The following is a 72,089-nucleotide window of genomic DNA, read 5'->3' on the forward strand; positions in this document are numbered from 1 at the left end:
TGCTTATGCTGCTACTAATTTGACCATTTTTCTCCCTGTTTGAGTCTTGGAAAGTACAATTCCTATTTTGGAGCTAGTTTATCTATGTGTCAGTGAAAGTTAAGAGTAGAATTGATGACATCTCACTACAGCTCTTTAAAAGAAGGGTGCTAGTCTAAGCTAGTCATCAAAGCTCATGTCATTACTCTTAAAAGTGGTATCATAAGAGGCTGGTAATTCTTAGGATGCTATGAATGACATTTTCAGAAGATGATTCATATTGCCCTAATGTAGTAGAGCTTAGTCACCTAATGGAGTTGTCTTTGTAAACTGTATGCTAAGACCATAGGAAAAACTTAAATTTTGTGCCTAACTTGTTTGAGTCATACTGGAAGTGTTCTGGGCGAGCCCCCATTTCTGATTCTGGGACGATGCTGCTCCAGCTGCTAGAAAATTTTTTTATCTTGCATTATCATGGTCCTACAAGCATAAATTTCAGCAGTAAATGTCCTGGGTTTTAGGACTTAGATCACAGCATATCATTAAAAAATTTACTGTATCAATTAAAATGTCCTTTTAGTTGTCTCTTAAAAATACCTGTAGAGATTTTTTTTTGTTCATTCTGTCTTTTACCTACTGCTGTGCCATCAACACAGATGCAATATTCCTCTCAGAAAGGGCTGGGTTAGTGTTTCAGTGTAGCAGTGTGGAGATCTAACAGTGAAAGTCGTAGGGCTTCAAGCGTCTGACACTCTGATAAAGCATGAAAGAGGTAAACAGGAAAGATAAGATAAAAATAGTGGGATGATTTGATATCAATTCTTATTTTCCTTCCTATTGAGAAGGCTTTGTTGGGTTGGCTCTGTTTCTTTACTGCCATTTGCCAGGGCAATGTTTTATAACTAGAAAATACAATAAGCAGTGGTGATGTAAGCACATGAAAGGTTAGTGAATGGAATTGGTTTGGTTTGGAATTTGTAATTGGTTTGGAATTGGAAACACCTCTTTGTAATAAAGGTCATGATTTCAAAATATTGCAAACTAGTGTGTCTAAGGTTTCTGTTGGTCTGCTCAGCTCTACATTGTGTCTCCTGAGCTAAAAATTCACTTAAAATTAAGTAGCAAATGAAAAGAACAAGATAAACCTATGAGGAACATCAGGGGAACTCTTGCTCTGAAATCAGTGGCACTATTCCCAAGGAAGTTAATTTCCAAACATGTCTGTCAGTTACCTCAGTTTCAGCTGACAATTTAGTGTATGAATAGCCTTCTGAAACAAAAATTGTGGGTTCTGGGCTTTTCTCTGCCTTTCTTCTGTCATGCATATCACTGTGGTTGCAGAATATATTTAGCTGGTTGCATTAGTCACTGGGGATTGTGTTCTTATGCTTCTATATGTTTGATTTAATATATGTTTGCATATTCAACTCTGCAGGCAATAAACATCATGTTCATTATAATAAAAAGCTATCTCTGCTTATGCTGGATCAGCTAACTGTGGTACATTGGTACATTTATAAACAGAAGTGTATAAATGGTTTGTGATAGCAAAATGCAAGACTATTTTATCAGCTGCTTTCTGGAGAAAGATTGATTTTCCTCCATGCAAAAATTTGAAAGATATATGCCACCAGCATTTCTATGGGACATGCACTCAAACAGAACTGAAGAGCTGAGTCTTGTGCTCACTGCAGTCTAACTGTTGACTTTTGTCTTTGGATCAGGCCATACATCCTAAAATGAGGGTGTCTGTATGCAATTTCTGGGATTACAATTTTTATGTGTATGGTGATGTGTATTAGACAGTGCTAAAGAAATGGGGAAAATAGAATTTGTGCTAGGCAGAATTCACCACAAGATGTCTCATGTCTCACTACAGATTTTTCACAAAGGTAGGGAGCTATCCAGCTAAGTCTGGTGAGTGCAGTGCGAATTACATGATTTAGATTCTTCTGGAGAGTGTGTTAAAAGCACATAAAAATAGACTGGATGTGGAATCCAGACGTGACGAGTGTGTTCTTCAAGGGCTGATTAAAAATAAATGCACGGAGACTAACATCACTGAATATTGAAAAAATTCTCAAGAAAGGGAGGAAAATGAACAGTTAAAGCCAAAGTACAGCACTAGAAGGATGATTAGTCATTATAAAACAGGGTGATCTCACTCATTTGTTAATTTTTACTGCCTTTACTATGTAAGATAAGTGGACTCTATGGCTGAAGTGTCCATTAAGAGTGTTTGTAACATTTGGGGTGGAGTGTGTACCTTTAAGGAACTGTTTTATCTGCCGGCTCTGGGGATCCAGACTAGAGCCCACACATGCGTGATTCTGTACAAGCCTTGGGCACAGCTGTCTATTCTTGTGTGTATTGCTGTATATGTATTTTTAAATAGAACTCTTTTGTGTTCGTATGTGTATGACTTCTCTCAGCACTGGTGCAGACTCTCCTCTTACTTTAGGATGTTACTTGAGTGAGGATAGATTCAAGGCCAGCTACCAATTTTCTTTATAGCTGTTAAAGAAAAGCTTTAAGTGTTAATTGTTTTCATAGCTACCCATATATAAAAGATTACTTCAATTCCCAGTTTTGGAAGGACTGGGGGGTCAGAGTGGGTAGTTGTGGGACTGTAGGGAACTGTAGGGAACTTCTACTGGGGCCAGAAATGAGCCAGAGCACAAGTTGATTGTATAAGTCAAATGTATTTCACATATCTGATCACCCAAACAAGTAGATATGCTCAGGATAAATGCTATATGTTGACAAGTTTTTTAATATAAATAAATACACTAAACTTATTATGTTGGGCGTATGTCAAGGAATCTAATTTTAAACTTTATTATGGACTCTTTTGTTAACATGTAACTACAATGTATCTCCAAAACTGCTGCCATGAAACTGCCTGGCAAGCCATAGAGCAAAAATAAAGAATGATTTTCTTGTAAAATCACAGAATCACACAAGAATACATGGAGGTGTTTAAGGAAAGACTGGATGTGGGAGTTAGTGCCATGGTTTAGTTGACGTGGTGGTGTTAGTTGGATTCAATGATCTCAGAGGTCCTTCCTAACCTGACTGAGGCTGTGCTTCTGTGATTCCATGTTGAGATCTTTCACACCCCGGCCAATGGTGGCGATCGGTGTGCCTGCCCGGGCCCGTCCGAGCTGCGGCTCTTGGCAGTGCCGGGGCCGCTTCCCGCCGGCTCCGTGAGGGGCCGAGCCGGGCCGGGCCGGGCCGGGAGTGCGCGCACCTGCGGGAGCTGCCCGTCCCTGTGCCCGCCCGTCCTACAGGTGTGCGTGTCGTCGCAGAGAGGAACCCGCGATGGCCCCCGTCCCGCAGGAGAGGAGGGGTTCCCTTACTAATCCCGGCTGTACCGCAGGAGCCGTACGGGGATCGAGCAATGCCCTTCACCGCCCGGTCCGGCGCGGCCGCTGCTCCCGGGGCGGGGCGGGGCGGGGCGGGGCCGCCCCTGCCGCCGCCACGCTCCGCCCGCCCGCCGCATGAGCCGGTGCCCGCGCTGGAGCCGCTGCCGGAGCGGCGGGCCGGGTCCCCGCTGCCCTGCCCTGCTGTCCTCCTGTGCCCGGGCCGCGCTCCCCGTCGGGCTGACCGCGCTCCCGGGCGCCGCTGAGCCGCCCCCGCCCGCGGTGGATGCCGCCGGGGAGCGGGCGGAGCGCGCCGCCGGGGAGAGGGGCTGCCGCGGCCGCCGGAGCCCACGTACATGCGAGTGCCCTCTCCGCTCACCAGCATGCTTTACTTCCAGATGGTGATCATGGCAGGGACCGTGATGCTGGCTTATTACTTCGAGTACACGGACACCTTCACCGTCAACGTGCAAGGCTTCTTCTGCTACGAGGGCGCGTACCGCAAGCCCTACCCGGGCCCGGAGGACCGCAGCGCCGTGCCGCCGGTGCTCCTCTACTCGCTGACCGCAGGCGTGCCCGTGCTGGTGGTAAGCAGGGGCCGCCCGTGCCGCACTCCGGTGACTTGTTGGGCTGGACCGGGCCGGGCCGGGCCGGGCGGGCCGCGGGTCCCGGCCGGAGCGGTGCCGCCGGCGGGCGGCTGCGGGCAGGGACCCTCCGCACTGCCGGGACTGCGGCCCGGCCCCGGGCCCCGGCGGGCAGCGCTGCCGCCCCCAGCCCCTGCCCCACCGTGCCCACCGCGCCTCTCAAGTTTATTTTTAGCACCGGTTTATGTAACTGCCAGTGCCTGTATTTCCAGCCCCGTGCGACTCCTTTTGGTAAAAAATTATCTTTTTCGAAACGACCGTCGCTTGCAGTTAGATGGGCAACCTGAGGAAAACCCGGTTTACAGCTACCACTTACTGGTGTGTCATCCGGTACTAATTAGAAAATCCCTCTGTCAGTTTTGTTTTCTAAAAGTCGACTGGTACGTGCAAGGAGCAGGGAGCAGTTTTACTTGATTTAGTTTTCTCCATATGTCACAGTTACTGATGTGTGTGCAAATGAAACCTGTGTCTCTAATTGAACATGATCTGCCGTCAATCAGTTTTAAACAGGTGTGGCTAAAAAGTGATCGATTTTCTGTGGGGATCTTTTTTCGGGAAACAGCTCAGAGAAAGCTTTTTGGAAAAGCAGTGAGATTCCTTTCAAGCTGTTGAAGGTACTCTGTGTTTCAGATAACGAGGGCATTAACATCATTCAGTGATCTCTCACCATACTAAGGAGGAAAGACCTGTAGGGGAACATTTGACTATTGGGGATGGATTATATATAGACTTACCAGGTGCATGCACAGTTACACATACAGAAAGCCCTTGTAAAGAGTTGATTTTAATCAACTGTAAGCATTAGAATAATAAAAGAATGCATTAAGAAGAGGCCTTTTGAGATAACAATTATTTTTTTTATCGCAATAATTGTTTTTCAGGAAAATGTAACAAATTAGGAGTAGAAAAAGCCTCATCAGGGTAAGGCTATGGTAATCCCAGGCACAATTTCTGCTTTTGTAGCATCATGAAATCTCAGATGGTATCAAATATAAAACCTTATGGTCAGTATCAGCCTTAGTATTGAGACTTGGTTCTCTTTTTAATTGTTTTTTTTCTCCCAAGGGATTAAATTTCTTCACCTGACAAAACATGTTGTGTAGCATTTTGGCTTTGTTGAGTTCTTTTGATTTGAGCATCAGTTATTTGACTACTTTTACCTGTTTGTTCTTTTAAACCCATAAATACTGTTGAGATTCAAAAAGGGAGTTTTGCTGGTTTTTTTCTGGTGATGTTTCTCTGATGTCAGTGTGTGATGTTTGTTTTGCTTTTAATTCTGTTTCTTTTGTTTGCCTCAGGAAGTTATAAAGATTATGTCAGATATTCATGTTGAGTATCTTTTTCCTGTTTTGTGTCAGCAAGATGGATTGGTAGTTTCCATTCATTTCCTGGGTGCTAGATGATTACGTCAGAGCAATCTCCATGACATTTTGGGTTGGCAGTCTTGTAATTAGCCTTGCTAAAAAGCTAATAATAGAATTTAATGATACTTAACTGTGGTTCACCTTCCAGTCACCAGTCTTTTAGGCAGATGACATGCTTTGGGATGTCAGGACATGGAAAACCACATTGTAGATGCCTGTGTTTCAGTTTTAAAAAAGTATTTTCATTTCATTTTATTAAACAAAAAATTCAACTCCTGGGAGTCTCATGAATTCAACAACATTAAGTCTAATCATTAACTTTATTAAATAGATGGATTTTTCACTTTTTGCATAGAGTTTTTTTCTGATTTGCCTTGAGCAATCCTCGTGGAATTAGTGTTTTCCCAGGATGGCATACTCAGTTGTGCAGAGCATGTACAACTGCATTGCCTTTGCTTGTTCCTTTCATTGAAAGGAGTGGTGAAAGTAAGATTTCTTCACCAAAACAACTTGTATGTTTTTAGTTGTCATAGGTTTCAGAGATCAGATTCTCTTCTATTTCATTTGTTTCTTGCTATGGCATTTTGGACGTGCACGTTCTGTGTAATTTTGTTTCTGTAGATGAAATATAAAAATGAATCATGTAACATAGCCCTATTTTGGTCTGTAAAGTCTACATGCAAATGTAGGCTAGTGAAGGAAATAGATTTCTGTGAATGCAATTTTTTCCCCACAATGAGTATTGTCCTTGAACATAGGATATTAAGTGATACAATTTATGATTTTTTTAAAAATCCTTTTCTTTCCTGCTTGTTTGGTGAATGGGGTTAATGCTCTTTCTGGAGTTTTGAGGTAGAGCAACAGAACCTTTACCTCGGTTCATAGCAACTGAGGTTTTCTTAAGTGATTGGACTTAAACGTTTAATTGGAGCCATAGAGTGCTTGCTTCAAGTTATCTTAATGTGACTCAAGCTCCATTGCACTGAGCTTGAATGAAGTTGCTCAAAAATCATAAAAAAAAAGGTTTTATAATGATTTTCCTTTCTCTATGCCTGCTAGTAGAAAACTAAAAAAGGAAGAGTACCAGTAGCAGGATCTGTCTTGATGAGCATCTCATCAGCAGTGGGTCTCTGGCTGCTGTGAGGCTGTAATGTGGCTGCTCATCCAAAACCCCTGTGCCACATCAGAGTGTCAGGCCATGGGGGTGAGCTGAGTGTCTGCTCACAGGGCAGCCACAGCCATGTGCAAATAACAACCTGTGTCATCTGTCAGGGATGTTCTGGGAGAGCTGTGTTCATCCTGGAAATTTTCTGGTTAGTCTTTAAAATGCTGCTTCCTGCTCGTATGTTCCTACAGCCCTGGTGCAGCATTGCTGCCAGGCTTTCATTCCTGAGTCAGTCTGCCTCCCCCGAGGCATCCAGGGACAGATGCAGCTGGCTGGCAAGGCACAGGTGCTCGAAGTGTGATCTGAGAACTGCAGTCCCAGGGCTGAAGCAGAGACTGCTTGCTCTACTGGAATGCTTGACTTTTTGATGGGGTTTTCGCTTTTTTGTTTGGGTTTTTTGTGTGTTGGTTTTTTTTTGTTTCCTTGTTTTGTTGGGTTTTGTTTCTTTGTTTTGATTTTTAGTTGTTTGTTGTTGTTGAGGATTTTCTTTCGTTTTTTGTTTGTTTTTGTGATGGCTTTTTAAAAAAAAAATCTCTTTGATTCAAGTGCTCTTGGGAAAGGGACACTGACTGAAGGAAAGAAGTTTTGTACTCTGTACTTGAGACTTTCTGGGTTTGTGTATCTACAGTCTTTGGTCAAGTAATTACCATGTGTTTACCAAATATTTAGTCAGCTGTGACTTGGTGGGCAGCTGGACTAGATGATTAATGTAGGTCTCTCCCAGCTGAACTATTCTGTTCTAAATATCTCATAGGTTGTGTGGGATCTAGTAAGGAGTCAAAGGAGTCACTTTGGCTGTAACAAATTTATTGTCTGCTAAGATGTCTCTGTTTAAAGCCCCTGCTGCTTCAGAGTTGCCTGGAGAAGCTGTGGCAGCTGGCAGGTTCAAGGCCAGGCTGGGTGGGCTTTGAGCAGCCTGTGGAAGGTGTCCCTGCCTGTGGTGGGTGGACTGGATCTAGATGCGCTTTAAGATCCCCTCTGACCCAAACCATACATGGGATTCACAGGCATTGCAGCAACTGTAGGAAACTTGCAGAGGAGTCCAGCAACCTTGCTGTAGGATGAGAAGAGCTGCGCTTTTACAACTGCAGCTTAGCATGTAATAAAATATATGGTCCCTTCAAGTGTTAAAGTTTTAGTTGTGGATGTCCTAGGTCATACCTTTCGGCACCAGTAGTGACTTGAATGAGCAGATGTCTTTGCGTAAGGAGCCTTAGGCACACAAGCAGTAAAATCTTTTAAAAATGGTGGAAATTGCAATCAGAAGAGTGGAAAAGCCCTAAGTATGATATTCTATGAGGGAAGACTCTGAGACTTGGGCAGAAGCAGTGCCCCTGTGGGCTCCCTTTTTCCCCTTTGTGAATCAGATTTGGAAGAGTACTGCAGGCTCTGTGCTCCTGTCTTTTTACTGTCCATAGCACTAATACCCTGAAATCTCTGGTATACTGAGGAATTCTCAATACATGGTTTATTTTTTTTTCTTCTTTTTTTAATCTTAAAGTCAAATGTGAAGGTGACAGGAAATAGGTTCTTGATTTGAGTCTATTCAAATATGTAATAAGCAAAAACTGCTAGTTGAGGGCTCAGTGCTATTTAAGCCATTTCCCAATGTGCCAGTTCTTGCTCAGTGGGCTGGTTGCTTTTTTAAACTTGTTATGACAGATGTAGCTTGGGAAATCCACGTCAGTCTAATCCTTTAGCTTCCAGTAGAGATGTTTTCTAGAACGGTGAGGCTGGTGTCTCATGTTTTCAGAATCTATAGAGTGATCAGTTCTGCATTGTTTCTTTCTGGTAGATGTTAATAATTTTAACCTCTTTAAAATACTGTGAAGTGTACTCAAGGATTCTTTTATTCCACGTGCTAATATGGATTATTTAAAATGTCAAAACTGTTAAAACAATAAATGGTATAAAATGTCATGTATTAGACCTGAGATGTATGCTGACTGCCGTATAAAAGCCAGGAGGAGATACTGACATATTTTTATTAACATATATAAACAGTTCAATTATGCAAATGGTGTTTGTTTTTATTTCCAAGTAACAAATGTATGATTACAGTACGTATCCATAAAATACACACTTCTATTTGCTTAGGTGAGTTCCTAGCATATTTGTTTCTCTGCAAACCAATAAAAGAATAATTTGTTTTAGGATAATACTTCTAATGTCATCACTGAAAAAAATATTTGCCATTTAGACATGAAGTATTGCATTGTCTCTTTTTTTTTTAAGTGGACTGGTGGAATCTCTAGATTTGGCACATACCAAACAAGGAGTGGATGTCAAAAATGAGTCATTCTGCCTTGAGTTTAGCTTTAGTCAGTAACTTTTTCCTTTGAGGAGGAAATTTTGAATCCTTGCAAAGGAGAGATTGTAAAGTGAAAGATGCAATACAATTGTTCTTGTATCAAATTTACTGTACCCCAGTACTTCAGAAAAAACAAGATCAGTCTGTGAAAATTGTAAAAGAGAAGCTACCTTTTGAAGCATCTGCATAGTTTTCCGAAGTCTGCTTTCTTCTTCACTGTCTTTGGTATCTTAATAGCTCCAGGTCTGAGTAGCTCAAGAGCAGTTGAAGAATATGCAGAGACCTGAAGGAGATGCACCACTTGATTCCAGCACATAGATCTAGGTGATGTGATTGGACACTTCCCATCTCAATCTTCCTTTCTGAACCTGCTTGGACCTATTTTGCTTCTGACATCTGTGATTCTATGTGCTGTGGCATCAGGGACTGATCAAATTTTATCAGGCTGAGTACTCAAAGTGCTCCTGGCAGAGAAGCTTTTAGTTAACCCGTAGTTCACTGAAACTATTCTACTAGTGTGTTACTTAGTGCCATACATGAAAAAGGGTTCTAGATTGTGATAGCTGGGACATCAAAATTCTCAGTTGTCTGTTATAATATGAGGAAAAGCATAATCTAGAATTAAAGTCCTGAAAATATTTTCTGTGAATTTGCTGTGCCTCATGCCTGAGCTGTTTCTTCATTCCTCATCTTAGTTAGAAAAAGCCACTACCTTCACAAATGTTCCTTCAATCTACTTTAGGCTGATGATTTTTCTACTTCATGGTTGGTACTTTGGCTTCTATGGGCACCTTGATAGTATTGGAAAAAAACTAAAGCGCAGAGCCATTTCACTTTTGTGAGACCCCACTGCAGCACTGCATCCAGCTCTGGGGTCCCTAGCATAAAATAATGTGGACCTGCTGGAGGGAGTCCAGGGAAGGATCACAGAGGAGATCAAGGGTCTGGAGCACATCTCCTATGAACACAGGGTGAGAGAGCTGAGGTGGTTCAGCTTGGCGAAGAGGAGGCTTTGGAAAGACCTTAGAACACCTTCCACTGCACAAAGGGGGTCTACAGAAAAGCTACAGAGGGACTTTTTACAAGGGCTCATAGTTGTAGGATGAGGGTTTAAAGTGAAGGGGTGTGGATTTAGAATAGATATTAGGAAGAAATTCTTCACTTTGAGGGTGGTTTGACACTGGAACAGGTTGCCTAGGAAAACTCCATCCCTAAAATTGTTCAAGGCCAGGTTGGATGGGACTTTGAGCAACCTGGTTGAAGGATTGGGAGCCAGATGATCTTTAAGGGTTCCTTCCAACTGAGGCCATCCTGTGATGCTCAGAATTGAACAGACTTTTCTCCTGGTCTGCTACTTGAAGAAGTAGTGACCTCTGTGCATCCTGAAGGACAATAAAGTGTTATGTCATTTCTTCCAGAAAAGAATCAAGGAAGCTTGATAAATAATGCAAGGATGAACAGTTGCCAGCAGCTGTGTTACAGGGCAAAAAAATCCCAAGGGTATTAGGAAGGTATTCAAGTTTTCAGTTTTATGTACAACTTACTGAAAAAGTTAAGGAATTGCCCAGCAAGGTATGCAGTCTATCCTAGTGCTCTTTTTCTGGGAACAGTGAACTTTTATTATGATATTTGAACATCTCATGGTGCTGTTTTTGATAAGACAGTGATAGAGCAACAGCAGATTAAAGTTTTACGTCCTGACTCATATGAATTGAGTAGACTAAGCAGCCTCTGAAATCAAATGGAAATGGTTTTGAGACACTAATTAGCTAATCAAAGAAAATAATTCTTGGATTATTGAAATAGGTTATATATTAAAAAGCTAAAGCTTTTTAGTTTTATGTGCCTTTCTCTTGCTGGCACATTTTTCAGCTGTTAAAATGTTACATGAATAAGGAATTGCCAGTAGACTTTGTTTGCTCTGTGATCACATTGTTCTTGCAGGGCTCATTTGGTCCCTGTCATCATAGTCCTGTTTTAACCTGTGTGCACAGCTGCAACTTCTTTCCATGATGGGTTTCTTCTTCCATTCCCACGTGTTTGAAGGAAAGATATAAAACCTGTTGCCTTTTGTTTTGTTTTGTTTTTTGAAATATGCAAGTGCTGGGGACTTCAGGTAGCCACTTTTTTGGGAGGAAGAGTGCTCTTGTCTGGAATGCAGGAAAGTTTAAAGCTAAGGGACAGTTTATGTCATGCTCTTCCTTTGTGAATGGATAATTGCTTTGCAACTCTACTTAAGAATAAAAAAATAAATCATGCTGTTAGGTCTGCAGTAACTTTGTGTACCAGATGTCAGTATTGGCCTGCTGGGACACATAGCAAGACAAATACATGATTTGATAGTCTGATGCTGGTTTTATCTCAGCATTAAACCACTAATCCAACAGAGCTATAACCTGGAGAAACAATTAAAAATTCAGAACCACTGTGTGTTTTCTTGGGAATTCTTCTTTATCTGCCTATCTTCCTGTTGTGCTGTGATGGCTTACATGAGTGGTGCCTGCAGAAGTTATGTTTGTACTTGCAGTGGAATGTATTTCTGCTGTGCTTAGTATGCATGTGATTTACAAACACTAACAATATCGAGGCCATATGCTTCATCCTTTGATGGGTTCTCTGGAAGTAAAGTGGCAAGCAGATGTGAACAAGGCAAGCAGGCTTCTGTTTGCAGCAGCTGAATGCCTGCTTGTCCTACAAATGATGCACTTATGTTTAAGTGAGAAGTTGTTAATCCAACTAATCCTGAGCGATTAAGGAGTTTGTATCATTGTTTATAATCTAAAATAGGAGGCTTGAAGTAATAATCAGTTTTTCAGCTAAACAATTCTTGCTCATTGTACATCATGCAGGATTGAGGAGATGGGTGTCCATATGATACATAATAAATGACAGCCAAAGTGGAATTGTAAGTAGCTTTAGCTGTGTTTTTCAGCCTTAAAAGCAGAGTGATGTTTAAAAAGCTTTATATGCTCTTGTAGCATCTCTCAGATACACTGAAGTGCATGATGGCCCAGCTTTCGTCATGCGTGGTTTTTTATTTAGCAGAGATGTGTGACCTCACAGATTGCAAGTACAAAGTCTAGCTGAAGTGGATATACCATATCTCTGGCACTCGAAAAGTTGTACATGAGACATACTGCTCTGAGGAGGAGTATCTATTGAAAACAAAGTCCTTTGTATTTGCACATAGTGCAGTGACCATGGTGTTGGACAGTGACTAGGAAAGCAGTTCTAGCACTTGCCATCTCTAGTGGGAAAACTGCCTTTACTAAGAGCGCTTCTATTTACCTGTGGATCAGAATATATTTATTTTCTATGTAAAATGCCTGCAGTAGAAAAATGACTGTATGTATTAAGGCTTTCTAAAATCTATTAGTGTAAAAAAATTCTCAGAAGTGATTCAAAACTGACTCTTAATTTTGGATTCCACTTCCTGGAGTATGAGGCACCATAAAAAACCTTCCTGGTTATACAAGATGAAAACTCGGGTTGTGGATTCCACTTCTGCTTGCCAGTCTGGACAACTTGTTGTCTATAGTTCTGTGTGAATTGTGTAAATGTATCATAAATATCCATTGCCTGATTATTATACATTGTATATTTATATGGCAATTTCATTAACCATATGCACTTGCTAATGTACAGCCAATTATAAATGTAGTATAGCTATGTTTTAGAAATATTATTTTTCTTTCACTGCTGTTATTTCTTGCCTCTCATCCATGTCAGGTTAAAGAGTATGTATGAAGGCATTCAGAGTTTTTAGTTTTCTAAATAATAATTAAGAAAAAAGCAGCTACCAAGAACAGAAATCAGCCTAACAGTATACTGCTATCCAGATTTTTGTTCTTTCTCTATACAGCATATTGAAACACCTGCTGTTTTAGGTTGGTAGGTTCCATGCTGTCTCTAAAAAGGATTTGTCATACATTTTATTTTTTATTGTCCAAATTTTGAGTAATATTTTGGGGATTTCTTCAATCAGTGTATAGTGAAGGCTCTTTATAAATCAGTGTATATTGGCTCTTATAAATCAAGTATTGAATATTAGAATCAGTAAGAGGAACTCAGCTTCCCTGTGTAGTTATTTTGGGTAGGAATAGGTATTTCTGTGACCTGTCTGTAGCAGTTTAGGGCTCAGACATGACTGAATTAATTCTGCTTAAAGAGTTCTTAATCACGGGCCAGCTGAGCAGTAACCAATGACATGAACTTGCAGCCTGTGGGGAGCATGAGGTGAAGTATTTGAGCTTGACCTGCTTTAATCAAGACTTAGCCCAGGATGTGTTCATTTTTTGGGTTTTACAGAGTGTGTGCACGGGCTGTCCCTGACAGGCTGTGCTGAGCAGGGGGAGCCTCACAGGTGTGATGGCTCGTGGCTGAGCCTGACCACAAGGGGAGGTTCAGCTCCATGCAGAACGATGTGTGGACATGCCCAAGCTTTGGCACATACTGATAATAATTTGGTCATACTTACATAGAGTGAGCTGGGTGTCCAGAGCCTCTCCACTGCTCAGGTTCTGCTTTTCCTGTTCCTGTCAGGAGTGTCCTTGGCCCTGTTGGGTGTATCAAGGCTCTGCCATGAGGCCAGGCCTGAGGCTGCTGCCATCATGCATTAAGAGTGCGCAGACATGACTCTGAGCATCCGTGGGCTCAGGGGAGCACTGGGGAGCTTGCATTAGGCTGTAGGCCATAAGCATGTTCCATGTCAATGGTGTGGGGACATTCCAGCTGTTGGGATGGGCCCCTTTGCCAAGTGCTCACGCTTGACTGAAGTCAGCGCTTCAGTCGGTCGTGGGCACTCTTTCCAGAGCACTTAGCAAAGGCAGATGAGATTTGTACGCAGATTGACCTTGGGCCATGTGAGTGGTTTGAGGACACCTGCAGCAGGCAGAATGAATGTACAGAGCTGGGCTGTGAGCTCTGTCAGGCTTTGCCTTGGTAAAGGGATCTGAACACTCAAGCAGGATGGACACGTACCCATTAAAGCCTCACTGTCAAATGGTAGTTGTGAAATTAGGCTTCTCTGTAACGCACTAGGAGATTTTGCATGAACAGTTAGACCAGAGTTAGATTGTTAATCTGTTATCTTGGTATTGTTAATGAATTATCTTGGTATTGATGGAGTTTATTCACATGCTTCAGTGCTATTTGAAATCACTGAAGGCTTTCCTGAGGTGGAGTGCTGTGTGTGAATGAGTTTGGTGCTGATAGAATCTTTTTCTGGAACCACATTCATTTTAGTAGTCAGTACTGCATCTTTACTCAGTATTTCTTTTGTTTCTGAATTGTTATTATTGTGTGATTAGGAGTAGATGGAAATCATAGAGCAGAGACTATTTCTTTAAAAAACTAAGTATGTTTACCTATGCAAGTGTGTATGCACAATATGTTGCCAGAAAATGTCACGTTTACATGGTTGACTTCTATCCGTAGTTTAGTTCACAGGTACTTTTAATCTTGAATACCAATGGCAAAAATGTAATGCCTCAAATAATTTATTAGTTTACACCAGAATACTTATATTGTTATCACTGAACGTGTGCAAACACCTTTCAGCATACTTTGAACTTCTCTTTGTAGTAATTTAAATTGCTCCAATAATGATTGCATCCAAGACTGGCTAAAAAAGCATGTGTTTGTACATTTACATAACAGTATGTATTTTATATAATGTCGTTTATTCTCTTCACAGAAAAGACCAAAAACCAGCTATTATAAAGTCAGCCTTGAAGACTGTCAGTGTCAGAGCTTCACAAGATCTAAAAATTTAAAATAGACTCATTCATCCTTAAAACACTTCTCTCACCACTTGAGCTTTTTTCAAGATACTTGATAAAGCCAGCAGCATATTTAGTATTATTTTACAGATCTGTGCAAAGGAGATGATCCTTGTTAGGGTAAACCATTATGCACTATTTCATGAGTGGAAAGAGATACAGTCACATATTGAAGAAGAGTAGCTGGGTTTACTTCAGGCAATAGACTTTGCAATTAGTTTTGAGAATAGCATTGCATGCCTTAAAGAGCTGTTTTTATGCTCTGCTGTCTTCACAGCAAAGTATACAATCTCCCCTCTGTCTTGTAGGCATTTCCTGTACTAGGAAATTTTTGCTGAAATTTCCCACTCTTGCTACTCTTGTTTCAGCTCATTGCCTGCTGTGCCAATGAGGGCACTTGGGACTTCCTCTTAATTCAAGCACTGCATTGTGTAAACTTCTAAACAGGGTCAGACAACATAGTGTTGCCAGCTGCACATCTGCAGCCATCTGGATTTGTGGCAGGAGCAGTAAAATAGACATTGTGCAGCAGAGTTAAAAGAGTGACAAAATTGGTGCAAATCATATTTGCAGAAAACCCACCATAGAGAAACCCACCATAAAGAAAATCCACCATATTTGATCTACAGAATTTACAGAATCACTATTGAAAAGGTCCTTCCACTTGTGTTTTTATCAGATAAAGAAAAATGGGATATGTTGTTGCTGTGCAATGTTTTGTGAAAAAGCTTGCTGGCTAATTCATTCCCATTGCATTGTTGAGCAGGGGTAAGTAATTATTAAAGCTTCTGGTGGTTATAAACAGGCCTCTACCCCCACTTGTATGACATCATTAAGATTCTGTTTCTTATAAACATCAGTATCTTAATTTATTATAATGGCATTCTTAAGGAGAAATAATTGCATACTGTGAGATTGCAGCTTTCAATTCTGAAGGAGGAGATGCAGGGGGAATGGTCACCAATTGTTTTGTGTATGGGCTTGCTAGTTGGTTGAGGTGAGGCTAGAAGAGGCCCTTCTGACCTCTTTTGGGTCCTTTCTCCCTGATCAGCATCTCTAGTGACTGTTCTGGGAATAACATAATGAGTTTGCCTGGTCAGTGAAGCTTGAAAAGTTAACTTCTGTATTCTCTTTGACTGTGTTACTCAAGGTTCAGTGCAAGGTGCTGTCTCTACTTTTCTCTACTTGAAAGCTTCTATTTGGTCACTAGAGGGGCACTAGAAGTGTGGATTAATATTGTCAAGGTTTGTTACTGCTATTTTACTGCTGGTTTTATGCTGAATGCACATATTATGTAACCTAATGTGAGACAGCTCAGAATAAGTTTTAGTTTTAGACCAAGTACTTCTATGCATGGGCTTTTAAAGTGTTTTAAATTTATTTTTAATGACACCTGGATTCTTTGCAGTAATGCTTACTATGTAAAGACATAAAGTATATTAGAAGAATGACTTATAAGTTAATGTGTTCAGGAGTGGGCATTGTATTTTTTGACCTATCTTTCTGATTTATCTGACCTGTTAAACCTCTTCCTCAAATATTTGGTACCGCTTCTCTGTAAAATTGGATTGTCTTCTTAGTTTTATTATTCTCTTGGGATAGTATTCATATCTAAGATCTATTTCCAGACTTTGGATGAGGTGTTGCTCTTAACCTAGAGTGCCATGGTTTTCATAGCTAATCCAGCTCCTGTTGAAGTTATTGAGCTTACTACGTTAGATTTCAACTAAAAAAGGGTTCCCCACCTTAATGTATTTAATTTGTTGGCAGTTATACTGTAGCCTAAGGTAATTGTAAAGGAAGAGGTGCTTATACAAAGGCCATTATTAATAGGAGTGGAGCTACTTATGTGATTACAAAGAGAGCTATTTTATTTTGAAGGTAATTTCTAATAAAAAGCTTAGAATTATTTTATTGAGATGTCTACTTAAATTTATCATTATGAATCAAATATTAGTTTATAATTATAAAGATAAGTAATAAACTAGTTGTGTGTGTGTTTTGTAGACATACATATTTTGCCACAAAAATCCAGAAAACAATTTTTGTGGAATCTTATGGGTATGAATCTTACGTACAGCATGTTTTTCTCATAGCTCTATTGAAACACAGGGTACTTGGAATGTTCCGGTGTTTGGTCCTCCATTTTCCATTGTTTGATGGCAATGGCAATTCAGTGAAAGTGGCTTTCCTTGAACTGATCTCTGGCATAATATATCTGCAAAACATTGCTGGCCTTGAGTAGAAGTGAGCTAGAAGTAAGACAGTGGGAAAAGCAAGAAATACCAATATTCTCTTTCTTCTGAACCTCTGAGAACAGTTGGCTACAGTCATATACTGAGTGTAAAACCACTACTTTGTGACTGGAATCTTTAAGAGATGCCTTTTATGTAATCAGATTTTATTCAAACAGGGATGAAAGGCCGTTTATGCTGAATTTTGCAATTGAATGTTCATCCTGGGTAGAAAAGCGCAGTTGCATAGATCACCTAAGGCTTAAAATTCAGAGTAACATTGCTGTTGGAAATGATCACTGGTACGGGTGTCAGATGCATTGGTATTGTGTTTATCAAGGAATCACGTTTTCAATAGGCACAGAAGGGTTAGAAAACCAGTGTGCCTCAGCAGACAGAACAATGTACAGTTTTCTTGGCCAGGAAGAAACAAAGGGGTTTACCAAGGCCAGATCGTAAAGAGCCACAGTGTTCTCCACATGTGTCACTCAGAGTCCAGTGGAAGACTTCCTTGATACAGCTGAGTGCAAAGATGAACATATATGACGTTCATCTTTTAATAGAGAAAATAAATTATAGAGCTTTGAACATTTCATTTTTCCTTCACAAATGCCACAGTATTTTAAATGTTGAAGTTAAGTCCTTGAGAAAAACTAAAATTTTTTTTGTTGAGTTATTTTTCAAACTACTTAATGAAACAATTATATTTAACAACAACCTTTTTCATGTATCCATCAGCAATCAGGACACTAAAATCAGTTTAAATCTGAATGATACCTGGTCATATTACAACTCATTTTCCTAAGGAGGTGTGCTTGTGAAGTGTGCGTTCACAAACTTACATAATGGCATCCTTGGTTTTTGTTAAAAGAAAATGAGAAAAATTTAAAAACTCTAAGAATTTCCTATGATAACCATATCTGGAGTATTAGAGCCTAAAGTAACTTCACAGTTTGAGATGTGAATTTATGCCTTTAGAAGGCAGTTTTGAATTAATTTTTCTCTCTTCCCCTCACCATTTACTAAGGGTTTTTATAGATGTAGAGATTTTCTCTAGATTAACATTTTTTCTCTGGTTTTTTGATGTTACTTTTTAAAATTAGAAAAGCTTGATGCATGGGTAAGAGTTCTCATGAATGTCTCTTGTCTACTACCTATTGCAATGTGTTCAGCAAGAATACTCATGTCAGTATTGTAAAGCTGCCAGCATTTGGATAGTTTTAGAGCCAGGTGCCAGACGCTTACTTGGCCCCCAGACTGCCACATTGGCGTTCCTGAGCGTGTTCCTCACATCCTGGCCATTTCTAATTGCCTGGAGAGCTGCAGTGCGGAGCAGCTGCATGTTCTTCATCTCACAGTGGTACGAAAGATTCAGCAGCCATGAGCAGGAGCTGCAAAGGCAAACACAGCAGGTGGAGAGGGCTGAACACAGAGCTCGGTGTGCAGGGCAGCCCAGCAGGGCGGGCACACTGCCTGGGCTGTGTGCTCAGTGCTCAATCCCGGAGCATCAAGTGCCATGCAAGGCCCTGCTGTCATGTGCCACCAGTTGCCCTGTGGTGATGGCACAAGGCTTTCTCTTAGTTACTGTGGGAACAGCAGGGCCTGGTAACTCTTTCTCTAAATGACCTTTTACGTGACCAGCCTTGGCTCTGGCATTGTGTGATTTCAGCCCTGGTGCTGTTCTGCAGGGGCTTTGCCCATCGGACACCACAGATGGGCTCCAGAGGAGGTGCCATTGGCACACATGATCAGTTGCTCAGTTAAGGAAAAAAGGAAGCTCTTAAGAGACTCTGTACTTCAAAATATTTCTTTTTTTCCCTCTCATGTGGTAATGAATGAAGATAATTCAGTGAATGGTGAAGTTGTCCATGTCTCTGTGATTATGTTCTCATGTGGTTCATTTCTGGCTTCCTGCTTATAAATGCTTGGCTACTGTGTGCCTCTTGCTTTCAAATACGAGTAAAGTCTTTGTATAGAGAGCAGCCTTTACCATTGTTACATACTGAGTATGTCTACAATGTATTAAAAAGGGAAATAAAAAATATTTGTTCCTATCAAAAGTAACATTACTGTTTAGTACCATATAGCCTTACTCCACACTATGAAGAACTAAGTAATGCAGATAATAGTGCACTATTAGATATGTAATCTTTTACTATTATTTTTTCTTTTGTAAGTGGACATGACCAAATATATTGAATTTTAGTATTTTTCTCAAAAAAATATGGGCAGTACATATTTAAAACAAAATTTACAGGTTCAAAAAGGCTGAGTTTTTTCAAAATCTTTTTTTGAGAAAAGTAGTTTTCTTTTTTACATCTTTTCTGTTGACCTTCAGAAGCTGCTATGCAGTAGGGTCCTATATCCTCATGTTAAATGCAAGAGAGGATATTTTCTATTTAATCAATACCACACAGATTTATCTAGGATTTATTTTTTCATTTTCTGCAGAACTACTGGTCATTTGTTACTGTAGAAAATGTACTTCTCTGAAAATTGACCAGGGCATTTGCTGTCAGTTTAAGCAAGCAAGAAGCAATGAGAACAAGAAAAACACAAAGAAAATGGCCTCAAGGGGAAGCTCTGCATAATGAGCTTGAAATTGCTACTGCTGAAAATACTGTTGCTGCTTTTCCTGCCAGGGCTGTCACCTCACTCAACAATTTTAGCTTCAAGCGGAGAGCAGAGCTTTACTTTGAGCATCACTAAAGGCCAAGGTTTCTGCTGCTGGATTTCCCAAACTGAGGCCACTGTGCTCATTGGTACATGGATGGCATTTTTAAAGAGAAAATAGGCCAGGAATAGCCCATGGTCTCAAAAGTTAAAAAGACAAGGTAAAGAGCAGGAATAACAAAGAATATAGAAGCCATATTTTTAGAAGAGGTCTGCACCACACTAAGTGGGAACTCATAAATTAAATGAATAGGGAGGCCATGCAATTTAATTGATAACAATTTTCCTAGAGGTATGTAAATCATTCCCAAGAATTTTAGCTCCATTTCCATCTTGCCTGATAAGGAAGAACAAGGAAATTGATTCTAGAGAGAAAAGCAGAGCTATGGACTGCCTGAGATGCTCATTCCACCAAGGTTGTTTCTTGAAGATGGTCTCATAGAAGCCTTGGTTACTGTTCAAGTCACGTCTAAATGAGAGAAACACAATGAATGAAACAAAGTCAGAAGAGAATCTACAATGCACAGTATTGTAAAATGTTCTTAACTTGATGAGTTGAGCACATGGATGAATATTTAGTGGTCTTTTTAATGCAGTAACCACTTTTCAGTGTTACTCATCTATCTAAGTGGTTGCTGTAGTTACAGCATAACCCTGAGAATTGGCAGAGAGGGAATCGTGTATTCTGTGATATTCCCTAGCCTGTATGAAATATTTCTTGAAGATTTGTGCAGCCTGAAGTAGGTGCTGGAAAGGTCTGTGACTGTATATACAGAAATTTAATCCCAACTAGAGATTATCAACCTTACATTTCAAGATTTATCTCGTTTAAACATAGTCATGTACCTTCAGATATCTTGTAATGCAAGTGAATATTTAAGTGTCACTTAAGTCCTGGGACTTTATAGGGAGTTATGTGAAATATATGAAAATATGGGTCACAAAGTAAACCTCATTATTATTTTAAGAAGTACAGATTTATGGTCATTTATTAATACAGGTGCTGGCTGTTGTAAAGCATAGGAGACACTAGGGGAGGTTTGTTTATGGAGTCAGTTTACTGGAAAATCAACAATGTCAGAGCTGCTCTAGCTCTAATATTTGGAATGAGTCAGGCTTGACATTTTGAGTTGAAAAGAACGCAGAATTTAGAACCAAGTTAAGAATATACTGGATGGAAGGACAAATTAGATTTTTAAATTGACATGTGGTGCTAAAACTAGGCACAGCTTGCCTGGATTCAGAAAAATGACTAATACAGAGAAAACCTGGACTTGGGTGGAGGGAATCAGTGTAAGGAATATGTGCAAAATGCTGTAAGAGTCCTGAGAAGACAAGGAAAGGGACAGGTATTAGATGATTGGCAATAAATGCAAAAAATGTATTAGTAGTATAGACACGCCATGAAAATCAATCAGCTAATATATTAATATGGAGTTAAAGAGGTGAAACAGGAAGAAATATTAATTTTAGATCACATCCCTTTCAGATTCTGTTCCTGGCTGTCAAATGGATTGTCACATCACAGACAGGATATGATTGCCATGGAGATAGTTTCAAGAATTTCTGTAATTTAATTTTTGCTGGGTTAATATTATTAAATGCTTCCATAAGAGTAAATGATCATCCTTATCGCTCCGTGTTGCAACATTATGTACACTGTTTTTATCTAAGGACTCTGCAAGATGTTTATGCATATGTCCTTGAGAATACTGGAGAGCCTGCACTTGGTACTGTTAGACTTCATATGAAAATTGTTCTTTTCCTTATAATTTATAGGCTGTAGCTGTATATCAGAATGGAAGGATAGCCTTAGGGAAGGATGGCCTTCCCTGCTTTTAAAATCTGTTAAAATATCTGTGAGCTAAGAATTTTAATACATACCTTTGGGAAATTTGTACAGTGATCTGAAGTAGTATTACCATGGTAGAACAAGGTAAAATATACTTCTAATGTCCTCTCTTTTTCAATCATATTTCTGTACCTGAACTTGTGTAATTTTGTCCAGATGTTTATGTTGTCAGAACATTCAGATTCTCCGTTGCAGTCTTTCACTGCCAGCTTTGGAATATTCCAAAAACTTTTTGCCCTATGAGTTAGAGAAGAAGTACACAAATAATTCTGTTGAATAAAATGTCACTTGTTGGCTGGTTACAACTGGCATATGCAGTAGAAGGGGTAATGGTTGTTCCTGTGCCAGCAGGAATACAGAAATTGCTCTTTCCAGGAATATACCAGGCATGCAAATTGCTGTAAAGTGCAGGGGGGGTATTGCTCTCCTTTTCCTCTGCCCTGTAGAGCTGATTATTGCCAGTGATGCTTGAGAGAAGAAGGGGAAGGAACTGCACTGGGAAGCATTTCTCCTGGGATTTATTGAGATTGAAAAGGATTTTTCTTCCATTTCTGAAACATCAATAGGCTGATTATTGAGATGAGCAGTGCCTGTGCTGAAGGATGGAGGAAAGAGAACAGCTTTAGCTGAGCTGCTAGTACAGAAAAATAAAGAAGCTGTATTTATTGCCAAATTCTAGAAGGATTCTCTCGAAGCATAGAGAGAATCCACGGAAGTATAGAGATGAATGCCTTGTGTGCTCAATGACTCTTAGTGCTACTGACAGCAGAGCACTGGGCCTTCTGTAGCAGAAGTTGTCTTTAGCCAAATTCCACATCCTTCTGACCCTTGCACCTATGTGCCCACCTTTGGAGTATTCTTGTTCAGCTAAGAACTTGAATGCTGCTATTCTTGGAACAGAGGGGTTTCTTCATACAGGTCACCATCAAAGACAGGAAATGTAACAGGGAAAATCTCTTGGCAGCAGCAAAGATCTAGATGCAGCCGATGAAGACATTGCTGGAAGTGAGAATCTCCTTTCCTATAACTGAACAGGCAGTTCTCTCTTTAGTAAACGCCAGCTTCCCTCCCAGGCAAGAAGACAACCTTTATTCTTAGATCAGCCGATTCAGTCTCTGCTCAGAGCTGGAGAGTTGAGCTTGCTGGCACTCTGAGTGCTCTTGCAAAAGGTTGATCACTGTATCTCACAGATGCTTCCTTTGTGCTGAATTCTGCTCTTTCCTGGAGTTTCAAAATCTGCGAAAATTTTACTGCAATCTATTGAGTTTGGCAGAAAGCATTAAAGGCAGAATCTGGCTCTATTCAGGTTGCCTAGTCCTTGAGAGGAAAGAAAAGCATACTGTGACTCACAGTAAAAGTATTAGTGTTTCTGTTCTCACCTTTATGAATCACATTAAAACTGATATTTTTGGTATGTTTTTTTCACGAGAGCTTTAGGGATCACTGGCTTGAGTTCTCCTCATAATTTGGATGATCTTGAATTCAAGGTTGAATTATTTTTTATGTATACTGATCATTTACTAATTATAGTTGAAGAAATTCTACTTCACTGGGCTGGAAATTTGCTTGCATCACAACAGAGAGAGGATATTTGTTAGTTCGGGTATTGAAATTTCTGTTTTATCTAAAAATTCCACTAGGATCTGAAGCCAGTCTAAAGTAATGGATAATGACTGTTTTGGTGACAAATTAAATATTCCTTTTTACATACCTGCGTTCAGACTTACTTTTGTTGCTTGTTCCACATTATTTATAAGTAGCACTTTCCTCAACAGTTTAGCCCAAGGGTTTCTGCATAATCTACAAACAGCTAAGTAATGTCATTAATTGCATCCTTGCTGTTGACAACAAAATGTGCGCGTGAGCCAGTGCCCGCAGATTATTTTATTTATTTTGTAGATGTGTTCAGGCCTATTGTGATATATGAAAATATTTCTATTTTCCTGTTAAGGCAAAGGTTTAGAAAAACCTCAGCAGTTAATCAGATTGATGGCATTATTGGTTGTATTTGTGGAGTATTAAGATTTCACTTTGGTAGTCTTCATTGTAGTTGATCAAAGTGTGAGGTACCTGCCAATAAGCTTTAAGTTTTTCATGTAGAGGAGTGGAAGGGCCTTGCCTGTGAGTCCCACAGGGAATCGGGGTTAGAATCCAGTGGTTATTATGACCCTTCTGCTCTGCTTTTAAATTATCCCTGCCATAAAGCTTCGTATCTGCCTAAAGTCTTGGCTTTGGCTATCAAGTCTCAATCCATAATTAAAGTGAATAAATCAAAGGTCATGCTTTTTTTGTACAGGTAAATACATAACCTAGAGACAATATTTTACATTCAAAATACATTTTTTTCTCATTTGATGATTTTGTTTTTTGCCAACTATAATGTGAATGATATATAGATGTGAGAAATTTATTTTGGTGGAGTGTATATGAAACAGGCCATTCTTAATGTTAAAATATCAGTGGTGACACTTTGTTCAAGCATGAGGAACAGAGCTAAAGCCAGACTTGATAAACTTAGCTAGTAAAATGTGAATTTGAACCTTGTTAAGTACTTCCTGGCAAACCAAACCTCTGATGTGAACAGGAGTTCTGTTATGATTTTTTTTTTCCCTTTCTCTCTATCATAGTGCAAAATTTAAAGCTCAACCCTGTGAAGTGCTGGGTGTCAGTGAATGCATGTGGGGAATGAAAGGTTCAGCATCTTGCAGGATTAGGCCTTTACTGTGGTCCAGATCTTGTGCATTATGTGATCTGTTGTTCTTGAACTAATAGATCTTTCTCTTTCCCCTCATCCTGAAAACTAGGTTATGTTATGTTGAATACAAATCCTGGTTGTAATAATTTATTCTCTTTTAAGGCAAATAAAGTGAAGCAAGCCATAAGGCATATTTCCCTCATAAGTAGATTAATGTACAGAACTTGATTCACTTATGCTGTCTTTTGTACTGGTTTGGTCTTGTTTCTTTCAGATGAGATGTCTTTCTCTGTAATATTAGTGTATTTTACTTGCTGTAATCTGATGCACCATTTCTCTCCCCTTTTTTCTCCTCCCCTAAGATTATCGTTGGAGAAACTGCAGTCTTTTGTCTACAGTTAGCTACAAAGGATTTTGAAAACCAAGAAAAAACAATATTAACTGGAGACTGTTGTTACATAAATCCACTGGTGCGCAGGACCATCCGATTCCTTGGTATGAGCAAAATTACTGCTTTCATTTTCTGAATGGTGAGAGTGATCAGTTATGTCTTCATTTTGACCTGGGGAGAATATTCAGATAACCTCAGGTGCAGTTTTCCTTTTATGTAGCAAATGAAGCTTTTTGGAATTTTGGGTTAAAAAACAGTTGCAGAAACAGCAGTAAAAGTAGAAAGAACTGGGACCACTAGAGGGGAAAAACAAGCAGCAGGCCTGAAGTGGGGTGAGGTAGAGAAAGGTGATATCCTTGTGCCATATCTATAGCTGATAGTAAACACACACACTCTCCAAAGCTGAGGAAATTGGAATATAAATGTGTGTTTGAAGGCAAGCCAATTTAGCTGCTTTCTTAGCCTGGATATTGTATTATATCTCAGTCTCTAGCAGAAAACTGTGCAAAATCCATGCTACATTGGTTTTAGCTGAAACTCCCCGATTGACTTTAGTAGCTATGAGATGTCATCTTTTCTATTTAGTCCATTCTAAATATGTTTGGAGGGAGAAGTCCCACCATTCAAAATGTATATTGGTAACAGCACATTTTGAGGTGCTGCTCTTTAATACATGTGGGGATGCCATAGCAGGGCTCAGTTCTGCTGTTGGCTTCTCTCTCATGACTGCATCTGAAGAAAACAGCTGGAGGGATGAAGCCCTGGGGCAGCTAATCCTGCTGTGTGCCCCAGTCTCAGGGGGAGGGAGGGCATGTGCAGCTGTGTCTGTATTTGCAGTGTTTGTGTAACAACTGTGCCTGCCTTCCCAGAGTGCGATTGCTTCCTGTAAGGAGACTTTCTTGTATAGGTCTGGAGGAGGTGCAGACTGATGTGAGGAGCTTCTCCCACTCCACTTCCTCTCTGTGTAATCAGTGCCTGAGTTTTCTTCCCACTAAGTGGTCCCTTCTTTCCTCATAGAAGCCAAAAAAAAATTGGTAGGGGTGGCAAGAGTGGACAGAAACTCTCTGCTGTTGCAGCAGATGAAGTATTACTGCCCATTATGCTCCTCCTGAGTGATGTGTCCAGCTGTGTTGTGCAGTGCACACCCTCAGGACTGGCTGAAAGGTCTTTCTGTGAAGTGACATGGCCAGGCACAATGTGCTGCTCACCAGAGTCTAGCATCTTGGGAGGAAATAGCATTAATGTGACATTGCTGACCAGCCAGGATCCCAGAAATCACCCTTAGTCCTCTAGCTTTGCTAAGAAAAATCCTGACCTTTATAACTGTATCTTTCTGTGGAATTATGTCTGCTGGGATGTTGATCCTTTAAAGTTCTCATAGTGCCCCATGAAACTGGGATTTTCCAGAGCTCACCCTATATTCCCAGTGAATTGGAGTGTGAGAAGGGAAAGGTGATTTGCCCACAGAAATACAGGGGGAAATCTATAGCTCAGGTGGAATTGGAACAAGCATGGCTTTGCCTGCTGGTCAGGCTGCTGTGTTTGCATGTTCTTCCAGAGCTCATTTTCTATTTACAAAAGGGTAGAGAGGGACCTCAGAATAGCAGAAATCTGTTTTCCTTTAAGTAATCAGATACATGCATTTACATTCTAATGAATGAGTACATGTACTTAATGCTTTGCTGATATGTCTGATTAAAAAAAACTCTTTAGCATAAGTAGTTCCTCAAATATATAAATCTTTAGCTCACTGTGTTGATACTGTGATTAATATGCCATGCATAGAGATTTACCCAGTAGCAGGCCAATGAAGACAACTGGTGCATGGCAATATTGAATTATTCAGTACCTTAGATTCTTTACAGCTGCAAGGGAAAAAAAGTTTTTCCAGTGTGTGTTATGGCTTCACAAGTTACTTCTCCACCAGGATCTGGCCTTGGTTTTCAAGCAGATTTATTGAGTGGAGAATTTCCCTCTGTCACTTCTGTTTAGTGAACATGGGCAAAAATTAGGTACCAGTAAAGCTAACTACCCCAAACAGGGGATTTGCATGGCTATGGGACCTAGGAAAGCATGCTGCTTGCACAAGGGGTGAGTGTTCCTGTGAAAGATGGGAGAGCCATCAGGTGTGTGGGTACATTTCAGTGTTGCTGCTGCAGTTTTGTAGGAAAATACCATCTCCATGGTTTTTAGGGTGCAGTATGTGAGAGGGTTTTTCATGTTCTTGAATGGAAGAAGCTGCTCTATTGCTATGATGAATACTATAAATTTTCAGGAAATTTAACTCTTTGTTTCCCTCTTTAGGAATTTATGCATTTGGACTGTTTGCTACGGACATCTTTGTAAATGCTGGACAAGTAGTAACAGGGAATCTTGCCCCCCATTTTCTTGCACTTTGTAAACCCAACTACACAGCACTTGGATGTAAACAGTACACCCAATTCATCAGTAGCGTACATGCCTGTACTGGAAATCCAGACCTTATCATGAAAGCCAGAAAGACTTTCCCATCCAAAGAAGCAGCACTAAGCATATATGCAGCTATGTATCTGGCTGTAAGTATATTATATTCTTTAATATCACTATATTTTTGAGAGCAAATGGCTGGCACTGTGAGGGGGAGGAGGGAGGAATGGGCAGAAGATAAGGCCCAAAATTGGCTGATTTTCTGCATGCAAACCTTCTGTGAGTTACTGTGAGAAAGATTCATTAGGATTAATTCTGACAAGGTGTAGTGGTTTCTGAGCCTTGAAAATCAAGACAATGCTAAGAGAGGACTTGTTGTCCATAAAGGTTATAATCTATGGATTTAGGATACCCAGTTCCTTTTTACTTTTCCCCTATTTCCAGGGTATGTGGGACATTCATTTGCTGGGTGCTAAGGAGTAAGGGAAGGGGTTTCCTCTGACTGGTAGTGGTACCCCTCTGTGCTTTAACCCCGTGCAGATCAGTAAAATCACACATGGCCATGTTCTTTGGTGAGGTGAAACAGAAGGGTGAGCTATGTGTATGTCTGATCTCTGCATGTTTCTCAATATCCCTGAGTCTCTTTTGGTACCATAATTGGTATTTATAGGTACCTCATGCAAAGTCAGTTTGGCTCTTATTATGCAGTGAAGTGGGCTACAAGACAATCCACCCTTTTTTCCCCTCTTTACTCTCTTGTACAGGCAGTGTTGAGGAGCACTGGGGTAAAACCTGATGTTGGCTGCCTGAATCAGAGCTATTGTATAGACTGGGGAGAGGAAGAGTCACTGTTTAGTCTCACTCAAGTAACTCTGGCTTAGTTTGGAGTGCATATCATTCTAGTCTTAAGCAGGAGCAAGAACATCTTGTTCCTTTGCTGGGGATAAGTTCCCTCCAGCACATGCCTATGGGAGTGTCTTAGCTGACCTGTGCTGGTATCACAGCCCTCTGCAGCCCTTTGGATGAGCCCAGGACTGTCTTCACAGGGCCAGTGGGAAACTAGGCAGGTGTGTGGAGCTTTGTGGTCATTGCAGGAGTCAGCCCTTGTGTTCCCTCAGTATTTGAGCAGTGGCCTGCCCATGGGTGTGTGTGTGTGCATGTATACACATGTAGATATACCTGCGTGTGAGTGTGTATTGCTCTTGAGCACATACCAGTTGAGCCAACTTTTAATTCCTGACTGATCTGGAAGCTGATCCTTGACAACATAGCAAAGATCTCAGTCTCAGTGTGTCAACTGAGTGCTTCTACACAGGGTTTTAGAACCAGCTGCTTAAAATCTGCAGCACTGATGGTAACATTCACCAGGTTCCTTGTGAGCAATGTGTTTAAGAGATGTTGATCATTAGTTAGCACAGGCAAGTGTTTGCAAATAAGACATGCACAATAACATTTTATTCTAACTTGAGGCAAGTGTAAGTGTTCTACTAGTAATGTCTTTATTTGGGGAGATATCTAAGGATGAAACACTCTAAATTTGATGCAAGCTATTTTAGAAAATACTCAGAATTTTTCATTGTAATTGCTCCTATATTTCTCATCCATCTGTAAAGTTGGATTTCTACTGTTACCAAGAGTCAGAGTAACTAGCAAACTAGCTATTCAGCTACAGCAAAGCAGAAAGTAAAATAGTATTATTACATTTTTAAAACAAAAAGCAGACATCAGTAAGGTTTAATACCTAATATAAGTGGCTTTTGACATGAGCAAGAGTACTTTATGCAGAGCTTGTCTGTGGTCAGTATACAGTTAGCAATATAAAAAATTAAAGCTGCTGAGATCCATTTCATTACTATTTGCTCTTTCAGTAACTATAGAAATGAATATATCCTGTGTCATTATTCTACTCCTGCATGGTGCTTGACACTGCTATCATTTAACTAAAGCACTATTAACTACTCTTAGGACTTCGTGTAGTAGCTCCTTGTTACAATATTGTCAGGTCATTTTTTTGTTTGTTTTTTTTTTTTTTTCCCTTAAGTCTAATCATGACTGAAGCGAAAAATACTGTTTATTACATAACTCCAAAGGAAAAAAATTTCAATGTTCCAATATTTGGGGTCATGTCCTTACACTGCCATGATGTTTATCAGGATGGTTGGCCCTAAATAACAATTTTCTCATCACTGTTCACTGGAGTAGAAGATTTATAACAGTAGCCTAGTCTTTCTATGAGCCATGCCACAACAGTTATTGAGAGCATGGACATAAAGACCTCCATATATTACTCACTTTTTCATTAGCATATAATCTTTGGTACAATATGTGCTTTCTTTTTGGTTAACAGAAATTTTGGAGTGAGGGAGAGATTGTTATGGAATCGTCCCTGGTTATTTCAGCCAGCTGGGCATAAACAAAACCAGCCTAAAGGAAAAAAAAAACACCCAAGAGCTGGCCCAAGGGTCCTTGCTCTCCTAGATGGTGAAGTAAATGCTTTTAGACTTGTGTGATTTCACCATCAACCAATTTAGAAACGTGGTTTCTAAATGCTTTATCTAATAATTCCCCTATCTCGTTCCATTTAAGTGCAGCCACATCGTTATCACCTAGCATCTGTGCATATTGTCTTGTTAACAATAGCTTCTTTTTTCTAAGTTCTGAGTCTTCATTTCCCCCCTTTCCCCCCTTTTGAGAGTGGGTGGCTGCTATGGTAACTCAGAATTCCCTTGAAAGTACAGTCGTTTTCAAACAGTTGTTGTGCTAGTATTTAGAGCTTTGTAATGTTTGCCTCCATTACTTCCAGTGTCTATCAAGAGAGATTTAGCAATGGAAGTGTTGAATGGCAGTGCTGTGGTTAGGTGTTTTCTCTACCCTGCTCCAAACACAGATGCATTGCCTTTCTTCTTCAGACTTTCAGGTTTCTTCTTTCCAGTGTACCAGTGTTTTCAAAATGAACTACTGTAAATCTGTTCTGAAACTCTAATTAATCAGGCTGGTGCCTGTTTTTTTTTCCTTAGATGTCTACACTGATCTCATTGGAGATATTTTGTTTGTTTTTGGTTGAGTTGGGTTAATAAGTTGACTGTATCTACTTTCATTTCTTACCAGCCTTGCAATTCACCCTTTCTCAGATGAAACAATATTTGCTACATAGGCAAACACTGCAGCATTATTAAACAGTATATAATTGTACAAGACACATTCTAATATACATAAACTGACATAGCCTGGACAATTAGAGGTTTGAAGCTGTCAAGTATGCACATAGTTGGGGTGTTTTCTGCAGTTGAGACACAGGAAGTGGAAGTCATGAGTCTTTTTTTGTTAGGATTTCAAAGTGATATATGAAGATTTTGTCAGCCTAATCCCATAGATTTAAATTTAAGATTTGTGACTAACAGTTATCCTTTGGTACTGCAGACCTGGGGGATTGGTCATGGCTAGCTGTAGTTTAAGGGAAATTTTAATTCTATGAAGTTTTGCCCTTTTTGTGTTGTTCTTAATGCATTGCACAGAAGCAGCTGGGTAGGGTAGTGTTTGAACTTTGTGTTACTGCACTCATTTCAGGCTTGCTTTGGGTTTGTAATGATAGAGGAACAGGCTTCATGTCTTGAGAGTTGACACAGCCCCGAAGTGTTTTGTTGCTTTGTACTCTGACCCCTTGGCCTTAACTTTGACTTCAGACAGGACTAGCAGATTGTAAAGCCTACCAATAATTTTTTCTTCTTTGCAGAGCTTTTAGTTGGCCCATGATCATGTTTTCTGCAAGACTCTTGCTTCTGGCATTTTGCTGCATTGATTTTGCTGTTCAGTGTATTTATAAGTCACTGGGAAAAGACAACAAGACAGTCTGGGTAACAGTGCTGGCAGCATGGTGACATTCTCTTCAGTGTCACTCCTTGATCCAGTTGAAGGTGTAGTCTCACCTGTCCTCTGTCTTAAAGTGCCTGTTAGATTCCAGCTAAATGGGCAGCTGGTGAAGGCATGATAGACTTCTCAGCCTAAAGGGAGTGTTCAGGAGGAAGAGGACGAGCAGAGCCACCTCACTGAATTGACTTTGTTCTCCTTTTTTTGTTAGAAAATAAAGGATTCTTCTGGCTGCTGTTCAGGAACAGTGCTAGGAATGTGGAATTTCTTTTCAGTATCTGGTGCAGCAAGTATCCCTTAATACTGATAATAAAACATATGTCATGAGCTTCACAAATTGAGTGCATTGGTTTCTTTCAGACCAATAATAAAATAATGTTACTGTCTGATCCAGGAATTTGTCTAAAGACCTGTATAAATTTCATGTCAGTCAGCTCTTCATTACAATTCAGATCCTCAAGAAAACAGCCTTTGTAATAGATGTCTTATGGTCTTGGTACAGAGAAAGATGCCTCTTACCTGCTCCAGTTGTTTTACAGTTACAGCTGTGGGGAGCTTATAGTGGGAAAATTAATAGTAAGGTCCAGAATTCTGGAGCTTTCTTTGCCTTTTGCCAAGCCAGCCCCTGACTTTGAAAGCTAATTTTGGTCTAACATCATAAATAATTAGATCAAAACATATAGAGAAAGCTGGAGGAGGCTTCAGAAACACTACTAGAAAGCTTCAGTGGACAGTTGCAGAAGGACCCAGATGATTTGAGAATATGACTTTGGTTTGCTCTAGAAATAGTTTGACCCGTTAATTATTACCAAGGGAAGCTTAAAACACTTTTTTCAGATTTTCAAACTGAATTCTAACTAAACACTGAACCTGTTTATAGACTACAACAGCCTACTATTTCTTCAGCTTTTAGATGAGAGTGTCTCTTTTCTTGTAGGTCTGATGAACGTTGAAAATTCCTTGGGTGGAATGTTTATAACATTACTTATATTACTTAAATAGTTCAAGAGAATTTCTTTAATTCTAGCCCATTGTAAAAGCAAACAAAAACATGAGATAATTTATGTTTGAAGTGCTGCCTGGGATGGATGCCTGTGCAATAGTTTCTTCCTCATTCTTCTCACTGCCTTTAGTCATTATTCACTGCCCACTGATGGACTGGTCTTTGTCAGTCTCCCAGGCCATCTAAATCAGGGAAAAACAAATAGCAGACACAGAAGGGATCTTCTTCCCTGCCTTCCCTGGCCCCAGGCTGATGAGATCAGCGAGGAAAATTATCTTCCCTCCCTAGCTACAGCCGATGTGTAGCTCCAATGTAACTAAAATGAGATTGTGAGACCTGTTGCACCTGTGTTTGTGTGCATAGGTGTTGGTGTGGGTGGGCCTAAAGATAGCTGAAAGATGCCTAGAAAGAGCTTGCAGCATAGCCCAGGAATCCACTTTGTCCTGCACTTTACATACAGCTCCTGTTCTTTTCTTAACATGTTTTGGAATTATTTTATTCATGCTAGATTTAGGATGAACTTCACATGAGACTTGCAGCGTGTCATTTTTGAAGTACTTTCCCAGTACAAGCTAAATGCCAAGACTGATTGTTCCTTACACTGTGGCCTGAGCCAGTCACATCAAAACTTCTCAGGTAGCTTGCTTTGTCTTTGGTGGTGATGGTGATAATTTCTTTCAAATTCATATTTTCACACCTGCTTCATTTAAAGGTTTTATTTCAATTCATGAGGTTCTCTTACAGCTTCACTTCCAATATCTTGAAGACTGAAGGTCAAATGTTTGTGTTTCTCTTAAAATATGGTAAATATTGTTATATTGTGCTATCAGGTAACAATCCACCTTACATGACTCTCTGCCTGTGTCTGCTTAGCGGTGACAGCTCTGTATCTTTTAATACTAAAATCTTATTTCAGGAAAAAGGAACAGCAGCAACACAAGTTCTTTGAGAGAAGATTCACTACAGTTCTGATGTTGCAGGAGAATGTGCAGCCCGCTTTATTAATTCTAACTTCTGATCAGTCCTTGACCTTACATACAAAATCTCTGCTGCTGGTCTTGCTGTTGACTAATGTCAAAGTTTTCTTTCATTAGAAAGTTCCTCCCCCAATTTTTGTTCTTAAAAGGAATGGAGATGAAGTTGTTCAGTAAACATTTTTATCCCTGTAAAAAGTTATACTGTCATTCCTTCCTACTAATGTTTTAAATCACTGCGATATTTTCCTTTGTTGATTCTGCATTTAATATTTATTAAAAGTGAGTGAAACATCCTGTCATCTTTTCAGGTTGTTTATTCTTTGTCAATTGCTGAGTGTGCTAGTTTATAGTTTTTCCACCAGAATCAAGAAGAAAACAGCTGCTTAATTGTACTTTATTCTTAGTGTAAATCAGGTAGTTGACTGTTAATATTTTACACTAGAGCTGCAAGGGGCTAAGTCTAAAAATGGGTATCTATGAATCCTGCCTTGAGGAGGCTGTATTTGCTATATAGAGTTTTGCAAATACAGACTTTTTGTCTCATTCTTTCAGGAAAGTTTGGCCTGCTTTTATTGATTCTCTTGTATTGTAATATAATGCTGTTCCTTACATTAGTACCTGTTCTTTAAAGAAAACATAGATTTGATACCTATGCTGGCAGAACCCTCAGGTTATTTTGAATAATGAGCTGGGCATGGGAAGCATGACTGCTCATAGGAGGAGGGGGCTTGGCGAATGGAGGTCTCTGTTTATGTGAGGCACAGCATGAATCTGTGGTTGTTTTTCCTCAGTGCTTTGAGTAGGGATTTGAGGGACATGCTTGGTTGTGAGAACATTCAGAGAATTTTATGCAGAACATTTTTTGGTTTCGGCTTTGTATTAAAATGTTGAAATTTGATTGAAGTAATGCAGAATCAATCAATGTTTTGTCTTATTAAAAATAGAGATAATCTTAATCTTCTTGGGCAATGACCAGTTGTTATAGATAACTGAAATATGTCACCGTGACCTACCTTAAGCAAGTTGTTCCTTCTCAGTAGTCATTTCAATTTATATAACACAATACAGAATTAAATGCAGGTGAGCTTCCTGCTAACTCCCCTGTGTAAACTTCACCCAAGCTGTATTTAAAACTTGATTTTCTTATTGTGTATTAAAAATAATCCAGTGTTTTTCCTAGCACCAGCTGTCCTGACATGTAGTGTGAATATGGATAATGGTGGCAGTATCCAGTAGAACAGTGAGACTCACTAAAATAGATGGTTGCTGAATTAGTTCAGTGTGCAGTACTCTGTCTATAGCTTGGAGAAAATCACTGAGGCTAAAAAGCTGAATATTAAAGTTGCAGCTCTATTATCACCTTCCTGCGTGGTAAGAGTAGCTCACTGAAGACAGCCTGCAAAAGTACAAGGAGCTAAGATAAAAGAAGAATCAGCAAATAAAAATATCAACTGTTTCTGAAATGGTCTAGGAAAAAGGGAGGAGAATATGGCTTGAAGATAAACTCCAAAACTCTTTTTTCCAAACCTTTGCTTTGTCTGAATTAGTGGAAATCTTTCTACTAGTTTCCTGTTGATCATATAAAGTACACTGAAGGTTTGTGTGTTGCACTTCTCTGATGTTATTTTAAGATCAAGCTTTGTTTCATCCTCTAAGCCATGGATCTTTTTCTAGTGTTTTGAACAAAGTTACTGTTAGATGTTACTTGTTTTAGACAAGCAGTGACCACTACCTCTTCACTTAATTTATTGTGAGTATAACCCCACTTTCTAAACTGCTTCTTGGTTGGATTATTGCAGCACTTTGTAAACTGATTCCCTGGTAAATTCCACCAAAGTTTCAGACAGTACAAAAAATCTCCAAACAAACCCAAAGGACTGCCCATTTGATGGCCAGAGAAGTGGTATTGGTTCTTCAGTGCAGACTCATGTGTTTTCCTTTGCAGTCCAAAGTGATGGCATTACAAATTTGGAATTTCCAGTGAAACCCCATAGGAAATATTGGCATTCTTCTGTTCAAAAACTTAAATCCTGTTTAAAATTTGAAGATTTAGGGTTTCAGTGGTTTGATTACAGAAACATTTTCAGCAGAGTAGAAATTTTTTGGTCAAAAATCCTATTAGCTGAAGTATATATTTTTTTTTTTGAGGATGGGGAGGAGGGGTGTTGCAAGTGGTCTCAATGCTGAGATAAGAGAATGGAAAGTCAAATATTGGTATTGATTTCTTTTATTGGTTCATCAGAGCTTGGGAAGTGCTGGGTGGGTTAAACCTGATAGTCAGTAATGCACTCTTAGGGCAGAAGAGCTGCTCTGTTATCAGACACTGCTTTTAATTCAGTAGTATTACACAGGGAGAATTAGACTGCAGCAGGACAAATGGATTTCTCAGTCTGATGCGTAAAACCCGCAGCATTTAGATTGGTTTATGTGAAGCACGGGGTTGTATTAGTTCAGCACTGGTTGAAACTATTATTATAGTCACTGGTTGAAACTATATTTATGAAAGTAGATGCTGGCATTTAGTTCAATTTTCACTGCTCTTTAACACTTTTTTATCTTTTCACTGCTTTTTGACAAATCATTAATTAGTCATGTAAAGAAGTGGTATATAAGGAAGAAAGGCTTCTGCTAACAAAAATAAGGTCTGTATGTATTCCCTTTCTTACTCTGCCTGGCAGCTTGTAATAATACTAGTAGTACTTCAGGGTAAATATTTTTTCTGTTACTGTCAACACTGCTCAGTGAAAAATCAGTCTATTTACTTCTATGCATTAATAAATAAATACATAGACTGAGAGTAATCGGATAGGATTGTCCAATTTGTCTGACTTTCTGTAGGCATTTCAGGTTCATATAAAATGCAGTTTTGCTGTATGGTCTGATTCTTTTTCTATATCCCTAGGAAAGGGTTGTGATGACTTTATCTACTACTCTACCTCCTAGTTTCTTTACACCCTCCCCCACTTCAAAAAAAAAAGTACCAAATACACATAATATAATATAAAGCTTTTATTCACCAATTAGTGGGAGACATCCATCAGTCTTACACTTTCTTCCTTTCTAATTTTCAGATGTATATCACCAACACAGTGAAAGCCAGAGGAACAAGGCTTGCAAAACCTGTTTTGTGTTTGGGTTTAATGTGCTTGGCCTTCCTTACTGGAATCAACAGAGTAGCAGAGTATCGAAATCACTGGTCAGATGTAATAGCAGGATTTGTAATTGGAATATCTATAGCAGTATTTTTGGTAAGTGTGTGTCTATGTCACTTCTGTTTGAAAAAAAATCAATGTATAAGTTTGTATCTCTAAAAAAGCCTTCAGATAACTAAATAACAAAAGACATGTTCCTCAGTTTTTTAATTAGTTGTCAGTTTCCTTAGTAGTATTTACATACACTCAGAAATGTGAAGTCAAAAAAGGATTGATTCAGTTATCTGTTTTGACTTCCATATAAACCAGATTGTAGTATTTCAAACAGTAATTTATGCAGCAAGGCCCACATGCAGGAAGCATATATTCCTCAGAATAACACATAGTTATGATTTCATGGATAAAGTATTAAATTCAATATAGTGGTACCGACACTGATCAGACAATAGGTAGCATTTGTTTTTCTGGCTTTACAATAACTCTAATGAATTTATTTCATAGTGTTAGTGTTTCATAGATTCAGGTTTATGTTGAAATTTCATTTTATTCTGTATCAGAAAATCTTTGTTCAGCCTTTTCCTTTTCTGGAGCTGTGTTCCAAAACCAGATAGTTTTAATTGCAGTTGCCAATGACTACTGTCTGTGTCAGAAAACTATTTCTAATCTATTAATCACCTTCACTCATATCTGCAGTGCAAGACTATAGAATAGAACAGTCACTGCTGTTAAATGCCTGTAGGTTTGTCTGCCTGGCAGCTTGTAATAGTACTAAGTACACCTTTGATGTTTTTCCCCATGAAAACTCTTTTGAGCTTGACCCTTGGATCACAGGGTCTTGGTCTCAAGGTCTTGGATCTGAAAGCATGGCTTGGCTGAGGACCCTCCCAGGGATGGCAGGGGTGGGTGTTTTCACTCCTCTAGACATGCAAGGGTAGCTGCAGGTCTCCTTTAAAATATATCTGCTTGCATTTCCAAATGTTCCCTTCCACACAAGGTGTCCAGTAGCATGAAATCAAATTTAGTTGTGTTTTGAAGATAATGCAGTTGGCAAACATTACTGCTCAGCTGAGTGTTGTAATTATTAGAAGCACAAACCGTTACCCATCACATTACAAAGTCCCTGTGAAGTTACATTCAGATTGGGCATGGTCCTTGCCTTCTTATTCCCTTTCTTACTCTTCATTGGAGAAAGTCTTTGCTGATCAAAACTGAAATGGCACTGGCCTTCCCAGGAGTTAAAGGTTAATGCCACGTGATGCTGCAAGACATCTCTTCATGAAGTTGATAATACTTGGGGCTCTATTGTGCAGCTTCAGTAATGGATTTTCTTTTAGATAGGAGGTTTCTTTGGTTCTCAAATGATGCATGTACCAATAAATCACTTGAAAGTCGTTTGTCTTGAAATATTAATTAAGGATTTTCTGTAAAACATGAACTTCACATTTCAGTGTTTCTACTGTAACGTTGTGACTAAAGCTGGTGTCATTTCTGCCTAATGATAATTGTCAGGATCAAAGCTTGAAAATATGAGTTGTTCCTTAGGTATTCTGTTTATCTTCAAATCCCTTCTAGGTTGTTTGTGTGGTAAATAACTTCAGAGGACGTCAGCCAGACCATGAACATTCTCATCTGGATAATCTGACCCAGATGCCCATGATCAGCATACCCAGAGTAGAAAGCCCTTTAGAAAAGGTAATGTCTGACTTTTTAAAAATCAATTAAATAAAACATAGCTTTCCTGAAAGGATGATCATAAATTATCCTGACAAGAGTGCCAAGGTAATCAGATTTAAAATGATGTCAGTGTTTCTTAACAGTGAAAGAGAAAGAAGGAAAGACTTAAATTCAGTGACACCCCTTGGGAGACTCTTCATGTTGTCATTTCAGGGCCATAGCTGCTGCTAAGCCCATGGAGTCAGGCTGAGTAGATCTGAGACCCTCTCCCCTTGTGTTCCTCAAGTGAATGTGATTAATACTCTGCTTGATATTCCACAGAACATAGAAAGTTCTTAGAATGCTTAGAAAGAACGATTAACCCCTGGCCCAAGGGGCTTTGCAATTCAGGTACAAGTGGCATTTATCCTATTTGTGTGTGGCATGTCCTGAGCCTGGTGTGGAGCATGGGATGCAGTCCCTTCTGGGTCACCTGTGGGGCTTCTGTCATCAGACATGTGCTAGCCCCAGGACAGGGCACCCTCTTGGCAGTGAAAGGAGCGGTGGGCCATACAATAACTACACAACCCCATGATCTCTTGTCAGAGCACATGGGATTTTAGACTAAAACATGCTAGTGAGAGTCTCCTGGGTATGCCAAGACTTTTTGCTTGAGTATCACGATAAAATTTATTTTGGTTTACTGGGATAACCATTTATATTTTTTGAAGATGATGTTGAACTATATGCTAGGTAAGATTGTCTGACTAATTTTATGAACAAAAAGCTACTGAAATAGATAGCATAATAAAATACACAAAATATTTTAGACATTTTTACCAAGGGAAAACTTTGAACTAGTAATGCAAAGTTTAAAGAAAGGTTTACTTTTTCTAATGACTGTATCCGTCATAATTAATTAAAATCTATTGGGTTATGCCCATATTTGAAAATAGAAAACAATTTTACACTGGGTAGGGCACCAAAAGTATTTTTCTGTGGTATTATTTTAATTCCAGATTAATTATGATAATTTTTTTTCATGTTCAATATAAGAAAGGTTTCCCAATCTGTCTTACTCACTTGAATGTGGTGGAAGTTGTTCTTTAGTAAGAATTTCTACTAGTCCTGGGTTTTTTTTTCCTTTCCTTGAAGGGAAAGAAGATTTCTTTTCAGAATGGTCTAACATGCCTTTTTTGAACCAAATATGTCTAAGCTACTTCTGCTGATGTCTTGTCATATGGAGGTCAGGGTCTCATTTGCTTGAACAAGCATTTAGATGATGAATGTGTATCTTCAAAATAATCCATTCAGTAAACTTTCTGTAAAATGTCAAAACAAAACAAGCTGTCAGCTGGTCTGGAACACACCACATTAATAAGGACATGTTTTATTTACATGCTGGGCTCTCATGCAATAAAAGTCATTTCTGTGACTCAAAAGCCATCATAGGTAATACATACACATTCTCTGGATATTGACATTTTAATTTTTTTTCCTGGGGACAAAGACTTCATGTTAATTTCATGTTTCTACCTGGTTTGAGAACCTCTCACTCATGATCAACAATGTTCTTTTCCTGAGACTTGGCCTAGTTTGAGATGCTGTGGGGAAAGCAATGGGAGAGTGTGGGAGGATGGTGGCAATAGTAGTGTTTGCTGTGCTAGAGGATAACCACTGCCATTTGTGAGCTGCCTAGGACTCTGTTACATGAATGAGCTTCTTTCCTTCTGAACCCATATTCTTATGGCAGTAGCTGTTTGCTGTCATGCAGCTTCTCTCTAGAGATAAATTTTAATTAAACTGGGGACTGACCACAAAGTGATACCACTTGCTGAGGTCCCATCTTTGTCTGTGTTGCAAAGCCTTACTCCTTTTCAGACAGAAAGGATGGGATGCAAGGACAATAAGGTGAAGACTTTGCTAATTGCTTGGAAATGCTTTCTTCAGTTTCCGCTTCCAGAAAGTTTAAAATTGAATTAGCAAATAATTGATGAAGAAGTTACTTACATACGAGTGCTTTAGATTTTGAGTTTCTATGGATATTTTTACCTTTTTTTAAATGTAGTTTTGTTTTGTTTATTCTAGAGTTTTAGATAGAAGACAGACCCTGTTAAATAAAAGGAATTAAGAACAGTAGTTCAGGGAACTAAGGTCTAAATAAAGTTAGGTATTCTCAATTTACTACCATTGCTACAAGAATTCTTGAATTAGTCTTTGCTTTTTAGCTCCCTTCTTATTTTACGTCATTTGTTCTCCTCAGGAGAGAAAGTGATGCTAAATAATTTGTGTGCTAGTTGCCTCTTCCTCCTTTAGACACATGTGTTACTTTTCACTACATTTCAGTGAGCACTATTCCAGTTCAATATTCTGAATGCTCATCGACTTGCATTTTTCTTATTTTAAAACTTTTTTTCCTTATTTTCAGTTCTACCAGTTTCTGTACCAATATTAAAGACAGGATACTGTCAGAAATTAACTGCAGGGAGTAGCAAAAATCCCAACTGTCTGAAGTTATCAAAGGCTAAGGCAGTGCAAGCTGGAAGCAATGCAGCTATGTGACTGGTACTAAAAATCAGTAACTATATAGGTATCTGGGATCAAGCAAGTAAAAACTCCTGCCTTGAAGAGTGACTTCATTAGAAATGCCTGCCAGACAGGACCCCACTCATTGCTATTTTGTAATAAATTCACCTGTGAGTAAGCACATGATGCATCATACAGCCCTGGAAGCACATTACTTTGCTGTTTCCAGGTCTGCTACTTGCTATTCCAGTGCTTTCTCCTTGGAGAGCAAATGCTCCTGGCATGCTCACCGTGCTGCTACTGTCTGAGTTCTGTTGGAGGTCTAGCTGCATTTGAAGTGCACTTAAATAGGCATAAGTTCTTGTGATACTCTGAATTGAGCTGCTGCTGCTTGGTGACAAGGTTAGATCACTGTTTGCATGGCACTTCTGTTGCATTGTGGTGCATGCAGATGATTTAGCTGTTCTGCACAGGTGCCCATGCAGTCAAATAAGCTGTAGTTACAGTGTCTCCTTGAGTGATCCTTGCCAGAGCCTGCTCAGCAGTGCAGACAGGGCTTTTACCTTAACTATAATCATCCTCAGAATTAATGAAAAGAATGAAAGCCAAGAAACCTCACCACTCACCCATCTGCTTCATTTTCTCTTCTGTCTCTGAGCTTCTTCTCTCTTACAAGACAGTTGGGTTTCAGTTAGCTGGCAGTCTCCTGCAGAGAGGAAGCTCTCATCCTACCACAGTCAAGACTGGAGAGTTCTGTTCTTTTTCAGGAATTACTGAGAAATGGGGATATTCTGGGTAGTACCTGGAAGAGTTTGGAGTTTCATCTTTATCCAAGTGCAGTCACAAATTATGTTTCCCGTTTCAGGAGAGACTGACGTTTTTTTCATGCAAAAGTCGCCTGAAATTGGCCAGGGCTTACAGAGATCTCCTACCCATGTAGTAGCTTATGACTCTGCTAGTCTTATTTATTTTTTATAAGTATTCTAGCTTTGAAAAAATCAAATACAAATACAGCATGGAGCATTTCAGGACTAATGGAGGCGGTAGATATGATACTGAGATAGAAGGTTTCAGATGGAAGTGTTGGGTTAGGAGATGCACCATGGTTCATCTCTTGTGAGATGAGATAATTACTGTGTGTGATTATCAGTGCTTTCTGTAGCTATTCAGTACTACTTATTTGCACAGTCGGTTCTTGGCAATGCTGTGTTTGACAGCTAAACTGCATTTATTCCCCAAGGTTCTGCTTGGCATTCCTTCATACTGCTACTTCTGTCAGCAGTGCCCAAACCTTCCCAACACATTGAACATTGTTCTTTGTTCAATGAAGTTTCTTATACTGCCCTGTAGGACTGACTATCCAGCATGACTGAACTCAAAAGAGAGAGATTACATGCTCTCTCCTTCTGCCATTTCCAGCTTTTAGTGGTCATAAGGATTTGGAGTTCCTCTTGCAATATGTGACATTCTTGTTGCCCATCAGTTTTTAGTGACTGTCAGGGTTAACTGTCTGAGAAATCTTCTTGAGTTTGACACAGTAATTATTGTTCTGTCGTGTATGTGCCGAAGATAATGATGGTGATAAAGCATTCTAGCAATAGTTAGTGTAGATGTTGCAATGAATTCTGCTAGTATTTTTAAGACTGGGAAAGATTTCCTCTTCAGAATTTAAGGAGTATTTTTTTTGATTACTCTTGATTACTCATGAGACACAAAACAGCTTCTTCCCAACGTCAGAAAATTTTAGTTCTCAATGTTACTGCTTTTTTCTTGGTCTTAAGCATGTTGGTACCAAGTCTTCAAATGTTATGTGCCCTGGTGTGCACACAGCACCATGGCTTAGGGAGCCCGGCCTGCTCCCTACAGCTCTCCAGGGAGATCACCTCTCACTGAGTTCACAGCTAAAAGCAAAATACAAAGATGCTTTCGCTCACCATACTGTGGGCAGATGTGGGAGAGGGTTGTGTCCATTTCTGCTGCTTCAAAATATTTTAATTGAGAGGTCTCCAAATACTGTTGTACTTGATGTCCAAAAACATTCATAGGTGTCCATACTTTTTTCTCCAGGATGGTTTGATGAGAGCCCATGTGTTTACATCAGCTTATAGGCAGTTGTTGGCATAATTGTTCTCTCTTGATAATACAGTCTATTAAAGGAGATACAATGCAACATTGCTTCACACACATATCACAGACACATACCCAGGACAGTCAGCTCATAAAAAATCATAAGCAGTTTTGTTTCAATGTCAAAAGATTTGAATTTGTATTCATGTCCTACTCTTCTGCTGAAATCTGCTTCTGGGGGATTATACAAAAATTGTTTCTGATTAAATGCAAACGGTGGTCACTACATCTAATGCTCAGATAAACTAATACTTAAACATGGGAAGTGGAACAATATCTTCAGTGTGACCTCCTCCAACGTGCATGTTGTAGGTGTTACAGGATCGAGGCGTTAGTCGCAGCCAAGAAGATGCTTTGCGAGGAGCCTCCCTCAAAGTGCGCATCCTTAGGCTGTTCTCGTGGCTGTGGGGGCCGGAGCGCGGCGAGCCCCTTGCTCTAAGGCAATAAGGCAATAACACCCCTTGCTCTAAGGCAATAACACCCCTTGCTCTAAGGCAATAAGGCAATAACACCCCTTGCTCTAAGGCAATAAAGCAATAATAACGTATGTGCACGGCAGCGCAGCGCCACAGGGCACGGCACTGCCCTGCCCTGCCTGCCCGCCTTCTGTGCAGGGTGCGGGACACTAACTCCTGCTCCAAAACTCACTGCTCCAGTAAAAGCAGATAATACACTCTGCTGACTCAGAGAGCTGCATGAGAACGTTATTACTATTATTGCTTGATCAATTATCATTTGCCTAAGGTACTACAGTAGTATTTTCTATTTTAACAAACTCTACCGTGGGAAAAATTACAAACAATTTTACAAAGAGAAGACTCTTCTTTTTAGGATGATGACTATTTTTGAATGTTTCTAACTGTATTGATAAGAACAAAGTAAAAAAAAAAAAAGAACTAAAAATATTTAATATATATAATGAAAACTGCAAATCACAAAAAGTTTAATGTATTTTTTCAACGCTTTGACATTATAGCATTGCTTATCAACAGAAATTAATTAAAACTTAACAGAAGCTATGCAGTGGATCGTTTTCCCCAGAAACCTGCACTCAAGGCTTAGCCCTTGGATTTACCTTTTTTGTTAGTGTTGTGAGAGTGCAGTTATGATGCATGCTTTGCTCATCAGCCTGGTACTGTCCTCTTAGAATGGATGGTACAAATGCTGGTCTGCCTGCCTGTGATACTGCTGCCATTGAGCAGACCCTCAGCATTTCTGATTCTTTTGGGAACTTGAGGGAAAAAATTCCCATGGAATTGGAGAAGCTGAGGTCTTATGCATGGTTTTTTGCTTGTCTTCTTGCATCTGTGTGAATCTGTTTGCTGACAGTACTTAGTATCTCACTCTGACCCTTGTCGCAGCAAATCTAAGCAGAATTAAGAGTTGAAATGTAGTTATTTCAGAGGAATGCTGTTTGTTTTTTTTCTGCAGAGTGTCAGCAAGGCTTATTTGTAGTTTTGCCTGAGAGGGTAGCATGAAAAAGCACGAGTAACCAGACAGCTGCATGAATCTGTATCAGTGATTCTTGCCATCAGCAAGTGATTTGTTTTGACCTAGTTATGCATCACCCTGCTGAGTCCATTGGAAATGAATTGACAGGCCTTCAGTAGGGTCCAAATCAATAGGTCCTTGATCAGCAGCTTAGCAGTTCTCTTTGAGGGCTTATTGAGGAAGGAAGATTTTCTTCTGTGTTATTATATCCCATGCTCTGCGTGTCTTCCCAGGATGGTGACCTGCTCATTTTGGAAGTATAGCTGGCAGGAGTGTGAACCACATTTTCCTTTCTCTAAATAATCATTATCCACTCTTGAATTAATGCCACATGAAAGAGCATTTGGTTCTCTGCATCACAGACAAATGTGTGTCACTTAGAGACAGGGATGGCACATAGCAGGACTTGAAAGAATTGATTGAAATAAAGAGAAATTATTTTTTTTCCCTCAAATTCTTCATTTTTAAACCATCTTACGAAAAAAGGGAATAATTTTAGACTGAGAATAGTTTAAGTTGAGAGGATGACTTCTGAGGTCTAAATAAAGGAAATAAATACTGTGAAGAAAATGTCATCGTAGCCTCACAGCAACTTCAGAGTCATTGAGTTTGACCACTGTATTGCATACTTAAAACAGAATTTGGCCAGCCAAATAAAATTGAGTTGATTTTTTTTTCTAATTTAGGAAGTCTAATTTTGCAATTTTTCTGCAGAATAAAAATCTGCAACCAATAACATTTATTACTATTTTTTACTGAAAATGTTTTCATAGGAAGTTGTACTTTTTTTTTCTAATGCTTTTTAAAAAAATCTGGCCATGCTTTAATAATTGTTGTTTATTTAAAATACATGAATTCTGGTTTTGGGAAGAATATACATAAGATGCTTGCTGTTAAATGTTAAGTAGTATTCTTTTGTGAAAGCTGTCATGAAATACAGCAAGAGCATTGCTAGAGCTAAAATACATTTTGTAGGGGAGGTGGAAGAGAGCTTCTCCCCCTGGACTCAGTACAGTTATGGCACAGTGAGAGAGGGAGCAAAGCTGCCAGCCTGGCTGGGAAATGGGGGTATAAGGGGCAGCTCTCCAGTTAAAGCATTTCTAATTTCCTCTCTTTAATATGAAAAAGCAAAGATACCTGCCTATCTCCCCCTGCTCAGACTGATAGACAAATATTCAGGCAGTTTAAAGAAGAACTTAGAAACTTGCATGGTGGACTTTGTTTCTCTCCAGCATTTTTTATGCTGTGTGATAAGAGATTTTCTGAAAGACTTCCCTTAAGCAAAAAATGGGAGGTCCCACTCTCCCCAGGTTATCCACATTCCCCTCTTCTTCAGCTCACATCTCCTCTCTTCAGAGTTTAATCTGCCCCAGGAGGCAAAGTGATGAAAAAAAATTTGCAGTGCTTTGCTTGGTGTTTTACCCTCTGTGCACTTTTGTGCTTGGGAACAAACACATGGCTTAACATCAAGGTTCCCTTTACTAATTTCACCATTTGATGTTTTGTGAAAAATGGTGGCAGTCAAGGGTGCAGTGTGCCCAAAGGGAAACACACTTCCTCTGGATCCTGCACTTCACTCCGGGGTTGCTTTCCCCTTCAGGTGTTTGCAGAGTCACTTGCTTAGGTTTGAGTATGAAAAAGTAGCCAAGCTCTTTGGGATGCTGCAGGGTTCTAGAGCTGCACATAGAATGTTTGTGTTCTAATACACGTCTCAGTGCTTCTAAGAATTGTCCCACTGAAGGAAAGAGGAGAATGTTCTTAGGTTGCAACTGGACGCTGGTGATTCTGAAAAAAAAAATTGAATATGAGTTCTTAACTGCCAAATGCCACTTGATTTCAAGCATTCTGTGACTTGATTCAGTGCCATTGAGCTCATGAGGAGAATATAATCTTTACAATTTTAATGTTAATTTTTTATTTACACTGAAATAGAGTATTATAATCTGTCAGAAACTGTCATTTTCATTTCTAGGAATTTTGTTTTCAATTATGAATAACATAGCAATAGAAGTACAGCTAATTCAATTATTCACGTGTAATTTAAAATTAAACTTAGTTAAAACAAACAAAAGCCATCTGAAATTAAAATATAATGGAATCATCACATATAATTAATTACTTTGTTCAGCATACTTCCCTATCCAGTCTTTCAGCAGTTAAGAATTGCTATGGGAGTGAGTGAGAGCACTGCAGTGAAAGTCAGTTTTATTTACATCATCCTGCAATAGTCTCCAAGTACAAGGCTGCCCTTCAAACACAGGAGGCAAAAGTTTTCACAATGGTGACTGCTGTCTGTCTGTGTGATTTTGTGGTTTTTATCTGTTTGTTTTTCCTTTAACTTGTAGAACCACATCACGGCCTTTGCAGAAGTCACATGATGTTGACGCTGATGTATATTCACTCCACTGGACTTCATCTCTTTTCACAACCCACACATGATATTTGCAGTGTATCAAAAAATAAGAAATTTTTAGAAGTCCTATTTCTGACTTGATTTTTACATCACTAAAATGATAAACATTTTGAAGAATTCTTAAATATTAGAACGTCACTTTACTTTCTAGCGAAAATATTAACTGTTTACTTTTATGACGGAATGGGACAAACTGAGCACTAATTATCTGACATTACCCTCTATTTTGGCTTCTCATTGTTTTCAATGGTTTATGTACCTATTCCAACAGTACTTTGTATTTTGATTTAACTTTGATTTTTATAATCTACATTTTTAATTCAGCATGAACTTGTTTCCATTTGAGGCAATTTCAGTGTATAAAAACTAGACAAATATTATGTTCTGTATGAAAATGCTGTTTGCACATTGTATTACGCTGTATTCCATGTAAGATATCATTCAAAACAGTATGTTATATGTAAGACTGGTGCTTCTGCTTTTGAAGAGAAAAAAATGCCAATTTTTACTGTAATAAGTATTGTATCATAATTAAAAGTTTATTTATTTGGATATTTTCCTGACATAATTGTAGTTGAATTGTTGTTTTGTAGTTCTTGAATGTCTTGGATGACATATATGTATCTAGGTTAAAAGAAGTGAGAATAATTTAGAGAGTTTGATCTTTGATATATTCTTTACTACTAATGATATCCCATGAGAGGTTAAGGGCTCTGTTCTTAGCTTAGCATATCTGATGGGAAGCCGTGCTATTCATAAATCATTTAAACAAATTACTCAAGGCAGCCTGCATCTTCTCGTGATTGTTGTACTCCGTGATACTATGCTGGGAGAATGAGTGCTAAGATAAGAAGACGGTCACCAGCTTAGTGAGGAAAGTTCAATTGAGTTTCTACTCTCCATTTTCATGGAAGACTCATGGAAAAACCAAAATGGCTCACTAAATTTTTTTCAGCCTAAGTGACCAGGACAGGCAGACTTTCTTTCTACAAAGCTTTTTATCTTTGTGTTTGAGGCTCATATTCTTTAAAAAAAAGGAAAAAAAAAATCCTCTGCCAGCCAGCATGGTGTTGACAAATTGATTTTTCTTCAACATCAGACAATGTTACCATATCTCTGTTATTGCTGTGAATATTCAGATTAAGCCCCCCCCCCCCCCCCCTTTGGAAGAGTCTTGCTGACTATTCATAGTGAAGTTGTCCTATAAAAATTGAGCACCAAATGGATCTGAATATTGTGAATACTGAAGACATTCTTAACATGTGCCAGACAGTGTCCCTGTGGCAAGAGCTGATAAAATGCTATCACTATGGAAATACTGAGAATACAATTGGTCATTGCAGGCTGTTGAGCATTTTAGGCCTTAAATTTTCCAGAGTTCAGTGTATTTCCTGTACATTAATCATTGTTAGAGTATGTTTGAAACACAAGGATGTAGAATCAGGTCTGTTTTTTCTATGATGAATTTTAATGCATTCTCACATAGTCATCAGGTACTGCCTGCTTTTACTTTATGTTTTACCTCTCCTTTCACTAAAATATAACTACCTAAAGAGTGCTTGGCAAACAGGGCAAGGCCAAGTTGTCTCTGAGTGCAATAGAGCATATGCCACGAAGTCATTGTGCTAAGCTGAGAATTAAGAGATTGAAGAAATATATATGTGGGGAGAAAAGACCTAGAATAGAGTCCTTAGCTACAGCTAGGTTATTTAGGTGATTGCAAATCCACCTTTATTAGACTATCAACTGTGTTTACAAAATTGTAGTAGATCCAAAGTTTGTATCACCGTGTTAAACTCACCCTGCTCTTAGTCTAGCTAGTTAGGTTCCAAGGTACTAATGATTTCTCTGTGTGCAGATTTAAATGAAATGTTCACTCATTTTTGCATGGTAGCAAATCTGCATTTTTTTATATCTGATTTATAAGATTACCAAGAGATTCTTTTATGTTAAAAGAGATGACTCTTTTTCAGTGTACTGTATATCATCAGCTTGTAACTGGTCTTTCTCAGGATCTTTCCCAGTCAAATATTTGGGTTAAAATTATCATACTATCTCTGTGAACCAGCAGTGAGAAAACAAAAAGAGAGACACTCTGCTGTATAATGTATTTTTAAATAAAATAATTTTTCATTCATATGTAGTGTATTTTTTAGGTGTCTGCTTTATATATGTTTTGGTTGATGATGTGCATGTAATGAAATTGTGATTTTATGTGAATTGCATTTGGTGACATATTCTCACAATTAACCAAGAATCCCCACAGTTAAGGGTTTACCCTTAGAAGTAGTTCTGGTGAACTTGAAAATCATGAGAGGAAGAGCTGTGTTGCAGTCTGCAGCCTGTTGGGAAAGGACTTTCCCCAGAATGTGGATCAGCCAAGCTCCAGACACTGCTTTGACTGATTTTCAGAAGTAGCCCTCCCACATCTGTAGCTCTCCACTGCCCTGAAGTTTGGGCGTTAGCTCTTCCATTCTGAACTCAAAAAAGCTTTGAGTAGGAAGAGTTTGCCAAAACAAAAGTAAGTTGGCACTTTTGTACTAAAATGGCTTTTTGGTGATTGCTTTTAAAAAAATCCCAGTGATGAGCAAGCATCATTCCTCATTCAGGGAATATTCTGGTACAGAGTGGTTCCTACTGGAAACTGTGTGGTTGAACCATTTCAGTGGTTTTGAATGCAACTGATTTTATTATTCTTGTGGACCTTTTCTGTGTGTACTTCAGTGAAACAGCTCTGCTCCATTTATAAATGAGATGTTTGAGAAGCATCCCTAATGTTATGTGCTGCTGTGTTCCTAAAAATGGAATTTCTAAGGCATATAGGGACACCAGCTGGGCTCCTATCCATACCATTTTAGATTCTCTTATATGGATTCTGCTGTTGGTATAATCAGGAACTGCGTAAGACATACGGTGATGGCACCCAGGCTCACATTTCTTCAGCTTTAAAAAACTTTCATTTTAAGAATATGTATTAAAAAAGGATAATGTTGGTATTTTTTAGCTGCAATTTTCTTTGATGTTTGCTGTGGCCTTCTGATTTTGTTGCTGCCCAAGATCACAGTAAGTGCAACAGTCCATTTTGCACATTATGTTAGCAGGGAGCTTTTTATGTTTTTCTGAAGTCTAATTTTGGTATTTCTGAGGCTTGCCATCAGAAAGGAGAGTGCATTACATTTTAGGAGCAGATAAAGTGATTTTGTTTTGATCAAACACATCCCTGTCCATCTGCATAGCCCTGCCTTGGGGACACTCAGGAACATTTGCAGGCGGAAGGGCGAGCACACCTCCAGACCTCTGAGCCCTGCAGCACCTCCCTCCAGGCACATCAGGAGCATTTTTACCCAGCTCTGCCTCTGACAGCTGCCTCAACCCCAGCATACTGGATTTCCCTGCTGTACACCAGCATGAACAGTTTTTTTCTCCCCTCAAGCACCTCTGAGAGACTGGACAGATCATGAAGTGCACTACAAGCATGACTGCAGCTGGAGCCAGCAGCTGCCTGGTTCTCACTTGGACAAGTGGAAAGCTAAAGGAGAACCTAGTATGGCTTCAGCTTTTGCCCTTCTCCTCCACTTTCTCTAGGGCTTTTGGTTTTCGAGCAAAGCAAGTATTTACAGTGTGCCACTTGAACTTCTGCTGCATGCCTAGGGTTGTGAAAGCTTTACACCTTACACCAGTAGTGCTGTTGACCACTAGGGACTTTCCGGTGTAAGTGTTGCCTTTTTGTCATCCTCTCCTGTGTGAAAATGGCTGATAAAGCTTCTTAGAGTTTCTAGGTTTGACCTGATGTTTGGAGAAGAAGACACTGTGAACAACCTAGAAAGACCCTGCCAGGGTGGGAATTGAAGCCCTGGTGTGACTGTGATAAGCCTGGTTTTTGCTGAGCACTTGCCAAGTTGCCACACCAAGGTATGACTAACAGGTTTGTTGCTCATAGTAAGCTGCCTGTGTTTGCCTTATCGTGAAGTCTCAGTTCCCTTCCAAAACAGGATTAGGTACTTGGTTCCATGGTCAGATCTGGAGCTTGTTCTTTCTCTGTAGAGAGTCCTAGGAAATACAGCATATCCTGCATGAAACTTGTCCCCTGTGTCTGCTGATGCTCTCCTAGTCAAGCTGGAGGTAAGTGGGGTATCATTAAGCCTTGCAAGGGCTTAGCTTCCACTTGGCTGTAACTGTAGGTGCATGGTTTGTGGTAATTGGGAGTGAGTGGGGCTGTGGCTGAGCCTCATCCCCAGTGGGCACAGCTGTGAGCAGCAGGTGAGCAGCACTGACAGCAACGAGCCAGGGAGTGCCCAGGGGCACTGACCAACCACCAAAGGGAACAGAAGGCACACAGGTGAAGGGCATCAACAGGAGAGGATAAAAGGCTGGGACAAAGAGCAAGAAAGGCAGAGTTTGCAGCCTCCTGAAGTGATCTGATGTTGCTCTGTATGGGCAAATGCCTGAAGCCTTCTGATGAGGTAAGGGTGTTACTCTGTAATGAGGTGAAGCTTTCTGAACTTGTTTGATGTTACTCTGTGTTTTGGCTGTCTGAACTGTGACATAGGCTCTGGTGTGTGCTGGGACACGTAACCATCCCGTGCTGCAGGCGGTTGGTGATTGCTGGAGCTGCCAGCACTGTAACTGGCCTGTGCCTGGGCTCCAGCTGCATGTTTTCTGAGAACTGACGGCCAGTTCTCTGCCTGTTGTGTCCTTGAACTCAGTTTCTTCTGTTCCAGTTGTCAGCTCTTGCTATGACGTCCTATTGTGAGATGTGGTATTTATGAGGCAGAAGGGGAGCACAGCTGTGTTCATCAGGAAAAGGTTTTAGATACTCTTTCAGGCCTTCTACTCTGGTCTGTTGTCACTGGCTGTGTTAAACATTTGGAAGGTTACTCTAGTTTAAGTACGAGAGTTTAATTCTGAACAAAAGTTTGCACCCAGAGGTTTTATTTGATTCTAACTAATCCACAGCAAATCTCTAGCTAATTCAGATAAACTGTCCTGAATTGTCTCTTGTGTGGCCAAGTCCCAAGCTTTCTCTTTTTTTCCCCAGAGTAGGTCTGCTGTTTTAGAATCTTCCCCTAGTGAGTACAGCCAGAACAGTGTGCAGCAGTCAGCTTCCTAAAGAATTACTGAATCCATCCTCTAAAATGGAGATGTAGAAGCCCCAGTAAGAGCTTGGGTCCCCAAAACCAAATTCTTGGCATCAGTGATCTCATCTGACAATGTCCACAGCAAAATAAATAAACAAAAATAAGAAACCAAATCCTTTTTCTGACAAACTTCTTCCTACATACCAAAATTAAACCTAAATACATATGTTCTGCAAGTACAGGGAACTTGTAGTCTTGGTGGTAATCTTTAATGCTACCAAGCTGTGACTAACCTTAAGCTGTGAATTCCTAGGATTGCTCTGAAATAGGCAAATAATCCTAAAAAAAGGGAGTGAACATGTCTACAACTGTAAAAGAAAAACTGGAGGGGATCATATTTCTATGTTTTTGAAATATGTTTTCTTCACAGTAGAAGAAAAATGCTACTTTTTGTCTGCTCTTTCGGCTAAGAAATCATCTGCTGTTCATGTTCTTTTGCTACTGTTGCTTAAGGAAATGCAGCTACTGTTCCTTCCTTAGCAACCTCTATTTATAAAGTAGCAACTGACAAAGATATTCTAGTCAAATATTCTAAAAATAAGTATGATGTGATGAGAATAAAGTGCTTATTTAGCAAAACAAAATAAAATGCCCATTTCTTCTTTAGCTAATCTTAGTAGACAACACAGGGAAGAAGATAGACCCTTGTCTTTTGGCAACAGTTTACAGTGTTACCAAGACAAGTAGATAGATCTTCTTTGACTTCTTTGATTAATACTTTTTTTTTGTCCTCTGAGAATTTAGAGAAAACATTTTTAGGATGTTGCCTTGAATCATATAATCTTACAAAGCAAAATGTAGAATGCCTTTGATTTTGTTTTATGTGTATTTTGTGGAGTCTGTCTCAAAGCCAGTGAACACCAGCCCAGTAGAGGAGGAATAGAAAGACTAAACAAACTACTTCTTGTCAGTTAGAGGGTGAGAGATTTCCCACGCTGTGTCTTTTCAGGAAAGAAACCAAATGAGTCGGGAGACTTGCTATCAGCTGATTATGTGACAGAATTCTGTCATCCTGGGTCTCCTGTGGGAACGCTGCCTGCTTATAGTGCATATGTTTCATTCAGTTAACATTTTGCTTACAGGAACAGATAATTGTGAGATGTTTGAACCTTAGTTTTTTGTCAGATTAAGAGAAGTTGATATTCCCGTGGCATTGGACATTATGCTGCTGCCTTTTATTTTCTGCCTGGTGACCTGGCTTCCCTCCATATTGAGGGTAAAAAGCTGTATACTGCATTTTAATAAAATGAATAAAACGGAATTTTTCTTCAGGAATCTGGTTACCTGTATATAGATCTTAAGAAAATCTCTCTCATGGATGCAATTTCTTTTGAAATTTGGCATTGTAAACTCACTTCTACCTGTATGTTGCTATAGACATGACAGTAAAGGCTTTTTATAGTTGAGAGGAAGAGTCACCTCTGTGGGCTCAATGGAAGAGCTACAGATCTTAAGCAGTGTGGTGGAAGAGATCACAGACATATGCTCACCTAGGAGTCTCTTTCTGGCTCTCTTGATCACAAGTGTTTTTGTTTTCAGATGTCCCACTCTCTGCACTGTGGCTGTGGTTTCAATTGGAAGGAAGGTTGTTGAGAAGCATACACATTAACACAAAAGAGAACAGTACTATGGCTTTCTTCTTCATCCTCATTAGCTTTTAACATACCTGCATTACTGCCTTTTGCTACATGGCTCTGTGCCCAATGTTCACTTCCTGAGTCTGCTTCTGGCATTTTTATTTCTCAGTAGATGTCACATACTCCTGTGTCACATTGTGTAATAACCAACGAGCATATTGGACTTAGGCCTTTGCCAACATAAAATTGCTTTTTCAGATGCAGGTATGAATATAAAAATAGAAAAATGTGGTGTGGTACCAATTATTTTAATGGGAGTAAAGCAACAGCAGAAAATGAGATGGTTTCAGAAGAAGAATGAAGGGTGGTGATGAAAATTTGATAATAAATGTGAGATAATTTCAGCTGAAGAGAACTCTGAATACAAGTGAGATTTCAAAGGATACAACTGGCAATGACTTTATAGACATTGAATAAGAATTCCCTACACAGCTGCTAAAGCAAATAGATCATACTAAATTAATTCCTGACACTGCATATTCCAGCAGGAGTGGTCTGACAGGCATGTTGATAGGCACAAATATGGCCTGAATTTGTGACTAGTCAAAAACTCATGGGAAAGCCAAGATGTTCAGGACTGTGTGAATCATATCTTCAGCTATATAACAGGAAAGAAAATTGATCAAGAAAGAGCACTGTCTAGGCCTTGTTGATTCTGGTTTGTTTAACTCCAGGTGGGAGTTGGAGAGGGCGGATGCTGGTTTTGTATCTTTCTGTTGTGTGCAATTTGGACAGCCACATTGTATCGTCCTGCTTTGAAAAGCAACCCGTACCCCACCCTGATGTGGTTTGAATTGGATCTCAGGTGCAGGCCACCTGCTGCACATCCAGTTGTACCTCCTCTGCTGTGCACCTCTCCTGCACATCTCTGCTCTTGCCACAACTCCAGCCTGTGCTTACAGACCATCAGCAGAGCTTTGGCATTAGCCTTCGGGAGGACATGGGAGAGCTGCATCTTCCCCTCTCACTGCTGATCTGTATCCAGAGTTGAGATACACAGCCCTGCTTCCTCCTCCTGGGGTAAAAGGATAGAAGTGGCCTCAGCAGGACAGCGTGCTGTGGGAAGCCATGGCGTGGTGTCAGCCGCTGCTGAGTGTGCATTTGTATTGTCACACTGGTATTCCTCTTCCTTACATGCTTGGTTATTGCAAGAGGCTGCAAGCTCACATAGGGGTTAGCCCTGGAGTGTGGAAAGACTCTTTCACTTGCCAGATGGAGACTAGAATTATAATGAGAATTTATCAGCTGTGGCTCCCAGAAACTTCCAGATGTCCTGGCATAGGCCTTTTCCAGGACAGTATGTTATCAGAATAGGCTTTCAGTTTTCCTTACTTCTGGAGTATGAGATAGATGTGATTTCTATGCATTCTCTGTAACAGATGACATCTTGTTTTTCATATGCCAGTTTCTTGTTCTTGATTAGTTTTTGAACTTGCTCACTCTTCCATGTTGTGTTTTTATTGCTGTTATTTCCAGATGGCAGCATACAATAACCTGACATTAAAAAATTTCCATTTCCTTTCAATGCCATTTCTCTCTGCTGAGCTTTACACTTCACCAGTGTTTAAGCATTTCATCTTTGTCATTTTTTGATGTTGGTTTGCAGTTTATAATTTCTTAGAATATATCAGAGACAAATACATATCTTTGTTTTGCGCTTTTCAATGCCTGGGCTCCCTGCAGCAGTGGTGGAACTGAAGTTCTGCCAGGTGCTGTGTTGTTGGTTGAAAGTGCTGGTTTCAGTGCAGAGGTACAGGCAAGGACAAATGTGACACTTCCCAGCCGCAGGGAGAGACCTTCTGGCCTGGGCAGCAGTGTCCTCTTGGGTCTCATTGCTGAGCACAGTATGTGCAACCTGGAACAGTGGCTGTAGCACAGGATGCTCCAGCGAGTGTGGGAACTTGAAGGAGCAGCCGGGATGTATGCATGTCTTTTATTCTGCTGGAGGCTTGAAATTGAGACTTCTGTGGAAGGGAGAAGGCATTAAAATTAAATTAATTAACTAAGTTAAAAAGGAGCAAGAAATTTATCTAAATATTTAAAGAGATATTTAGATATTAAGATTCTGAAGGGGGAAAGTTGCTTGCTGGTTCCAGGTGGGAGAATGTTCATTTTCTGCCTACTAACTACTGCTGCTGACACACTGGTGTTTAGTTAGTTGTGTTAGAAGCACAGCTGGTACAGCTGACCCCAGCTGGCCAGAGGGACATTCACACCATGGAGTGTCATGGTCAGTAAATAAACTGGGGAGAGTTGGCCAAGAGCTGCTGATCACTGCCTGGGGATGGGCTGGGCATGTCACACAGTGGTAAACAGTTATATGTGCATCACTTGTGTTTCTTTTGGTTTAGTCCTCTGTTTTTTCATCTCCATTCTTCTTTTTGTTGTTATTATGTATTTGGGGTGTTTTGGGGTGGGGGATGTTTTTGGCCTTTTAATTAATTAAAATCAATTTTAATTATTAAGTTCTTATCTGAGCCCACAGTTTTACCTTCTTCTGATTCCCCTCCCCAGCTCACTGGGGAAGACAGAGTGAATGAGTGGGTTGAGAGTACTCAGTTGATAGCTGGGTTAAACCATGATAAGCATATCAGATGAAAAATTACCAAAAAAATCTCTGCCAAAAAGGGAGTTTTCCAACTATTTTACTGATGAAACAATGTAAACTTGGAAAAATGCAAATAGGTTTCTCCTTTTCTGTGAAACTGAGCTTTTTGCTGTGCCATCCTATGCAGGAAATTGCAGTATATGATCAGTACACAAAAGTATAAATTGACTGTATTTATAGATTATAGTTATGTAACAAGGGTTTGTTTTCTGACCCGCTGTTCCCTGAATGGAGCTCATCACGATCACTATGAGCAATCAAGTGGAGTTTTGCTGAATGTGGTTTTGCAGGCAGGACCTCCTGATGCCAGCTAGATAAAAACCAGCTTAGCAGCTGGGGGTGATGACTACTGAATCCATCATTCCCTGATTCCCTTATCATGTACCCATGCTCCTACAAAAAGTTATAACCAAATCACTCAGTTTATGGCCTGACCAATAGGAATTTTGACTGTTGATAATAGCATTAGAGTTTCTAGTTACAGCAGTGGTTGGAGGCTTCTAGACAATCGGACTGACAGTTTGTGTGCAGTTTGACTTTAGCTGTCAGAGTCCTGATGCTTCTTGCTGCTCATTTATTTCTGGAGAGGTCTAGAAGAAAGATCTGTCAGGCAGAGAATAAGGGGACATCAGGAAAAAGTTCACCAGCCATGTGAGTGCATTTTGAGTAGTAACATAGGGCTCCATTTACTGGATAAGGTACTCAGCTTTAAGGGACTCTGTAGCTATGAGAAGGTGTCACAGGAGGATTCACACTTATCATCTGTTGAGGCATTTGTTTGCTGTGGAATGTAAAAGCAACATCATGGTTTTATTTTCATCCTAGCATAGTCATCTGCTTCTTGCCACACCTGCCCAGCCCACAGATATTTCTGAAGCACTTTGGAGACTCCAGGGAAGGAAAAGTTCCATTTGAAGGAATTGAGGAATTCTTTTCTCTCTGCAATAGTTGTCTTGTACATCTTTCAGTAGCTGCCCTCAGTTAGCCTAATGAACCCAAGACTGAGAAGTGGAAATGAAAGATCCTGCCAATGGAAAATCTTGGCTTGAGTTGGCAGATAAGTAAACCATTAAGAGTTGGAGGCAGACAGTAAAATTACAGGATATACATTGAATTTTCCTGAAAATTTTAAAATAATGCATGTCACCTTTGTGTTGATATACTGGATACTCTTATGACAAAGACTAAACATAGAACACATAAAGCTGTATTTCCTCAAAACAAAAATACCATTTAAGAGTTGTTTTATTTTCCTGTGTTCTGATTTCTTTCACCTAACACGATCCTAAAACAATTGAAAAGAAACTGAAATATATGCTTGCTTATGATGCTTAAACAGATGGTTAAAATGAACAGGGGATTTTGGTTGGTCAGATATGGACCCAGGTAAGCAGAACACATTACAGTTTGACTTGTTTCTCAACAAAACCAGCCAGTTTGATCCTTATGCATTAGTTCCGATAGCAAAGGGCCTGGTCCTTTGGCTGGTCTCCCCTGACTCTCATTAAAAACTGCTTGTTACCTTGGGGACTGTACTCTGTAAACTTGCCCTTTTCAGCAGCAAAGAAGCAGCTGTTAGAAATGAGCACTGCTCTTGTTTCTGTTTCTCTCTTCTCCTGCTCTCCACGTCCCTCCTGCTAGTAACAAAGAAGCAGGATGCTGCAGACAACAGTGAAGAGGTCTGAGCCCATCTCTCTCTTCCCCTTTTTTTTCAAAAATTGTGTTTTAAAGGTCACCTTAGTTGCATATATGTTCGTAGCTGTCTTATTCCTTTGCTGAATGGAGATGAGCCTGATTTGTCATCCAAGATCTTACTCATTTGGATGGGAAAATTTGTAGTACATTTTGTATTCTGGATAAGCTCCAGGTATATTCTGCCTGGCTTATTTACTCAGTGCCATCAACAGACTGATAGTTTTGGCTTCCTGTACTTCAGTTTGGTATGGTGGTGTTGTCCACCACTAAACCCACCAATTCTGGGTGGTCACTGGGAGAATGGTAGTGGCTGGAAAGGCAGGCCCCTGGCCAGTCCCACAGCACCCAGCGGCACAGTGCTGCCTCGTGGTCTGGCCTCACTAGCTTAGGGGGGATAGTGTTGCCAAGGTCCCTAGCAAGCTTTCACAAGGATGACAGGTGCGTACAATGTGTCCAGACTGGTTTTTGAACATGCAATTTGCCTCATGTTTACCTTGTTTGGAAAGAGTTTCATAAAGCAGGAAGAAGAACTGTAAGAGAAATATTATAAGGAAAGCTCCGTCTATGGGCAGGAAAATATGAAAGCTAATTTTGAAAGGCATCAATATTCTACTAGGTTTCATGTTTGCATATTCTGTAGCCCATTCAGTGATGCTTCTCAGGGTTTGGCTGAAGTCTGTGGCAGAGATTCGTGGCTGAGATTTCTCACACCTTGGTATCTGTCTTACTGTAGAAAATAGAATGAACTGAAGAACAGTGAGGTGAATACATGAAATGTTATTATAAAGTGTGAAAGAACAAGGGGATAGATGGGGAATTCAGAGTTGGAAATACAGAAAATGTGTTTAAAGCAGGACATTTAGTCTGGAAAACAGTGCATATAAGAATGAGATGCCTTTGAATGATGTACTTTAAAAGTCCTTCACAGAAAAATCACGTTCTGATTGGTGTTTTGTATGGAGTTGTTTTCTATTATTTTGTAAACTCCAGAAGGTGCTCTAAGTGCTTATAAGAAGTTATGTTACTTCTAAAAGTGCTTTATTTCATTTCTATAGCTATTTTTTTACCGATAGATCTCTTTTTGATTACTGTAAGCTTGAATTTACACCTGAACAGATGGTAGTAGAGCTAGCTTAGGTGAGTTACAGCTGACTGTTGGTAACAATTTTCATTTTTTCTGTCTTTGGACCAAAGTTTTCAAACGCATTTGAACTTTCAAAAGTTAGTCTTTTTTTTTTTTTGAAGGTATTAACTGCCTGTATCTACTTGAATGTGCTTATGTCTGGTTGAAGCAGTCTAATATTAGGCTAAAAACTTGGATTTGGGCTTAACGTGCTGGCAGTTATGAGGTGAGGCTTGAATGATCCTACAAAGGTCAGCTTGAAAAGCTTCATTTTTTTTGGCTTTATGCAGTGAAGTATGATTGCATAGAATGCTAAGCTGTGGAAATACATTACTATGGGACAGGCACAGTGAAGGGCTTCCAGACATGCTGAGGAGCTCAGCTTGAGGTTTTGGATTTCTCTCAAGCTCTTGATGAGCTCATTGGCCACAGCCAGCAGGAACTGAAAGCAGTGAGTGCCTCATCACTTAGCTAGGAGGGGAGAGGTGACCCAAACAATGCATGCAGAACAGATTAGCCTGGAAAGATTCCCAGGAATGGAAAGTATAAAAGCAGAGATTATACCTCCTTCCAGCAGGGTGGTGGCGAAGGCAGGCCTTGAATGCCCCTTTCTAGCATGTGCTCCAAGAACAGACATGGCAAGAAGTGCTCTCCTGCATGGAGTGGCCTTGCTTCTCCATCTGAGGGGTTTGTCCTGGCCAGTGTCAAGACTACCCAGCCAGCTCCTGCTAAGCCATAAAATAGTCTCTGTAGGGGGATGTTTCTTTAGGCCAGGAACAGGTGCTTATATACCATAGCTGAGGGATTTGCTAAAGAGGCTGTAGAAATCAAATGTCAAATGCTTTAGTTTTGGGAGTTCAGAAGATTTTGTGTGCCTATTGAAAGCACAGTCTGTGCTATTCATTTGAGAATTTGAAGTGGCAGATTCACGGGTTCTGAAGAGCCCTTTCTTGAAGTCATAGTCCATGGATTTTTAAAAGCTCTTATATTCCATATTGGAATATTGCTTAAATGAAAGAAATCTTTGTTTTGACTCTGGTGTGCATTAGGAGATTTCCCATGCTTACAGGAAAGAGCTTTGCAATGTTCTTTTTGGGAAACTTAGCTCTGCTGCACTTAGCACAAGCAATTTAGTAGTATTTCTGCCCCTGCTTGGCTTTGAATAAACCAGAATGAAGAAAACACAAGGCCTAATTTTTCAATATCTCTGATGTTGACTTCAAACTTCCAGTTTAGATAAATATCTTCTGGAAGGAGAAGAGGAGAAGAAAACGTTTGGGGAGCTGAGTTGTTTTTTGTTATGTAGGCTGGAGGTTGAAGGTTTGGAGTTTTTTACCTCTGGGCAAGTCACTGGGAAAACAGAAGGCTGTGACTTATTCCACAGCTACTGAGCAGGCATCTAAGAGGAGCTGCTGGAGGATGGCTGACCCATCAGGGGATAGAGAAACCTTTCTGCTTTGATTGCTTGCATGTCACAGCATGGATTTTCTCATTCACGTTTTCCCAGTGTCAGTTGTTTCTCTTGGTGGTCAAACGAAGCAATGGCTCCTACAGGCAGGCATGGTGATTTTCAGGGCCAGATTGGTAACCCTTGTGAAGCTGCAGAAAAGGAAGTATTTAACCTGCTCTGTGGCTGTTGACCATCCCTATCAGTTTCCTTTGCATCCTCAGTGGTTGTCACAAGCTATTAGGATCCAGTCACTGAAAATGTTTTTCCACTATTTAAAATATATATACTTAAATGTATTTTGTTAAATGAGGTCCATACCAGTGGTTCTTGAGAACCATGTTTTGGTCCAGGGCAAATTAATCAAAGTACCAACTATAGAATAAACGAATTTGAAATAAAAATGCAATGAAGTATTAACTTTGAAAGCACCAATGGTTCTGCTGTAATAAGTTTATCTTGGTGCCTGCAAGCAGTCCTCTAATGGAAAAAAAATACTAAATTATGTTTATGACATATTATGGCATTTCCAGCATTTCATTGCATAATAATATTCCCATGTTAGAGAAAAAATCTGTGTCCTTGCATTTAAGCATGAGAATGTTTCTCTGATGTTCAAGAGTTCATTTTAAAATGAAGTTTTACAGACCTTACCACCATTAATTTATAGAGCCTAGCAGGATTTTATTAAAAATACTTTCTAATGTATTTTTGATAATTTATGCTGCTTTGTCCAAACAATTGAACATGCAATTTAATTTAGAGAAGCCTGTGATGATTAAAATATAAAAAAACCAAATCATGCAAAAGCTGAGTTTCTTCTGTAATGAAATTAATATAATGGAATTTGTTCTGAGATTAAGGGTAGATCCTGTATCTATTTCTCATTTTTATAATTTTTTCAGGTAATGAGTTAAACTTGATAAACTTTATTAAAATATTTTAGCTTCATAGAGTTTTTCTGGTTATAATTTTCTTGATTTTATGCAACCTCCCCACAGTGTTGTAATACAATGTTAATAATACATGATATTTTCATTTCATTTGGTAATGTGTACACATTTAAATTAATGGAAGAACAGTTCTCCAGGACTCATCTATGATTCACTGAAGTGCTGCACAGTGTACTTGCAATTCATTTCTAATATCATCTGCAGCTGTTAAAATGGTGCATTGTACATTTGCAGGCTGAGATCACTTGGAAATAAAAACAAGATTTAAAATATTTCCAAGTAGTAAATAAGCAAAGAATTATGTTCGTCATGCGCTTTACTGCAGATGCTTTTACAGTTACTTCAAAACACCTCAGGAGCTACCTGGTAGTTTATAGGTAATAATATCCAATTAAACTGTATAATTTCCCTCCACACATCACCTCCCTGAAATATTCTTGTGGATGGGGAACCAAACAGAGCATGCAGAGGTTTTTTGTTGATTCAGCATCAATAAATTCTGTCTGGTGCTGGATTGCTGCCAACTGAGTAATTTTTTTTTTCCTTTTTCTTCCTTTTCCCCTTCAGGAATTGGAAAAAAAAAAATTTTAGGGGGACTGGGAGTACAAATAGCTCTATATGCTAGCAGTGATATAGGAAAATTGCCCTTACTCAATCATGCAGCTTGCACAATTCTTACAGGTATTTCCAACATATTAGTGAGTATTTATTTTAATGGTGATTGCTGACACTTGCAAGAACTGTTCATAACCACTTGCAATTCTGTCCACAGTACACCTTCTGTGCGTGTGGGTGTTACCACAGCCTTATTTTTAATTCTACAAATGTCATTGTGGGCTTCTGAGAGCTAATTTTTCTACCCTGGTGATTTGCTGTGCCTCCTGTCTGCTCCTGCTGGGTTTGGAAGCAGACATGAGCCACGACTCAAGCTGTCACCCATCCGCTGTCCCCTTGTCCTGCCGCGGCAGTGCAGGGAGTGCCCGCCGTTCAAGGGACACCCTCGCGCTGCTCCTCGCGGCTTGGCGCGCTCCTGGCACTTCCCAAGGAGAAGCTATTGTTTCAGCAGCACCTTTGGCCCCCACAGTGTTCATTAGACGTTGTATTGGGAAGATCTAAAATACTCTATTGCAGGAATCACCTGCTGTTGTGGGTAAGAATGGTTCAGAAAAGTTTCTGATTGCAAGTTAAGGTTTCTGGACTTGAAACTGGGCTCTTTGTAGCTGCCAATCTCTGATGTCCACATTTTGGGACAAAAGTCTTTGTGCTCTGAGGCTTTTCTCACTAGGGACTTACCTTGATGTTTAGCAGTATTTACAGTTTAAACTGTCCTGATTGGAAGTGAGAAAATCAGGAATGTGGCATTGTTTCTGCTTTCTGCCTGACTAAATATACAGACACTTTATTAAAGCAGACCTGTGGTGTAAACTGTTTTGTTAAAGTGGATTTTGTCAGTAATAAAATGCAAGGTGAAGTCACTTCAGTAGGGGCAATAATATTGCAAGTTTGGCAAAGATGATTTGTGCAGACAGAAAATAGTGTGTGGATCATAAACAGCTAAGGAAAATAACATAAGTCAAGGTAGGGCATAATGTAATGCGCTGCAATTTCTTACATGTTGTTTTCTTCACCTGCCAGAATTCCTTCTAATATTAAAAGCTATGGGAAACATTTTTTTCCAAGAGTACTTTGAACAGCATGGAATAATAAAGACATGATAATACAGAGAAGACATTATTTATTGCAGTGCTAAATAAAGATAAATTAATCATTGTGCAGATTACGAGAACATGAATGACTGAAAAGCAGCATATAGAGACTGTGGTGCACTTATTGCAAGTGTGGTTTCAGGGCTAGAGCTGTTCAGCTGTAGCCAGAAATAAGGTATAATATTAAAGTTTTGAGGTGTTTTACTTTAAGTTGTATAACATTTACATTTGCTTCATTTACACTTGTGGAAAGAGCCTGGATTGATTTTTATATTGATTAGCAGTTTACTCATGGGTTTTGACTGTACCAGGCTGATGTTTTTCCAATATTTCCTACATTAAAAGTAATAAACTGCAGTAAATCTGATTACCTCCAAACTTAGCTCTCTGAGAATCAGTAGTATTTTAATAAATTAAATATATTTTTATCTCTTCCACTGGGGTTTTTTGTTTGAGAAGACACAGCTGTCTGAACAGACTATGAACTGAGCAGATCTGACTGTAAGATTTTAAGCTTATTGTATATCATATAGTTTGCCCCAATATGAGACGATGTTTTGGGGCAGACTATTGAATTCCTGTGGGTTATCATTTGGATGTGGTTAATCACATACACAGTTGTAAGCTTAAGATATTCTGTTCCATTTGGCAAAGATTCATCAGTCCATGAAATTCTTGAGAGCACCCTGGATTTTCTTGCATGAAATTTCCTTCCTTATTTACTGCATTTCAAAAAACCTTCTTCACTTGTATTTCCTTTTGTAATTCTCTTTGCCATAGGAATAGTAGTGTGTTCAGAGGCAGTCATTTAATTGTGATAACATGACAACTGTAATATTTTTTTCTTGTGAGCATATCAGTCTGTTTCTCTTAGGTTTTCAAAGAAGTACCTTCCTGTAACAAATGCCACAGGCTGCAGAATCCTTAATGTTAGATGGTGCTTCAAGAGGTGGGCAGCCAGTGAATTTTAACAGTGATAACAATGTGAAAAAATCAGTAGTATTCTGAACAAAATATAAATTCACAAGAGGCCTATTTTACAGTTTGATTTTCATCCTTAACTGCTTGATTTACTGTCTATTTAATAGGAATTCCATCATGTTCTCAAAGAGCAAGGACTGTAAATTTTGAGACAGGGTAAAGAAGGAAACTACCTCATCCAGAGAAATAATGAACGTGAACCCCTGCTTTAAATTTGAAGCTTAATTCAGCTGAAACTATAGAGCTGCAGCTGGCACCTTGTAATGCTTAAGCAATCAGTTCAATTTATCCTCAGTGTCCACAATGCAGTTATAAACTTTCTTTAGAGCTTCATTTCTCTTCAGTGCCTGCCCCTGGGTTTAGCCCTTTTGCAGACTTCCCAGTACCCTGTTTCCCTGGGTGTGTGGAAAGTTCAGTAGCAAACCTGCAAACATCCCGTGTATTCAGTGCTCTGCAGCTGTGCAAACAGCACAATGAATTTCCAATACTCTGCTTTAAACATGCTCATGGATAATTGAACTTCAAAGCAACAGCTCTGCTAATTCTTTTATGAAGATGCAAATTACTAGTGTGACTTCTCACCAGACTGGGGACTTACTGGAACAATCAGTCTGATCTAAATCCTCCCGAAGGCATGAGCACAGTGGGGATATTTCTGCAAGTCTAATCCATACTTTGCTTACTGGCGGGGTGCAAAACTAATAGTAGCCTGGAGAAAGCAAAGTTTTCATGTTTAAATCCCAATCCTTGAGTTACCTCCTCTAATAATCTACATTATTCTGCTATTATGTGCAGGGATCAGGCATCAAGATAAAAGTTTAAACACGAAAAAGAAACCAAGGTCTTTACAAAGATTTAGTATGGAAAGATGGAGTATTTAATAAATTCAGTTTTTTCTTTCAGCAAAACTGTGCTTAATGGTTGCTAAAATATGTGACATATTTGGCTCCGGTATATGTATTTTCTGGTATATTTTTTAAAATTATCCTTAACTTGATAAATGCTTGGCATCTTCTTCTCTGACCATTACCATTGTACTGCCAGCTTTTAAAGGAAAGGCTGAAAAATACATTATGTTCCTCAAAGGCAGCCAGTGCAATTTACCATCTTGCTTTCCAGTTCACCAATATGAAAGTTTAACTTCTAGCAATTGGGAAGTCCAAGTCTAATTAATTTAATATAGAAAATTAGGTCCCAAGAGGAATAAATAGCTTTGGTTATGTCTTCACAATTATGCCTGTCTCCATACATGCACCTAAAAACAGCTGAAGTAATGCTTTTTTTCAAAGCAAGTTATTGTGAATACTTGTAAATGAGTGTAAATTTTAACTTCAAAATGCAATTTGAATTTCTCTGGAAGATCACATGAAAACTTATTGCCTAGATTTCCAAGTAGCTGTTTATTTGTGATATGAGAAGAGAATCTTTTCTTTCAGTCAATGGTAAGGATCTGTGGGCTGAAATTTTGCACCTTTCAAGGTCTTTCCATCTGAAATGCACATGTGTGTGTAGAGGGAGCTGTCTGTTCTCCAGTCTGAAACATGGCTGGGTTTTTTGCATGCTTTGACAAGATGGGAAATTCTCAAAAGAATTACATACAGAACAGCTGTGCTGGTTTTGGGCAGGGTAGAGTTAGTGTCCTTCACACTAACTGCTCTGGGGCTGTGTTTTGGATTTGTGCTGAAGACAGTGTTGATAACACAGGGATGTTTTAGCTATTGCTGAGCAGCACTTACTCAGCATTTAAGGCCATTTCTGTTCCTCACCTCACCCCACACCACCAGTGAGGAGACTGGGGGTACACAAGGAGTTGGGAGAGGACACAGCCTGGACAGGTGACCCCAGCTGACCCAAGGGATATCCCAGACCAAATGGAGTCATGCTCAGCACATGAAGCTTGGGGAAAGAGAAGGAAGGAGGGGACATTCAGGGTCATGATGTTTTGTCTTCCCAACTCACCGTTATGTGAGTGATGGAGCACTGCTTACCTGGAGATGACTGTACACCTGCCTGCCCATGGGAAGTACTGAATGAATTCCTTGTTTTGCTTTGCTTGCCTGCATGTGTGCCTTTTAGTTTATTTATAAAACTGTTTTTATCTCAACCCATGAATTTTCTCACTTTTACTCTTCTGATCTTCTACCCCATCCACCAGGGAGTAGTGAGTGCCCGTCTGTGGAGTGCTTAGTTATCATCTAGGGTAAAACTACAGCAGCCCTTTTTGGTGCTCATTGTGGGGCTCAAAAGGTTTAAAATCATGGCAGGTTTGATTGGAATGTGCTAGATGGAATTTACAGCTGTTACTGCAGTTTGGCCAATAATTGACAGGCTGCTGTGCTTGCCGTGGGGCTCACTGGCCTCACTGTGCATTAGAGTCGAGGGCTCATCAGCGGCTGCTCTGTGCTTGGGCTGCAGCTGCAGCCTGTGCTGCTGATCCCCTGACCCTGGGGCATTCTGATCCCAGCACTGGCCATGGCCTGGGCTGGCACCTGAGGGACTGCAGGGTCTGGCTAAGTCTAGGCCAGAGCAGGGGGAAGGGGAGGAATTCATTGCAACGTTAAACATGATGGTCTAGTCCAAAGGAACTGGGAATGGACATTGTACTGGAAATACCTTTAACTTGTTGAATTGCATTTTATGGAACTACTGCCACCTGAAGCAAAGGAGGACAAGCCTTACATGAAGCAGCCCAAGTGCTTAGTTGCCATCTGAGGTTAAGCCGTGAAAATCTTGAAGGGTAAAGAATGGAATGCGAATTTTGTTTCATGAGGTGGATGTGGCAACAAGAGGTACTGCTGGCAGTTCATTGGTTTGTACATTATTTTCACTAATACTGGGGCAGTAACAGATTCTCCTGTATAGTACCGTTGTCCCCCTTGAAAGTCAGTCAGATTTTACCAAGGAGAAAAAACCTCTTCTCCCTGTGCAGTGCCAGTTCTGTGCATTAGAGCTGGAGTGCCACTGAGCAGGCACAGAGAGCAGGAATTGGACAAGTAGTATGTACCATTTACTTATTTATTTGTTATCTTTTTTTTTTCCTCCTCTTCTCAATACTCTGTGACTTGAGACTTCTTACATTTTTTATTTTGCCTCCTTGTGCTCCATTTCCCAATCTTTTTTTCTCTTAATGTTATTTCCTCTGGGAATTATTTTTCCTGTTCATTTTTTTTCACATTTTTGAAGCAAAAAATACATAGGAGATGCTTTGAGTTTGAAGAGAACTTTAAAACACAGTCTTTAAGGGACTTCTGGGGTGATGTGCATTTACTTCTTTCTTTGGTGAGGAGGATGGGATGGGCCCCGAGCATCTGGCTGGCCAGACAACCTTGGCAAGCAGGGCAGGAGCTGTCCCCAGCAAAAATTAGAATGAAGTTAGAGCAGCCTGGTGGGAGCTGCTCACTGGAGCTAAAAAAGGCACCCCAACCTCGTAACTAACCACTGCCACCATTCTTCTGCCTCACTGATGGAAACAGAAATACTTAAAACATAATCTGAAATTTTCCCAAGCCTGGATAGTTGGTAGGTGAACAAGAAAAATCTGAGTGATGGAAAGGCCAGTAAGAGACATGTTCTTGTAGATTCTTACTAGCAAGCAGCATGGAGGTGAGCGATGGTGACCTTCCAAAGCTGTATGGCAACCATGGTGCAGCTTCCCTGGTAAGGCAGTGCCATGAAAACCAGTCATGTGAGCTAGCGAGAGGGAAATCAAGATGTGGTGATTCCCAGTGCACTCCCCAGGAGCTGGCACAGGGGCAGGAACATGCAAACACACGTGTTCTTGCACCCGTCTAGGAGTTTGCCATGCCACCAAATTATCCTCTTAATAGAAGAGAAATGCTAAAAGTGAGTGCAGCCATGTGCAAGCATCCCTGAAAGACATGGCCTGCTGGCACTTCTTTAAATCTGGCATTTAAAATTGCTCAGACAGATGGAATGAAAGTATGTAATAAAATGTGACATTTTATTTTATCATCTACATTTGTTAAGTGAATACTTCTGATCTTTCCCACTTCCAGCAGCACTAACTGTGAGTCAGATTCTGACAATTTGCAGTTTGCAAAAACCAACCCCAGGGGTCAGACAGAAAAACAATAAGTAATAATCAATTAAAGGATTCACATTCATCCACAGAATCTGGGTTATGGTGTGTGACAGCTCAGCCTAACAGAAGAAAGACACAATTCCAAAAAGTCACAGCTTTTTAGGGAATGATTTCCAGAATACTTCTCAGTGCCATTTGTCTACTTTTTGGTCTTCCTTGTATATATATTTCTAAGTATCAAGGTTTTACTAGGAATTTAGAAGAAAAAAAAATATTTGTTTTCCTCTGTCTTCTAAGTTAGTTGTGTGCTTTGGTGTGTAACACAGTGCCTTCCCCTGCTCCTCTTCAAAGCACAGCTCCCTTAGATCCACGTTCTCTCTCTCAGTGCATCTCTCACTGCTGCCCTGGATGCACTCCCAGAGCCTCTGCAGAGCACAGGTACAGCTGGCAGCTCTCAGACTGCAGCAGATTGCCACACACATTTCACTTCCAATTTTGTTGCTCAAGAGGAGCAAACCCTGAGGGTCAGCACTTTCAGCTTAGCATTGCTAATGAAAGCAGGAGGTGGAAAACTGACATGAGCATAGACCGAGCGCTGATGCTTGGAAAGATTGCCCCCATCCCTCCTTTTATGATTTGGTCAGGGACCTCAGCTGCCATTATGTCACTTAATGTTCATTTACTGCTACATTGGGAATATTAAGCAGCAAATGATTGAAATTTAATTTGCGATTAAATTAAAAACAGCCTTCTTTCTCACTGCAAGAGAAATGTCATTTAGAACTAACTTAGTATCTGACAGTATTTTGCAAACAGCTTTACTGTAGCTTATAGGTAACACTTTTATAGGGCCTAACCCTGACTTTGCAAAGACTTGCTTCTGCTACAAATGCAAATAGCCTGCACCCTAGGACATAGCAAAAATACCTGTGCAGAGGTAAATATTAATTCCACTGTAGCACCAAGTAGGAGTTCCAACTTCAGGGCAGAAGCTGCTGTGTTCATGCTTTCTCAACAAAACTAAAACATATGTAGGTCATGAAAGGTGACAGTCTAAGGATTGCAGTATTTACATAGGTGCTTACACAAATGCCTGGAAACACCCATAAACTACTAAAACTTGTTGTCACTTTTTTATTTCTGGCACCAATTTTTCCATCAAGAAGCCAAGAAAATACTGTCACCTGCTTATGAGTTGTAGAAATGTGACCTCCTGATCCCACCAGGTTTCAAACTCCTGGAAGCTCAGCCCCTCACTCCCTCATCCATGTAAACAGAGAGAGGTCAGAACACCCAGGCTGCCACTGGTGGCTGAAAAGTACATGGCTGAATATAAAGGAAGCCTCTGGTGTGCATGTCTTCAGTCCAGGGTCAGTGCTGCAAGGGAAACCCCAGCGCTGTTGTTGCCCTTGGTATCAGTGCTGTCTCTGGCTATGCAGAATCATAGAGCCATAGAATGGTTTGGGTTGAAAGAAACCTTAGAGATCATCTAGTTCCAGTTCCCCTGCACAGACAGGGACACCTTCCTCCAGACAATGGTTCACATCCAACCTGGCCTGGAACACTTCCAGGAATGGGGCATCCACTTCTTTGGGCAGCCTGTTCAGGGCCTCACCACCCTCACAGAGGAGAATGTAAATCGTACGTACTTTTAAGAAACTTGTAACTTGTGCTGTTTGATGGTGCTGAGGAGCAAAGGCAGTAAGTGAATGAAGCGTGACAGCCCACTGACTCTCATGTCCTTCCTTTCCAAGCAGTCTAAAAAATGTTCACTTATTTGGTGGGTATTTTATTCTGTATCAGAACTTGTGAAGTGAATGTTGAGGAGCATTTTCAAGAAGCCAGTTGTGAGTGGGGACATTTTCAGCAAGTGCACCAAACGCCACATAGGAAGGAGACCTTCCATCAGGGGGTGGTTGGATGAAAGTTGAGGTTTTGCTGCTTGGGTTTTTGGTTGCACCTCTGAACAATACACAAACCAAGAATTATTTGCAAAAATTATTCAGTGACACATTTCAAATAATGAATATTTCAAGTGAATTATTATGGGCCATACTTGAATAGGAAAAGAAGCAAAATAGTTTAAGAATTATTCATGCAGCTTTAGCACTGATGTAATAAATATTACATGGTGTCAGAGGGAAATGAAGGATGTTGAAATGAAGAAAGAAATTCACTATGAAGAAAAAGTACCTGAAAATTGGAGAAGGTGTGGAGAAGGTGAATACAAAGATTTGAAATATGTGACTAATAATGAAGAGACTTAAGAGGGGGAAATAAAAAGGGTGACAACTCTGAGTCACTTCAAGAGGCAAAATACTCTTCCTCTTTAGTTCTTTACAGAGAACATACAAACTTCCCAAATCTCCTTAAACTCTGTCTAAAAACAAAATGAGGGAAACAAAAGAAGGCCCCCTAGAGTCAGCCACGTGGGAACATATCTAGATCTGGCTAAGGGAGTTACATGATCACAGGTACTGATTTACAAAAGGGCTGTAATGCAGAAAAATGCCATTTTTAATATCAAACAATGTCTTTTTTTATTTTGCAAAATGACTTCTCAACAGCTCAATACTGAAGTAGGAGAACAGCACTGTATATTTCTTAAGGACAGAATCCATAAGGCTTTTATTGTGCTTTGGGTACACATTCAGCAGCTTTAGCTGCTGTGCCACTGATCACGTCTGAATGGTCACTCAAATCTGCTTTGACATACTGTGTCAAGGAGCAAGAGCATTGATTCCAGGTCTGCTCTTCTGCTCAGATGTAGTGTGTACAGATTCTCATTAGTCTTATCAGTTGACTCTTCATTTTAATATTAAAAAATCCTCATTTTTAAAATCCTACTTTTATGTGAGAGAGGAATTTAACCTTCTATTTCTTCCAAATGCGTTCCTACTGACCTCTCTTTTATAACAGTAAATCGAACATAGGAGAGAAGAAAGAAGCTTTAAAAACCCATCATATTCCAAACAGATTTTGAAACAAACTTTCTCTCTAAAGTAGAAATGGGGACACATTACACATTTTTTCCCTATTGACAATGGACTTGGTCTTCTTTTAACCTCTGGAGTAACATATTAAGATGAAATGTTTTATGTTCACCATTTCCGTAAATGTCTCATTTACAAAATCTGTCATGGGCACACCAGTCGCCTCCTCATTGGACATTTACCAGCCTTGGCATATCAATCCATCTCTTGCACATCTGCTCAGAAAATGTAATTAGTTATACCCATATGCTGCAGAAGTACATGATCAAACTTAGGAAACAGAAAAGGCCGAGAGACTTGACAGCCTTTCTCCTTCCTACTATGTGTATTTTGTTGAAGACTTAGGAAACTGAGGAGCTTTTCTTGCCCTCTGCCACAGGGTGGGGATATCACTCTGGAAGCAACTTCCAGAGTCAAGGCAAAGCGATGTTTTTGGCTTTTTTTCTAGTACTGATCACTTTGAAACAATAATTTATGGTTTAAAAATACATAGTATTCCCCAAACAGGCACACCTTTCCCTGGTCATTAAAATATTATGAACATATACTTGCAAGGAAATGTTAGATAAGATGGACAGGGAGCTTCATCGGAAGTTCTGACATGGGAGTCCAAGATGAGAGGCTTTTGCTACAGCAAATGACACTCTTATGTAGCGAGTATGGGAACTCTCAGCTTGCTGATCAGCTTTTTGTCAGCTCTGCTCAAGCTTGCTGGCAAGTGCCAAAGGAGAGAGGGACTTAAAATCAAAAATGGAGCTCTGCCTCAGCAACCAAAAATTGATTCAATGGCAACTTTGTGCTACTGGCTTGTGGGTAGAACTATTCCATGTTCACCAGTGCTCAGCCCCTGCATACACTGGACATGTCCCTGCAAAGGGGACGAGCAGAGGGCTGGTGTAACTCCCTTGGTCTCATTCAGGTTCCTTTTTTTCACTAGTCAATAGCAATTATCTTGCTACAGATACTGAACAGAGCTGTTACAACTGTGATTATCCATTTATCCATTGATCCCAGCTTCTTTGAAGTTCACCCCAAAAAATGAAATATACTTTGGATAGTTCCATCTCCATGACATGTGATTTGCAGCTTTTCTCAAAATCTCTTGTAATGAAACATTAGTTAAGTTTTTCACTGATGGTGCATTATCAGCCTTAGTTGGTGTCATGTTTAAAACCCAAGATTACACTTCAATTCTCAAGAGATCTGAGCTTTCAACAAGACCTCACAGTGTGGATCAGAAGCCACTGTCCACTAGTTAAATAATACAGAAAAAACCAAATTTTGTAAAGGTTGAATTCTGTAAACTCTGTTGTCATGTTTCTTACTGAAATCCAAAACAATGTCACTGTTCACTACATTAACAAAGTCATGGTGATGTGGCATTACAGAAACAACATTTTAAGTTCATCTCTGATATACTATATTTAGCTGTGTGTATTGTTTCATGGCTCTACATTTTTCTTAAAAAAAAACAACCACTTTCAAATTATTAGCAGTCTTTTACTTCAGTAGGGGGTTCAAAACCAAAGCTGTTGCACCTCCAGCCTCCACCTTTTCTTTTAGGATTAACTGTGAAAAAAGAAAAGCTTTCATAATTACAGAGATTTAGCTTTCTTTATAAACTTGCTATTTTAAGATCTGTTTACAAGATGACAATATGAAACATCATTCAAAAACAGTGTGAATTGATTACATTCTTCT

General features: G+C 39.7%; 1 protein-coding gene across 2 annotated transcripts; it reads left to right on the forward strand.

Moving 5' to 3' along the window:
- The first annotated feature begins 3,253 nt into the window (after nt 1-3,253).
- Nucleotides 3,254-48,202, forward strand: PLPPR5 (phospholipid phosphatase related 5). Of its 2 annotated transcripts, XM_059478754.1 has the most exons (7): nt 3,254-3,271; nt 3,740-3,928; nt 24,422-24,554; nt 26,755-27,005; nt 35,775-35,951; nt 37,428-37,547; nt 45,998-48,202. In XM_059478754.1, the coding sequence occupies exons 2-7, from the start codon at nt 3,740-3,742 to the stop codon at nt 46,028-46,030; spliced, it is 903 nt and encodes a 300-aa protein (XP_059334737.1). In that variant the 5' UTR covers nt 3,254-3,271; the 3' UTR covers nt 46,031-48,202. The 2 variants fall into 2 exon arrangements, with proteins under 2 accessions (XP_059334737.1, XP_059334736.1); XM_059478753.1 differs by lacking the exon at nt 3,254-3,271 and having other exon boundaries at nt 3,694-3,928.
- Nucleotides 48,203-72,089: the final 23,887 nt, after the last annotated feature.

The sequence above is a fragment of the Ammospiza nelsoni genome, chromosome 9 (genome assembly GCF_027579445.1).
Source record: "Ammospiza nelsoni isolate bAmmNel1 chromosome 9, bAmmNel1.pri, whole genome shotgun sequence".
NCBI classification, from domain to species: Eukaryota; Metazoa; Chordata; class Aves; order Passeriformes; family Passerellidae; genus Ammospiza; species Ammospiza nelsoni.

Excerpts from the sequence above, each read along its gene's own strand:
- PLPPR5 (XM_059478753.1), top strand. The coding sequence starts at position 3,698 with ATGCGAGTGCCCTCTCCGCTCACCAGCATGCTTTACTTCCAGATGGTG. Across the intron at positions 24,555-26,754 it reads CAGGACCATCCGATTCCTTG|GAATTTATGCATTTGGACTG; the intron begins GTATGAGCAAAA and ends TTCCCTCTTTAG. Across the intron at positions 35,952-37,427 it reads TATCTATAGCAGTATTTTTG|GTTGTTTGTGTGGTAAATAA; the intron begins GTAAGTGTGTGT and ends AATCCCTTCTAG.